Source organism: Juglans microcarpa x Juglans regia, chromosome 4D (assembly GCF_004785595.1).
Source record: "Juglans microcarpa x Juglans regia isolate MS1-56 chromosome 4D, Jm3101_v1.0, whole genome shotgun sequence".
Taxonomy (NCBI): Eukaryota; Viridiplantae; Streptophyta; class Magnoliopsida; order Fagales; family Juglandaceae; genus Juglans; species Juglans microcarpa x Juglans regia.
The window spans coordinates 9,786,228-9,843,577 of record NC_054600.1 but is presented as its reverse complement, the minus strand read 5'-3'; the positions used below and the strand labels follow the sequence as shown (position 1 = coordinate 9,843,577).

General features: G+C 36.1%; 2 protein-coding genes across 2 annotated transcripts; one reads left to right on the top strand and one right to left on the bottom strand.

Moving 5' to 3' along the window:
* Window positions 1–19,789: 19,789 nt before the first annotated feature.
* LOC121261578 (peptide-N(4)-(N-acetyl-beta-glucosaminyl)asparagine amidase) lies at window positions 19,790–45,591 on the top strand. Its single transcript, XM_041164010.1, has 17 exons — window positions 19,790–19,965; window positions 20,043–20,096; window positions 20,182–20,370; window positions 20,478–20,576; window positions 27,409–27,495; window positions 28,206–28,288; window positions 34,137–34,250; window positions 35,046–35,100; window positions 35,178–35,264; window positions 35,943–35,998; window positions 36,069–36,128; window positions 36,243–36,330; window positions 36,482–37,210; window positions 37,322–37,382; window positions 44,133–44,235; window positions 45,044–45,178; window positions 45,259–45,591. Exons 1-17 carry the CDS (start codon window positions 19,888–19,890, stop codon window positions 45,350–45,352), a joined length of 2,172 nt encoding a protein of 723 aa, XP_041019944.1. The 5' UTR covers window positions 19,790–19,887; the 3' UTR covers window positions 45,353–45,591.
* A 4,712-nt stretch (window positions 45,592–50,303) lies between these two features.
* LOC121261579 (probable ribose-5-phosphate isomerase 3, chloroplastic) lies at window positions 50,304–51,630 on the bottom strand. Its single transcript, XM_041164012.1, has one exon. The coding sequence runs from the start codon at window positions 51,350–51,352 to the stop codon at window positions 50,504–50,506; it is 849 nt and encodes a 282-aa protein (XP_041019946.1). The 5' UTR covers window positions 51,353–51,630; the 3' UTR covers window positions 50,304–50,503.
* Between the last annotated feature and the right edge of the window lie 5,720 nt (window positions 51,631–57,350).

Here is a 57,350-nt window from a genome sequence, read left to right as displayed (position 1 = left end):
TCACTAGCAACTGCAACAGGGAGCACAAGTCTCACTTTTTTAATATCCCACCACTTGGTATGAATGTCAATAATGTTGTCCATAGTGGCATTGTGATTAGTGATCTTCTCTTCTCTCATACTATCTACTAGCCTTATGTGTCCAAGGATCCAGCTGTCTTTCCATATATTTGTTGATCTACCATTGCCCACTCTCCATTGCACCCAAAGCCATACTCTTCTTGACTTCCCATATTCCCCCCTCCATACAAAAGATGGATTATTCCCCAATTTTGACTCTAAGAACTTGCCCTTAGGAAAGTACTTAGCTTTAAAGATTTTGTGCAATAGAGAAGAAATCTCTTGCATGATCCTCCACCCCTGCTTAGCAAGGATAGCCTCATTAAAAGTTCTAATATCCTTGAAGCCCATACCCCCATTGTACTTAGACTCGCACATCTTTGCCCAACTCATTCAATGAATTTTATGCTCTTCTTTCTTCAGTCCCCACCAAAATTTAGGGCTCGTTTGTTTTCAAAGATGAGATGAGATGAGTTGAGATTAAAGTTAAAAAGTTGAATAAAATATTGTTAGAATATATTTTTTTATATTATTTTTGTTTTGAGATTTGAAAAAGTTGAATTGTTTATTTTATTTTGTGTTGGGATTTGAGAAAATTGTAATGATGAGATGAGATAAGATGAGATGTTTCTTGAAAACAAACGAGGTCTTAGTCATCATTTATTCAAGCTCCTGACACAAGCTACTAGGAAGCTTAAAGTAACTCATCGAGTAGGTGGGAATGAAGAGAGCCACAGCCTTAATTCTAGCAGATAATTTTTAAATCAAACCAGGTATTTTAAAAATCTTCAAATATTTTAAATGTCCAAAAATTATTTTAGATGAGATATTTTTAGTATTATTGAACCAAATCAAATTTTCAAGTACACCTTTTTTATATTTTGGAGCCCATAATTTTATAAATTAATTTTATTAAAACTCATCATTTTTTTCATAATAAAAAATACTATTTTTGGACCTAGAGAACCAAGTTGGATTTTGAATATAGCCTCATTCCACTTTTATTTTCATGCTTTTACTTCTTTTGTTTATTTTATTTTATTTTCATGTTATTCAATCTCCACCATTTGATCAAGATGAGGAGCAAGTGTATGGCTTGGATTTAATCACTTCAACCTCATCTTTTAAAGCAAGTTCAGACCACGCAAGTATAACATCCGGTCAACACTTTTCAGCCAATAACTTTAGCCCCACGATATTTTTTTAGCTCTTCCTTTTTTCTTCTTCACTCTCTGTCATTGTCATTTAGCCTTTACTGACAGTTTTCTGTCTACCCTCCACTTGATTGTCTTCTCACCTCAGTTCCTAGCAACGACGAGACCATAATCTGCAACCTTGACTCATGTGGCAACTCAACCATCCTCAAACTTGTAGAGCCACCGTGCGATTTATTTCCTTGGAAATATTTAAAAAAGGCTCACTAACTCCTTCTGTAACTTTACGCACGATTTCTCTCACACTTTAGAAAATATTTTCCTCTAATTGACCACTTATAAACAGGACTCGTGATTTCTGCCTAGACATCACTAGTTATTGGACAACTCTATAAGGCATGGACCATTTTTTCCTACTTCTCTTTGACATATGGGGCATAAAGGACTATCAAATGGGGAGACGCTACTAGCCATTTGGGTGAGGTACCCAAATTTACACCGGCAAATGAGGAGTTGTTACGTATGGGTTACAACAAAGTAGACAATACACCCGCATTCAATTGATCACGTTATTTTCTGTGCAGGACTGTAAATGAACCAGTTTGTTCGGTAGCCTGCTCGGTACTCGCTCGGTTAAACTCGAATCGAACTCGACTCTTGAAAAGAAAAAAAAGCTCGTTCGTGAAAACAGATATCTGCTCAAATTTTAGATGACACATACCGGACAAAACTCGACTCGACTCGGCTAAGACTCGTTAAGGCCTGCTCGTTTATGCTCGAATCGACTAGTTAGCTCAACTCAATTAAAACTCATTTATATATTGATAAATATATATACACTTATGTATATATACATATACATATATATATATGTATTAACTGATAATAAAAATCATACCACTTTTATAATTAAATATATAATATGTAATCTAATTATTTATGTCTATATAGTGAATATACTTCATAAGTATATTTTATAATTTGTATAATAATTAGTTGATAAAATTTGATAATTTCATATACTAGTACGTGGGAACCATATATGAAATAGATATATGCTATCATATTAAGTGTATGTATTAATAATATATGTAGGCATATAATATATTATTATTTTTGATAAATATCAACTAGTTATATATAAATTTTTTAAAATTTTATAATTCGATAGATGTTCTACTTGTTAGTTGTATAAATTCAATATTAGCTTTTTTATTTTTTTAATTTATTAATTATTAAATCTTATTCAAAAAATTAAAAAATAAACAATTTGAGCTCGAGCTCGAGCTCGGCTCAACTCGAACTCGTTTGTGGGACAAGCTCGAGCTCGAGTTGAAAATTTAGCTTATCTAGTCGAGCTCGAACAAAGAATAAAAAAAAAAAATCTCGAACTCGAGATCGAGTATTTTGAGTAGAGTCGAGCTCGGCAAGCCAAAGACCGGCTCAACTCAGCTCGGCTCGATCAAAGTCCTACTTTAGTGTTCCCGATCTCTTCCCCCCTCTTTCTCTCTAAAATACTCTCTCTCTCTCTCTCTCTCCCTCTCTCTCCCTCTCTCTCTCTCTCCTTTGAAATACTCTCTCCTTCGAAACCCCCATCTCTCCCATCTCCTTAGAGACCTTGAGGTCGTCGAGAGAGACTGTGGCCATCACAGAGAGCTTCACTTCCCTCTTCACTTGTGAATGTTTAGCTCTCTCTGAGGTTAAAACTCATCCTTTTTACTTTGATTTTTTGCCTTTTAATTTCTGTTTGGCTACTGAGAAAATGTGGCAATCTTTGTCATTTAATTGAGGAAAAGAAAGATTAATTGGGTTTTTCATTTTGCCTTTGCTTCAAAATGATTTGTGGGATCGAGTTCTATTTGAATTTGATGTTTTTTTTCTTTATTCCCGCTGGCCGGTAGCGTCTCTCCTTATATTAGCCTCAGTTAAATAAAGGCCCATGTCTGCAACAACTTACTTTCTATAGATTTTGGAAAGCAGATGCCCATATGCTCATTAGCATCATTCTTGGTGAAAGGATGTAAAAGTTAGGGGAAAGCTAGAAAGCCCTTCAACTGAATTTCAATATTGTATTGAATAAAAAGCTCTAAATCCCAAGAAAGATATGTTCAACATCCCACATAAGTTTATTTCAAGATGTAATGTGATATTATTTGTACATCAAGTTTAAGAGAGGATTCTAGGCATTTGTTAGGCCATTCTATAGAAGCATTTGGCGACAGTCTTTGGGATTTGAATCATATTCTATGAATGTTTGGTATTTGGAAATTCATATAGATTTAGGGGAAGTGAGAATAACTTGTATTGAGTTTGTTTTATATATGTTTCTCTGTAAACTTTGATAGTACAACAAGTATTGGAGTTTTCTGCGAAAATTGGGTGATAATGTCTTGAGAGCCAACTTCGGATTTTAATATGAATTGGAATCCACGGAGATGGGTTCAGGACGAAGGGAGAGAGAGGAAAAAGAGGAGAAGGCGCGTGGGAGAGAAGATAGAAAGGGAAAAGGCATTGGGAAGAGAAAAGAAAGGGAAAAAGGGGAGATGAGAAAGAAGAGAGGGTGCAGGGGGAGAGCATAGAGAAAGGAGGAGAGACTGCTTCAATAAACTACCACTCACCATAAAATACATAAGTCTCATATATGTTGAGATCCATCCTATTGGCCGGTGTAAAGGGGGAAATATCACCAGACCGATTTGGAGCTTTTCTCTTATAAATAATCTTCCTAAAAAAGAGATTTGTCCTTGTTGATAGTATGTTGTTCCCTACTTTCCATAGGAAATATTTCATCACCCCTAGTACATTCAGCTTCTACATGCTTTTCCACCTTCCTTCCAAGGCAATTTTCATGGATGATTCTCTCTACAAATCCCTTCTTCTTGTTAGATCTATATCGTAAGTACTTCTTACCGAAAAAACTCTATTTTTTGTGTGGCCCCATATAAACTTGTCCTTAGCTCCCACTTTACTAATTGGGATTATGCAAACTTGCTTGGGTTCTGCTCTCTCAAATACATCATTAACAGGAACTTCATTCCTTCATCTAGACTTCTCATCAATAAGCATTTTGACTCTTGATTCACCGTCTAGAATTTTAATTTGGGGGGGAGGGGGGGGGGGGGAGTTGTACACACTATGAAGAAGGTTTTGGAATCCACTTATTGCCCAATATTTTAATTTTATGCCCATCCCCAACTGTCCATATTAATCCATCCTTCAACAAGTCAATTGCAGACCACACACTCCTCCATATCAATGATGGACCACCCTTTAGTTTAGCATCCAAAAGCTGAGTATTCTTAAAGTATTTTTCTCTAAAACATTTGGCAGCCATCGAGTATGGGTCTTGCAATATCCTCTAGCATTGTTTTGTTAACATAGCTATTTTAAAGCTCTTAAGATCTCAGAATCTCATGCCTCATTTTGCTCTTGGTTCTCCCATCTTACACCAACTCTTTCATTGTATTCTCTTCTCCAATTGCTTATGACCCTACCAAATCTAGAAATCATTGTAGAAATATCCTTACACAACTTCCTTGATAGTTTGAAAACACTCATTGAATATGTAGGAATAGTCTGTATGACAATTTTAATAAGAATCACCTTTCCAACATTGGATGAGCCCTGTTTGGATTATAAAAATGTTTCATCTCATCTCATCACATTATTACAATTTTCACACAAAATATAATAAACAATTCAACATTTCGAATCCTAAAACAATAATAATATTAAAAAATAATGTTATAATAATATTTTATTAAACTTTCATCTCAACTCGTCTCAGCTCAACTCACTACCCAAACAGCAATTCTTCTAGTTGTTAATCTTCTTCACACTCTTTCCTTAATACATCTAAAAGTGTTATATTTGGATTTCCCTACCATCGATGGAAGCCCCCAAATACTTTTCATAACTTCCACAATCTATTGCCTTTGCTTCTTGTATTATCTGGTTCTTATGAGTTGCTCCTGTATTAGAGCTGAAAAAAATGTAAGTTTTTTGCTTGTTCAAAACCTAGCTAGATGTTCTTTCATATTTGTATAGAATGGCTTGTAACTTGGTCCACTGCTAATTTTGCTCTACAAAACAAAACACAGTCATCTACAAACAAAAGATAGTTTATCCTAGTACCACCCCTTGTCACTGCAATTCCTTTGGTTTCACAATTTCTTTCGGATAGATTTATAATGGAGCTCAAGCCTTCAACACATAGGATAAAAAGGTAAGGAGATAGGGGATCTTCTTGTCTTAACCCTCTTGAAGGAAAGATCTTTTCACCAGGCTTCCCATTAACCAACACAGAGTAGGATAATGAACTTAACATCTCATGATCAATTAATACATTTCGCTCCAAAATCAATCTTCCTCATAACTACTTCCAAATAAGGCCATTCTATTTTGTTATAAGCCTTGAACATATTGAACTTCAAAACCATGCTCCCAGTGCAGCCTCTTTGTCTAGTCTTCATTATGTGTAAGATTTCATATGCCACCATTATATTGTCTGTAATCAGTTATTCAGGAATGAAAGCACTTTGATTGCAAGAGGTATTGTTGAGAGAACGTTCTTTGAGCTTGGTTGCTAATACTTTTGAAATAATCTTATACAAGACATTAAATAAACTAATAGGTCTAAACTCACTAACTAATAAATGATTCTTCACTTTTGGTATTAATGCAATATAAATATAATTAAGAGAATGGTTCATGACCTCTCCATTTAAGAACTTGAGAACAACATTACATACCTCTTCACCTACTATACGCCCTGGAAGAAGCAAGCTCAAAACCCATTAGCGCTTGGTGATTTTAATGATGTCATTTGACTCAATGCTTCCTCTACTTTAGATCTGGTAAATTCCCGGGAGATTCTTTCATTCATTTCCATTGTCACACTAGCCTCCACTTATTTAAGGCACTCTACAATGTGTTATGTTGATGGACAAGAGGATGTGAATAACTCTTCAAGGTATTTCTTGAATGGAGAGGCTAGGAACTGGATTTGGTTTAAAAAAGGGATTTACACCCAATGGTTGGACGACATGTCACCATCTCAAGAAAATTAGAATAGAACTAGCCATAAGTAATTACATCAACCTCACTTCTCTCTTCTCCCCTCTCTCTCTCTCAAGCCATATGACCTGTGTCCCTTTCTGCTCTCTCTCTCTCTCTCTCTCTCTCTCTCTTTATCTCTCTCTCCTCAAGCTGCACCTCTCAGTCTCTCGCCTTTCGAAACTCTCACACCATTGCAACCCGTGCTCTCTAGGTGGGTTTACTCATACTGATGGGAGAAAAGCTATACCAATATGCATACTTTATTTTGCCTTTGTTTTCATTTTGTTTAAATAATAATTAAAATACAAAGCATCAAAGCTGGTGTATAAAAATTGACAAAACATTTTCATTCTCCTCCAACACTTTGATTTTGATTAGAATCCAGGTTTCAAATTCCTCTTGTCCCTTAAAGATAGAGATCTCTCAAAAAATCTTCCCATTAAACAGTTCTCACCAATCCTATATTTTCCCATAATCAATCCAAAATTGCGTCTTTAAGTATGGATTAGACCATCAGTTTCAATTACTTTGATATAATATCCATGTAGGGAATCAGACTTTAGTCTCCCATAAGAGCAAGGTGGCAACATAACTAGTATAAGACCAATCCCTAATGTGCTTAAGCAGGTTTGTAGCAAAAATATAATTATTAGTACAATGAGTAACCATTATGTCATAGACCATTATGCCTTCAAACCCAGAAATGATAACAAAAAACAAACTTATCCTTGTTATGAAAAGCAAAATAATGTCAAGAGAGAATTATGACACTTATAAAACAACAGTAAAGTGATGTATAATTGATAACTGACCAGTAGGACTAACTTATCATTGTCAACCTCCAACGAATTCTTAATATCAGGAACTGTAGCTTTCTTAGATGCTGGCATTGTAAACATATCAAATTCACTACCTTGACCATGAAATGCAAACCCTCAAAGGGATGTAGCGACAGCAGCCCCAATTCAACTGATAAGCCCCCGACTAATGAGCCCCAACCAGGCAGGGCCGTAATAGGCGTGAGAGTTTCAGGCTATGATGGCTTGATGGGGAGAGACTAAGGGGTGCAGCTTGAGGAGGGAGGGAGGAGGGAAGGGGAGAGAGAGAGAGAAGAAAGGGACACAAGTCGTATGGCTTGAGAAAGGGGGGAGAAAGAGAGACAGGGGTTTGATGCGATTACCTACGACCAGTTACATTCTAATTTTCTTGGGATGGTGATGTGTCGTCCAGCAATTGAAGGGTGTAAACCCCCTCTTTACATACATCCGGTTTGAAGTTATTCTCTTTCTTGAAAGCCATTCAATCTTGGTTTATCTCTAAAAAGGTTCTATTTTGAGAGTCAACAATTTGCCTGATACTATTTTTTCTTCTCCTTTGGTTTGCACAAGTATGAAAGAACTTGATATTTCTGTCTCCAAGTTGGTACTAATTTCTTTTTGCTCTCTGTCTTTTTTTTAGATATTCTTATTCAAGCATAATACCCAACTCCCCTTGGATTCTCTTTATCATTATTAGACCCCTCCATAACTTCAGTTGCTTAAGTCTAACAATTTTTTCTCTGATATCCTTCTCACTATCCTTTAGATTTGTTTGCTCCATCTAATAAGTGTATCTCTGCATAGGCTTAGGAGATCCTACACTCATGTTAAGGGTTCATGAATTTCTATATCATTTGACCAATATGCCTCTATTATCCTAACACATTCTTTTCAATAGCCCAACTTGCTTCATACTTGAATATCTTTTCTTATACCCTGACCACTGACTTAACTTACTGAACAAGAGGATTATTGGTTTGTAATATGAACTCCTAGCTGCCAATCCTTCCACCCAAAATTCTTTATACATTTTAAACCACAGTGGATTTGCTATTGTCCTGCCTAATCTTTGATTTGTAAAGGACTCACCACCATGTTTGTTGCTCCATGTAAACTTTCCCCCTCTCCAACCAAGATCATGTAAATTGTCTTCTTCCAAAGCCTCTCTAAAATTACCCAGTTGGGTTTCAATTCTTGGTCTACCCCTTACTTTCTCTTCTTAAGAAATGAATTCATTAAAATCCCCAATCATACACCAATCCTGATGATCTAAAGGTTTTAAAAAAGATATGAGATCCCACGCCTCTTTCGTCTTACTAACTTTAGGATGTCCATAAGATCTATTAAGTAACCATTTTATTCTTTCATCTGCATTAGTTATCCAAGCATTTATATGCCTTTGTGAATAATTTACTATTTCAATCTCCACCTCTATTCTCCATAATAAAACAAGGCCACCACTTTTCTCCATAGGTTCTACCACAAAACAACCAACAAAACCCAAAACTTTCTTCAAATAAACAATCTCACTGATTTTATCTTAGTCTCTAAAAGGAATACTACAATGGGTTTCTTTTCCTTCACTATAAACCAAAGGTCTTGAACTGTTTAGGGGTTCACAAGTTGTTCGCTTAAAAATATAATCTGCAAGTGCACAAAATCGTAACAAGTAGTAAAATGTTTTAAAGAAAACGGTTATCGAACCCACAAGGAATATTTATGCTATTGATATTGAAATTGACTAAATTAATTACTATTTGGAAAACTGAAATTTGAAGAATGGTTTATCTAAATTAAATTGAAGAAAAGAACATTAAAATTAAGATTTTAAAAATAATAAAAATAGATCTAGAGTTTTTGACTTCACCTAACAAATCTCACACAATTTATTCTTCCTTATTATGGAATCCCAATTATCTCAAGTTGATGATAAAAATCCCTTAACTATTCAATATTTTCTCTCGAACAATACCAAAAATATCTCCAACTAATAACTTCATATCTCTATGTGAATTTAATTAATTAGTGACTCATTAAATTCTTTGTATTTTTCTTGAAAATCACACTAGTCGCGATAAAGCACCTCTGCTTTCACTCAACTAATGGTGTTTGATCCTAGAGCTTTAATCACAAATCACCTCTCAATCTCATTGCAATCCAAAAGATCGAATAATAGTTAACTAGAAAATTGCAAGCATTAAGAATAAAGAATAAACACTAAATCATGAAAATAAAATGACTTGGAATATAAACTGTGTTTAATACTAGGCTACATCAAAATTCTAGAAAATAAAATTAGTTCATAATGAAATTAAAAAGAACAAGAATAAAACTGGTGTTCTTCATTGGAGTCAGTCGATGAAATATGCGGCTCTCGCTTCTGCTCTCCAAATCTGCCTCCTTGAAAGAAACTCAATTAATAAACTCTGAACTATCAAATTCTAAACTCCAGTCTATCTAAAACTCAAAACTAAAAATAATATTACGAACCCAAACTCCATATTCATCCCATTAGACGGGATTAAATAGATGTCAAAACTCAAACCCGAAAACAAAATAAATGCGGCTACAATCTAGCCTAAAAATCTGGAAAAATAGTTTCTAAAGATAGATGTTAAAATAAAATGAAATTATCTCAAAAATATTGAAATTATCTAAAATGGAAGATTCAGTGATATGCAGCTTGATTTGCGGAGATCGGGAGGATTTGGTAGTCAGTAAATTGATTATAGAACTCGGGAAAATCCCATCGGGTAGATGTCATATGCACTAAATAAAACTAGCGGGCTTGGAGGTCACAAAGACCACACTGCCCTCTCCTTGCCTATTATGATCGCCATTGGGTCTTCTCGCCCAAATCTCATCTGCTCTCTTCAGTTCTTACTGCCTCTCATTGGTCTGAATCCATAGTCTCTTCTTTTGTACTAAAATACTCTCATTTTGCACTAAATCTTTTCATTCCTTCAAATCCAAGAAAATAAATATAAATATGTAGAAATAAAATAAAATCAATAGTATTGAAGGAAAAATGATATTTTTCATAAATAAAATAGTGATAAAAATCACATAAAAATAACACTTATCAAATACCTCAAACTTAAGCTTTGCTCGCCCTCGAACAAGAAAGAAAGAAAGACAATTAAAATAAGCATTGATTTGATTCACAAAATTTATTACATCAAAGATTGTCTAAAGTCTATAATTCAAGGAATCATTCAAGATCAATCAAGTCCAAAAGTTAATTCAAAACTCAATTCCACCGTATTATCCATCTCACATTCATGTCTACTCTTCATTCTCACTTCATCATTAACTCTCCGGATAGTTTTATGCAAACAAGTAAATAAATAATGGATATCTAAAAATTTCATAGATTTGTTTTTCAAATCACTCTCCACTAATGTAGAACATAAACTATCACAAGGGATTAATAGGTCTTTATTAAGCTTATAATGTAAGGGCAGGGTGAGGGATACAAAGAAAACGTAGGATTAAAATAAATCAAGAGAATTTAAGTTGAACACTAACATAATAAATAGAGCATTCTCACAAACATCTCTTCTCAATTATTATAAATCTCTCAACATACCTCTCTTTATTATACTTTCAAGTATATTTCTCTTTGGCCCTTTATTCGGTAGGTCAGACATCTTTTTTTTTTTTTTGGTGGAAATATTCCATACTTTTTCAACTGTCTTTTTGGATGACTCTCATCGGCCTTTTCTTGTTGGCCACATAGTAGACGAGTTGACTCTTCATACCCTCAAACTTATGATTTTGATAATCTAGCTATAATTACTTTACTTGTAGACATTCTATCTCTCTTGCCTTTCATGCTCTTGTGAGTCTATGACTTTGTGTAAACTTAGTTATTTTGAAATGTAAGGATATCAATGTTTAAGCTCAAATGGGGTAAGGAATATGAAGTTTACAATAAAGACAAATATAAAGTCAAAATATATTTCAATAGAATTCAAATGGGCGACCTAGAGATAAAGATAATAAACAAGTAAGCTTGAAAGACTCAATTGGTCCAAAGAATGCCTTAATCATTTTCCTAGTAATATTCTATCTAGAATTTTGCCTCGAGTGTAATCAAACAAGTTCTAGAGTAAGTTGAGACCATATAGATTCATAAAATTCACATAAAATTTCTCTAGGTACTCAAAACAATTAATGATCATAAGAAGCATTCATTGAACATAGAAAATATCAAATTAAGTAAGATCAAGTAAAGAAGTAACAACTAGACTTAAGCAATGAGAATTTTTCTTAGAAGTTATAATCAATTTTAATCATATTCTAATCATAGGTTTTTTATTCATCAAACGATATTATTTTTATCATCATCATTTTTATTATTATTATCATTATTATTATTATTATTTATTTTATTTTAGAAAATAATATCATTTCCCCTCAAATTGAAATATCACATTGTCCTCAATGGGAAAAAAGAAGAGAAACTAAAGTAGAGAATGAGAGAAGGTAAGAGATGCTCCCCTGAATTTGTCCAGTTATGTTATTTGAATATTTTCCTTGAAGGCGCAGTCGTGTACTTCTTAGAGATCTCCTTGCCTCTTCGTTCCTGCAAAATGAAACAAAATGAATAATATTAAACAAAAAGTAAAAATTAATAAATAAAAAAAACTTGGGTTGCCTCCCAAAATCGCTTTATTTAAAGTCTGTAACTAGAGATTGTCTGCTCAGCATGTATTACTGGCGAGATCGATAGATCACTTTTTCGAGTTAAAGTCTCCATCCATATAGGGTTTTAATCTCTGTCCATTTACTTTAAATGTGCCTTTTGTCTTGTGATAGACTTCAACTGCCCCATAATGGAAGACGCGGATTACCACAAACGGTCCCGACCACCGAGATCGCAACTTCCCTTGGAAGAGTTGAAGTCTTGAGTTAAATAATAGAACTTTCTACCCAACTTCAAATTTCCTTATCAGAATATGCTTATCATGCCAACTTTTAGTTTTGTCTTTGTAAATCTGAGTATTCTCATAAGCTTCATTTAGGAACTCATCAATCTCATTAATCTACAGTATTATCTTCTTGCCAACCGCTTGTAAATCAAAGTTCAGTGTCCTCATCGTCCAATAGGCTCTGTGTTCTAGCTCCACAGGTAGATGATAGGCTTTTCCATAAACGAGCCGATAATGTGACATCTCGATCGGTATTTTGAATGTTGTTTGATAGGCCTATAACGCATCATCTAACCTTCTCGCCCAGCCTGTCCAAGAGACACTCACGATTTTCTCCAGTATGCGCTTTAAATCCCAATTAGACACCTCAAGCTGGCCAGCAGAAAATTCACCACGACCCTCACATCATTGGTTGGCAACACGATCACTTCCACTCATTTGGAGACATAATCTATAACTACCAAAATAAATTTGTTAGAATATGAGGAGGGAAAATTACTTATGAAATCTATACCTGAAGCATCAAATAATTCAATCACTAAAATATTGTTTAAAGGTATTTCATATTTCCTAGAAATGTTGACAACGCTTTGACAATGATTACATAAAGTAACAAAATTAAAAGAATCTTTGAAGATAATCGGACAATAAAAACCGCATTGTAAAACTTTTCTTGTTGTTTTTGTTCCACCAAAGTGGCTGCCAGCTTCCAAAAAGTGGTAGTGTCTGAGTATGCTCTTCATCTCTCCCTTGGGCACACATATTTTGATTATCTTATCCGTGCAGTGTCGATATAGAAAATGTTCCTCCCAAAAATAGTATTTCAAGTCAGAGAAGAACTTTTTCTTTTGTTGATTTGTCATCTCGGTTGGAAGAATTTGGACACCAAATAATTTACCATATCGGCATACCATGGGACAACTTGTATAGCCATTAATTGCTCATTCAGGAAGGTCTAATTAATTGGAAAATTCTCCTCCTCAGCCGCCTCTTCAAGCTTAAGGCGAGATAAGTGGTCGGCCACTTAGTACCTTTCTTATTTCTTATTTCCAAATCAAACTCTTGTAGTAACAGAATCCATCGTAACAGTCTTGGTTTAGCATCCTTCTTCGCCAGCAAATATTTAATAGCTAAATAATCAGTGTAGACAACCATCTTTGAACCTATCAAATTAGAACAAAATTTGTCAAAGGCAAACACAACTATTAACAATTCTTTTTCAGTAGTAGCATAATTCAGTTGAGCTTCTGTTAAGGCTTGACTTGCATAATAAATAACATGAAAAATTTTATCTTTTCTCTACTCCAAAACAGCTCCTATAGCATAATCGCTAGTATCACATATTAATTCGAAAGGTAAATTCTAATCCGGTGATGCAATGATAGATGCTAAAATTAATTTCTTTTTCAATGTTTCAAAAGCATGCAAACATTCATCAGAAAATTCAAACCGAGTATCTTTAATTAACAGAGTGCAAAGAGGTTTAGTAATTTGAAAAAAGTCCTTGATAAACCGACGATAGAACCCAGCGTGACCGAATAAGCTCCTCACGCCTTTCACATTGGTCAGTGGTGGAAGTTTGTCAATAACTTCTATCTTTGCTCAGTCGACCTCAATTCCCTTGAAGGAAATGCGGTGGCCGAGCACTAATCCCTCCTCGACCATGAAGTGCATTTTTTCCAATTAAAAACAAAATTTGTCTCTTTGCATCTCTATAAAACTAAAGATAAATTATATAAGCAGTTATCAAAAGAGTGATAAAAAACTGAGAAGTCATCCATGAAGATTTTTAAAAAATTTTCCACCATGTCCCAGAAAATAGACATCATGCATTTTTGAAAAGTGGCTGGCGCATTGTAAAGATAAAAAAGTATGCGCCTATATGCAAAAGTGTCGTAAGGACAGGTGAAAATGGTCTTCTCTTGATCCTCGAGTGCAATGGCTATTTGATTGTACCCAGAATATCCATCCAGAAAACAGTAGTAGGTATGACTGGTAAGTCTTTCTAGCATTTGATCAATAAATGGTAAGGGACAATGGTCTTTCCAAGTTGCATCATTCAGTCTTTGATAGTCTATGCATACTCTCCATCCCGTGACCGTCCTCTTCAGTATGAGTTCATCGTTGTCATTTTTTTATCACGGTTATCCCTCATTTCTTTGGAACAACTTGTACTGAACTTACCCATGCACTATCTGAGATTGGATAAATGATCCCGACATCTAATAGTTTCAATACCTCTTTATGCACCACTTCTTGCATTGATGGATTCAATCTCCTTCTGGGGTTGGACGATCGGTTTAAAATTATCTTCCATTAAAATCTTGTGCATGCAAATTGAAAGACTAATTCTTTTGATGTATGAGATGGTCCAACCCAAAACCATTTTTTGCTCCTGGAAGACTCTCAGTAACTTTTCTTCCTCTACATCACTCAATGAACTAGTAATAATAACTGGGAAAGTAAAGTCCTGGCCCAAGAAAGCATACTTTAAATTTGATGGAAGCGGCTTGAGTTCAGGCTTGGGTGACGTCAACTGAGATGAGTGTAGCTATTCCACTTTCAGTTTTATTGAAGGAAAAAGGAGTGGTATAGTTTCTAAATATTTCTCACACTTCATAACCTATTCATCTTGGGATTCAATAGATGTAGAGTGAGTAAGACATACCTCAAGTAGTAGTTTTGGAAATTCAGCTCCATAAGTTTCGTCATCCTTGATCGTGTCTCAGTCGCTTGTTTGAAAGCAGGAATGTACCTCCGAAGGGAATTCTATATATTTACATACATCAAAAGTGAGTTGCTCCTCGCCGGCCCTCAAAACAAGTTTTCATTTCTGGACATCAATTAAAGTTCTCACCGTCGTCAAGAAAGGTTGGCCCAGTATCAAAGGGATCTCCTTGTCCTCCTCCATATCAAGTACAATGAAGTCGGCGGGGAAAATGAACTTATCAATCTTCACAGTACGTCCTCAATGAATCCTCTTGGGTATTTGATAGATCTGTCCACAAACTGTAGAGAGATGGTAGTCGGCTTTACTTCTTCAAGACTCAGTTTCCTGAAAATAGAGAGAGGCATTAGATTAATACCTACTCCTAAGTCACATAAAACTTTTTCAAAATAGAAATTTCCTATAGTGCAAGGAATCGGGAAACTTTCCGGATCTTTCAACTTAGGTGTCAGCTTCTTTTGTAAAATTGCACTGCTCTTCTTAATCAGTATCACAGTCTCATACTCCTCTAACTTCTGATTGTTTGATAATATATCCTTAAAAAATTTTGCATATTTAGGCATTTGTTCTAAGACTTCAATGAGAAGAATATTAATATGCAATTGCTTAAATATACTCAGAAATTTAGAGAACTGATTATCAATTTTATTTTTCTTTAATCTTTGCGGAAAATGAATTGGTGGATCATAAGGCATTTGCTCAAAGGCTTCAATGAGAGGAATATTTTGGCTTGTATAGCTTGTTGGATTATACTGGATGTCGCCTCATTGACTGAGGGCATTGCATAGTCTTTTAATGCCTTGTGCTCCTGGTCGACCATATTAACTTTACAGGCAGCGACCTCTTTATTTTTCTCTTTATTTTGATCCGACGTAAGGTCCTTTCAATCTTGAGATAAAAAAACGTATGCTTTAACAATTTAGATCAGCGCATGCACTTTCTGAGATCAAATTAAATCTTTATTTTTTTTTATAAATAAAATCTATAGTAAAAATCTAATTGGTATCAATATTATTAACAAATAACTATTCCCCGACAATGACGCCAAAAACTTGTTCGCTTAAAAATATAATATGCAAGTGCATAGAATTGTAACAAGTGATAAAGTGTTTTAAAGAAAACAATTATCAAATCTACAAGGAATAATTATGCTATTGAGTATTGAAATTGACTAAATTAATTACTATTTGGAAAATCGAAATTTGAAGAATGGTTTATCTAAATTAAAATGAAAAGAATAACACTAAAATTAAGATTTTAAAAATAATAAAAATAGATATAAAGCGTTTGACTTCACCTAGAAAATCTCACACAATTTATTCTTTCTTGTTATAGAATCCCAATTATCTCAAGTTGATGATAAAAATTCCTTAACTATTCAATATTTTCTCTTGAATAATACCAAAAATATCTCCAACTAATAACTCTATATCTCTATGTGAATTTAACTAATTAGATTTTTCTTGAAAATCACACTAATCGTTGTAAAGCACCTATGCTTTCACTCAACTAATGGTGTTTGATCTTAGAGCTTTAATCACAAATCACCTCTCGATCTCATTACAATCCAAAAGATCAAACAATAGTTAACAAGAAAATTATAAGCATTAAGAACAAGGAATAAACACTCAATCATGGAAATATTAAAAATAAAATGATTTAGAATATAAATTGTGTGTTCAATGTTAGGCTACATCAAAACTCTAGAAAATAAAATTAGTTCATAATGAAATTAAAAAGAAAAATAATAAAACTAGTGTTCTTCGTTTGAATCAGTTGATGAAACATGCGGCTTTCGCCGCTGCTCCCCCAGATCTGCCTCCTTGAAAGAAACTCAATTAATGAACTCTGAGCTATCGAATCCAAAACTCCAAACTCTCTAAAACTCAAAACTAAAACTAAGATTATGAACCCAGACTCCCTATTCATCCCATAAGATTGGATTAAATAGATGTCAAAACTTAAACCAGGAAACAAAATAAATGTGACTACAATCTAGCTTAAAAATCTGGAAAAATATTTTCTAAAGATAGATATTAACATAAAATGAATTATTCTAAGAATATCGAAATTATCTAAAATGGAATATTCAATGATATGCGACTTGATTTGTGGAGATCGGGAGGATTTGGTAGTCAGTAAATTGATTACGGAACTTGAGAAAATCCCATCGGGTAGATGTTGTATGCATTGAATAAAACTGGCGGGCGTGGATGTCACAAATGAACGGGCATGGAGGTGACAAAGACCACAAGACTCTCTCCTCGCCTATTCTGATCGCCATGGAGTCTCTTCACCCAAATCTCATTGGCTCTCTTCAGATTTCGTTGCCTCTCATCAGTTTGGATCCGTAGTCTTTTCTTTTGTACCAAAATACTCTCATTTTGCACTAAATCTTCTCATTCCTCAAAATCCAAGAAAATAAATAAAAACATGTAGAAATACAATAAAATCAATAGTATTGAAAGGAAAATGATATTTTTCATAAATAAAAGAGTGATAAAAATCACAAAAAAAAAAAAAAAAACACTTATCACAAGCTCCTGACAATTCTAGCATAGGATCAACATTGTGGTTGATGGGATTGACTAGCATCCTCCGCCAATAGCTTTGCATTTTTTACATTTTTCTTTCCACTACCAATTTTAACTTTTTTTGATCCCATAAGCAATGATTCTTCTTTTTCCTCGACTAATAGATTTCTTTTTGTATTAGGATAGCTGAGCAAAAAGTCAAATGTTATACCTCTTTCTTTGACTCTCATCTTCCAACTACCTCTTGTTTGAGTCTTATTGCCAAGCTTATTTGCATGTGTACAATGGCCTTATTCCCCATCCTTCTCTAGATAACCTTATAAATCAACCTTACAATCTGTTTTTCTCTTTGGCCCATATTCTAATGTATTCTCGTTGTTAGGACTTTTATAAGGTTGGCTCGTCATAGCATTTTCTCCCGCTCTTACAACATCCATTTTCTCTTTGCATTTCAAGAATTCCCCCAGATTCTTCTCCTCAATTTTCGCCTGAATTTCATCTATAATATCCTCTATGACTCCATTTTGAGTTATATCCTCCATCACCTCCTCAATTTTTGTTGTTTCCTTCTTGACCCCACAGTCTCTTGATTATCTTCTCCATCTTTGCTCTTACCATATCCCGTTTCACTCATGTTGTCGGCTGCCACCATTGGACTGGTACCAGTATCAGAATTGCTTCATCTTTCCCTACGGTACCAAAAGTTTTCCGAAGCGGATCCATTAAAGCTTTTGTTCTCCAGGTTTGTTTGTCTTGTTATATTTCTTTGATACATGCTTGGATCTACATGCAACCACGACCCAAACTGATTAGCTACTTTAGTAGTCTGAGATATCTGAATATCACTGTTGAAACATCCCTGAAAATTGTGTATTATCCGATCACATTTGAAGCACATACATGGTATTTTTTCATACTTCAGAGGAACCTACTGTCGATTTCCTTGCACATTAATAGTTCTACCTCTTTCTATGACTTTTGAAAGATTCAATTCTATTTTAATTCGTAGATAATTTTTCCACCTGACACCATCCTCTTGTACATCTATCTCGACCACCCTACTAATCGTGCCTCCAATTTGTTCCCTACATTCTTGGTTCATACATTCTAGAGGCAGATTGTGCATTTGGACTTAGAAAGATTCAAACTTGAAATTCAACTTGTGTGGTTGGTTAAAACCATCAAATGGTTGTAGGATAAATAAGTTGTTGTCGAAAAGCCCAGGTCTCCCTTACATCAATCTCTATTTGTCCGTATGAGTTGCAAACGTGATGATGAACACATTTGGCCTAAGCTTCAGGAAAGAAACCAATTTGCTCACCTTTCATCCTTTCGCCATCGTAAAGCATACGACGTCTTTTTCGATAGGTTGTTCTAAGCACATTTGGTGTAACCGGTCAGGTTCGGTCCGATTTTGGACATAATTTACAATTGAACCAGTATATATCGGTTTTAAAATTTGAAAAATCGATACTGCACCGGTTACAACCCTAAACTGATACTTCCGATTTTACTGGTTCTGATGCGATTTTTTCGATATATTATATATACTATATAGAATATATATTATAGTATATAATAATATAGTGACAATATATTGTAGTATATTATAATATATATTATAAACTATAGTAATATAGTGATATATTATAGTATATTATAATATATAGTGATATAGTATTGGTATAACTACAAATACAATAAACTATAGTGATAACATATAGTTATTTATATATGATTTTAAAATTTAATATTATATCAATTAGTAATTTATAATATAATACAAAATTATTTTATATATAATTATATATATTATATAATATAAAAAACATATAAAAATTTAAAATATATATATGAACCGGTCTGGTTTGGTTCGAGCAAGTGTTAGAAAAATGAAAACCCGAATCGGATTGATTTCGACGGATTTTGAGAAAAATAGAACCGGTATCGGACCGGACCAAACCTGGTACTGGACTGAACCCATCAATTCGGTTCGATCTAATACAGTTTACCAATTCACCAATTTTGTTTCATCCCTGTTCACGACACTATTGAACTTATGTAATATCTAGTTACCTACATTTCATTTAAAAAAATAAATAAATCTTTTACTTTTCCTACTGTCCAAAAGAAAGGTATAAAATATAGATAGAGATTTTTTAGATTTCACGCTTAAAATAGAAGAGAGATAATAAAATGAATCTTAAAATATTTATTTAACAATTAATATTATTAGAAAATTGACTTGACCGCTCTAATCCGAAAACTCTATAAAATTGAAGAAAAGATAGAATATACACGGAAATTTGTAAAAGTTCTTGGCCCTCTGCATACTCTTTTTTTCTATGGAAAATGTTATTTTCTTCTCTGTGGGACCCAAGGTTTGTCTCCGGTATTTGACCATTGGTATATTTTAATTTATTTTTAAGTTTTTTAAATGTTTAAAAAAATTATTATAATAAATCAGCCCTTTAAATTTTTCTTATAAAAGGAAGACTTTTCCTTTTTTCTCCAAGTTCTTGCGTCCCACTACAGAAAATACACGGAAAATTTTCTTTTGCTCCAAGTTTTTGGCCCTCTACAGAGAATACACGGAGAGAAAATGGTTGCTCGGAAATTCCAAGTCCGCCACAACGACTCCGACTTCGTCGTCGACTACGACACCGACGACGGCTTAGAGGTCACTCTCTCTCTCTCTCTCTCTCTCGCTCGCTCGCTCGCTCGCTTGCTCACTGTCTGACCTGTGATTCTTTACAGGTTTTCAAATTCCAGCTATTCTCTCTCACCTCAGTTCCCCCCGACGAGCAAAAGGTTCTTTTTGTCATCTCTTAATAAGAATGGATGGATTGAGAATTTCCGGCTCTTTTGTGTTTTTTATGATGCATTTTCTTTGCAGATAATTGGCGCCCATGACGACCGTGTCGTAATGGAAGACTCCGATCTCATTTCCATTTCGGAGAAACTTCGTTTGGTGTCGATTAACGATGAAGTCAAAGAACACAGGCTTAGCGAATCAATCAGTAACAGTGCGCGAAACGACGCCGAATTGTTAGTGTCTGATGAGGAATTAGCTAGGATGTTGCAGGTTCGTCCTCTAATTTGGTTGACTTTAAGCTTTTCTTTTTGGTTAATGGAACTTCGGAAGTGTTTTTAATGTGCTTGAAAATGCTTGTGCTGTTTTGGTAATTTTAGGGGGAGGAGGAGGCGCTCTTGCTTCAACAGTATGTTGCGGCGGAGGATAACGGAGAGTTCGAGCAGAGAATACGGCCTTATGTTGCTCAAGTTAGCAAGGTAATTGCATTTGCAGTGGTTTCTCACTTCGGGTATGGTATACTTCAGTTCTCATTTTCATTCTCATTATCTGCTTATTTGGTTGCCATGAAAACATATGCATGAGGGAAAAAAAAAAAAAAAAAGAATTCGAAGTCTTTAAATATTTTTTTTGATAAGAAAGAATTTTATTCATCGAAGTATACAAAAGAATTTTATGAAATAGGCGAAGCTCATGCATATATGAAGTATGCAAAAGAAAACACCTAATTACATTCTATAAAGAAGAAAACGAAAATAGAAAATCATGAGCTGAAGCTCCATTAAGCACTATAGCCGAAAACCATTGAAATAAAGAGAACACAAAGAATTTCCAGATTTCCTCCATAGTGCACTCCTTATTATTAAAGCATCACTCGTTCCTTTCCCACCAAATACACCAGATAAGACACAAAGGAACCATCTTGCACACAGTAGCCTCTTGAAGAGAGCTTTGAATCCCGATCCAACATGCAAGTAGATCCACTATCATAGGCATCACCCAAGCCAGCCCAACTCTACTGAAAACACCATCCCACAATACTTTTGCCACGTCGCAGTGCAGAAGTAAATGATCCACAGATTCCCCACGTTTCTTACACATGAAACATCACTCCATAACAACAAAACCACACTTTCTCAAGTTATCAATCATTAAAATGTTCCCGAGTGACGCTGTCCATATGAAAAAAGTGACTTTGGATAGCACATGAGACCTCCAAATACGCTTTCAAGGAAAACGAGAACAATGCTGAATAGTCAACACCTTATAGTAAGACCGTACTGAAAACTTTTTACTACCCATATGCTTCCATAAAAGTCTATCCCTTTCATTACCCCCAATCCCCAAGGAGTATAAGAAGCTGAAAAAAATCAGAAACATCGTCAAGTTTCCAATCTTGTACAGCTCTAGTTAAACAAACATCCTACTGCAAGGTACCATTAGAATGGGCTAACAAATCAGAAATAGTAGCGTTCCGATTGGCTGCCATACGAAAAATAACCGGAAACATACTAGAACGAGCCCGATCACCACACCAAAAATCAAGCCAAAAACGGATCCTTGAACCCTTACCAAGAGCAAAATTAATATGTTTAGCAAAATTCTCCCATCCCTTTCTAATAAATTTCCAAAGACTCACACCATAAGCTCCCTTAGCCTCCTTAGAACACCAACTCCCCAATCACTCCCATATGTCTGATCTATAACCTCTCTTATTGCTAATGAAGACTGGATAGTATGTTGAAGGTTGGTATAGCAGGAATCATCTGCAAGCTTGACATGGAGAAAGCGTATGATTATGTTAACTAGGATTTTCTTCTCTACCTCCTTGGGAGGTGCGGTTGTGGTGATAGATGGCGGACTTTGATTCGCTGGTGCATATCAACAGTGAGATTTTCCGTATTGATAAATGGTAGCCCAGGTGGTTTCTTTCATAGTTTGCGAGGCTTAAGACAAGGCGATCCATTGTCGCCTCTGTTGTTTGTTTTTGTGATGGAGGGTTTAAGCAGGATGACATCGGCTTTGGTTAATAATGGCTTTGTGGATGGCTTTTCGATTGGAACCCCGGATAGGGGTATCATTAATATATCTCACTTGTTGTTTGCAGATGATACACTTGTTTTTTGTAAAGCCAGACCAAAATTAGATTCAAGTGTTGAAGGCTTTGCTGCTTTGTTTTGAACTAGTCTCCGGTTTGAAAGTGAACTTAAATAAATCAAAGATGGTTCCAATTGGATATGTTTGTAATATACGGCAGCTGGCTAGCACGTTGGGGTGTAAGATAGTCTCTCTTCCTTTGACGTACTTGGGGCTTCCATTGGGGTTGGCTGCGAGGGCGTCCTCTGTATGGGAGACGGTAATTGAGAAGATAGAGAAGAGATTAGTAGGATCGAAGAGAATGTACTTATCAAAAGGCGGCAGGATCACTTTGATCAAGAGTACACTTTCTAACCTGCCAACTTATTGTTTATCACTTTTTCCCATACCTACAAGGGTGGCATATCGAATTGAGAAGCTCCAACGTGACTTCTTGTGGGGTGGCATGGGAGAGGAGTTCAAATTCCATCTAGTGAAGTGGGAAATAGTATGTCGTCCTATCTCTAATGGTGGTTTGGGTATTAGAAATGTGAGAATCTTTAATCAGGCGTTACTTGGAAAATGGTTGTGGAGATATAATAAGGAACCAAAAGCCTTGTGGAAGGTGGTGATTGAGCATAAATATGGAGGCATCTGGGGGGGATGAAGTACTAAAGAAGTTAGAGGAGCATATGGAGTGGGGTTGTGGAAACACATTAGAAGAGGATGGGGGTTTTTTTTCTCGACAAACTCGATTCCAGTTGGGGGAGGGCTTCAGGATTAAATTTTGGAAAGATATTTGGTGTGGGGATATACCCCTACAAGTTTCATTCCCGTCATTATTCCAAATTGCTAGTGATAAAGAAGTTGTAGTGGCGGATGTCATGGGGTTTTCGGGTGGACAGTTCCATTGAGACATCAGTTTTAGTAGAGCAACACAAGATTGGGAGATGAGCAGCTTTGCTGATTTTTACAGCCTCTTGTACTCCTTTAAACCGAGCAATCAACAAGAAGATGGATTGTGGTGGTCACCCGCTGGGAAATGTGCTTTTTCGGTTTGCTCTTTTTATAAGGTTCTCACTCAAGAGCCTAACTCTTATTTTCCTTGGAAAAGACTTTGGAGACACAAGGTACCCTCCAAAGCTGCTTTTTTCGTGTGGACAACAGCGTTGGGCAAAATCCTCACAACTGATAATTTGAGGAAAATGAGGGTTATCATAGCAGATTGGTGTTGCATGTGTAGGGGAGGGGGAGAGTCGGTGGACCATCTTCTTTTACATTGTGAGACATGGGTTTTGTGGAATGAGGTGATCGGTCGAGTAGAGCTGACTTGGTTTATGCCAAAGATTGTAGTGGCAGTGCTGGCCATTTGGACAAATATAGGAGGCATGTAGTAGATTAAAGCGGTTTGGAAGATGATCCCTATTTGCATCATGTGGTGCTTGTGGTAGGAGCGCAATGTGAGGACCTTTGAAGACAGAGAGAGATCATTAGAGGAACTTAAAACTTTATTTTACACTACTCTATGTACTTGTGCCATTGCTGTTGATTTTAATGGCATGGACCTTCATGACTTTCTTATTTTTTTGGCGTCTTCTTAATTAGGGCACATGATGTTTTTTCTTATTTGTATCGGGCTTTGCCCAATTCTTTGATTAATAAAATTTTGTTTTCCTATATATAAAAAAAAAGGCTCCCCTTCCAATTGATACCTCTACAAGTATTTCCCCAATAAAGCCTTGTTGAAACTACTCAAATTACGAACCCCTAAGCCTCCATTTGAAATAGGAGAACAAACTCTATTACAACTAATAAGGTGGATTTTAGTCTCCTCTCCCATTCCACCCCACAAAAAAGTATGAAATAATTTTTCAATCTTGTTTGCCACCCCTGCAGGCAATGGAAATAAGAATAGGTAATAAGTTGGGAGATTGGAAAGAGTACTTTTAATAAGAGTAATTCTACCCCTTTTTGATAAGTATAATCGCTTCCAACCCACTAGTCTTTTCTCAATCTTCTCAACTACCTCATCCCATATAGACTTAGGGGATGCTTGGGGAATGAGATGAGATGAGATGAGAAATCTGTGAATAGTAGTGAAATGATTTAGGTTATGATGTTTTATGGGGTTTTGAGAAATGAGAGAGAAAAAATTGAATAAAAATGTTATAAAATTAAAATATTGTTAAAATATAATTTTTTTTTTTTTGGATTTGAAAAAGTTGAATTGTTTTTTATATTTTGTTTGAAAGCTTGAGAAAATTGTAATGTTTAGGTAAATGATTTGATGAAAAAGTTGAAAATTTGAAATTGAAAATGTTTATGTTTGAATGACCCTGTCTACAAAATAGTCAGATTTAAGCCACATATTTTTGAATTTAAAATACCTTCTCCCTCCTTGGATGCCTCCACAGTCCAAGAGGATAGAAAAATGATCAGAGCATACTCTAGGTAGAGTTACATCAGGAAAATAGTTACATCAGAAAAATGTGACTCCCATTCTGGAGTTAGCAAAAATCTATTAATTCTCGACCAAGATGGGAGTTCTCGAGTGGTGGACCAAGTAAATGTGCCTCCCGTTAGTGGGATATCCATAGGCGCCTATTCTGAAATGAAATCAGAAAATTCCCTCATAGTGGGTGTGATGTGGGACGTACCTGACCTTTCACTTAGGAAACGAGATACATTGAAATCACCCTCCTATACAACTTGGTAACTCCCACCAACTAAGAAGTCCCACCAATTCTTCCCACAATGATCTTCTTTCCGCATCAATATTAGGGCCGTAAACTCCTGCAAATGCCCATTGGAACCCATCTTCTATATTTAAAAAGGAGCAAGCCACAGTGAAATCACCTACACATTCCTTTAATCTTTCCAACACCCTTTTATCGAACATGATAAGGACACCACCCGATGCTCCCTTAAAAGGCAGATACGACCACCCGACATGATGCCCTCTCCACAAACTTTGAACTATTTGCCTTGCAATTAATTCTAACTCAGTCTCCTGTAAATATATGATATCACCCTGCCACTGTCGAACTAAGTTTTTGACTTCGAGCTGTTTGGCTTGCTCGTCAGCCCCTTAGGTTCCAAGATATAATTTTTGGCTTCATATCAGAACCATCGTTGCCCTTCCCTTAAGACACCCTCGGGAGCTCCGCTCCCCTCCCTCATCGTTCATTGCCCATGTAAGCCTCTTGAGTTCTCTCTCTCTCTATTTTTATCCAAATTAAGAGAGGGATCAGCTTTGGCTTGTGCATGTCCAGCTTCAATAGTTGTGAGTAATGCCAAAAACTCATTTTCAAAACCCTGACATGAAATCCCAACACAGTGTTTGATCTCCATGGCATTTTGAATTACCCAATCTGACACTCTCAGATGAAACGAGTTCAGTGGAGTAGGTTCTGTCCCCTCAATAGACAACCTACCCCTCGCTGCATCCTCTCCATTTGTAGACTCAAATACTACCAGAGCCCCTTCCATAGCAACTTCCTTTGAGTTACCCAGGCTTCCCGCACTGTTAGGATCAACATATAGGGATTTTCAGGCAACTAAAAGAGGATTCTGGCGCCTTTATCGATTTTTGGGCAGTCGAGGAAAGTTTCGTTAGCCCAGAGGTCGCCGCTGGCATGTTATGTGACTTCTCTCAGTGTTGCAAACCTCCTAGCAACGCTCCCGTCCTCTCCTCTACAAAATCTTGTGGTAACTAAACAGTTGCCGGTGTCGATGACATTGCTTTCACGGCCGTGATGGTGGGAGGCAACCCATACAGGTCTGTCACACCCTTCTGTGCCTCTCCATTGACCATTGGCCCTCCCGACGACACAAGATCTAGCTAAGTAGCCCCTGAAGTTGCCGGCGATGAGCCGTTGGTGTTGGGCTGTTGTCGGTGACGGAATAGTCCCTCGCTGGCTGTTGTTGGACTGCTGCCATTGTTGGGCTGACGTCTCGCTGGGCCCAGCTGAGGATGTGGAGCCTTTCTCAAAGGAAGTCTCAGTCCTTTTGAGACACCAACTCATTTTGGGTTGGGCTTGGCGTATCTAGCCCAAGCCCACGCCCACGCCCATCTTTGTTTTAACTTTATCCAACCTTAATTTTGGCCTTGACCCAAACCCAAATTGGCCTAGGCCCAAGCCCAGCCTAGGAATTAAATCTCAGTCCACACTGCCTATAAGTGCTTCGACAACCTTTTACAAACAGCAAAGCTCCTCCTTCATGCAACCGGCTCCTCCTTCAGCCCAAAGAGTACCTTCTGCTCCTCACTTTCTCCTGCATAGGCATCAGACAGACCACCTCCAACTATTTTAGGTACAGAGTTTTGACCAACCCTCCTTGCCAGAGAACACTCCCTTGCTACCCATTTCTTTTTCTCATTTTCTCCATTTTGTGACACCATAGCTTGTCCCGTACCACCATGCACCACCCTCGTACTTTCTACTCTACCACCCAATGTAGCCTCAGTGTTCGTCCTAGTTTGACCACCCACCTCTTTCCCATTCCCACCACTGGAACCTTGAAGAGGGAAGATAGAGCATGCTTAATCTCCATGGACAGATTTTTCCACCCATCCTTTCGTCCCTGCCGAGAACACAAGCAGGCCTTGACGCCCATTACCACCATATTCAGTGACTTCCAAGTAGCGTCCAAAGGCATTAGAACGCCGGTGAGCAGCTATTGCCAAAGATCCAACCCGAAAAGTCTTGAAAAAATCCTTCCCTCCGAAAGGGAGCATTCTTCCACTGTGTTTGCCAGCCAACGAGCGCTAGAAAGGCTGAATACCAACTCCTTGGTAACCTTCCTGCCTCTTTCAGTAATATGAAGAAATTTCCCTCCTCCAATGATAATACAAAAACCTTGGTTTCTATTAATAAGTGCTTTAAATAGCCCATCTTAAACCAGAAATATTGCAGACCTAGTAAAAGCTAATGGGATGATGATTCTAGTGTAGATCACCAGAAGGGTTCGCCCATGGTAGAACTGTATGGAGAGAAAATCAAAAAATTCATGGGAATCCTTATCATTGCTCTTCCACGCTATTGGCATGGCATGATTTTATTTGTAAGGAAAATTTAAAGAATCTTGCAAATCAAATTTTTCCAGCTTGCGAGTAGGACTTTTTTTTTAAAAAAAATTTCCAGTTGATTTACTTGATAGCTTAAAGGGATATGTTATTCTTTAAGAAAAACTAATTTTTTTATTTATTTTGTATTTATACTGTTGGTGGTGTAGTACGAGGACCCAGTGCGCCAGGAAGCTGCTCGGAAGACAGTTCCTGTAGACGAGCTTGAGGAAAAAGCATTGGTTTCTCTGGCCAAGGTAAGAACAGCTACCCTTTTATATTTCAATATTAAAATGGCCGAGCCTGTTTTTAGACACATTTGGTTGCCAGACAATACTTGAGCCTATGTTAGACAATAACTAAGTGAGATCACTACTTGAAGTCAATGACATCAACCACGAAGCGTAGTTTTCTCTGCTTATGAATCCAAAACATGTTTCTATTACTCTGATGCGCTTGTGTTTATATGAATAATAAGATGTAGACCACCTTAAATCTTTGCTGATTTGATGCTTTAAAGTATGTAAATGTCAAATTGTTGGGAAAAGTAGTACAAAGGTTTCCTTCGGAGGTGTACTTTACAAAGTACATCGTACTAGTTAAATGTCAGATTGTTGGGAAAAGTGGTACAAAGGTTTCCTTCGGAGGTGTACTTCACAAAGTACATCATATGAGTTATTTCTATCATTATTACACTCCCTTTAGTTAGCAATTTCTGTAGATCCTTTGAAAGCTTTTGCTTTATCTCTCTCTCTCTTTTTTTTTTTTTAATTTTTTTATTTCCCCTTTTTTTGCTTGGATTTTCTTGGATAATTCTTATTTGCAATCTTGCTGCAGTTACATTATTTTTGGTACAGAATAATATAGCATTTTGTTGTGAAGACTGTTTTGGTCAATAGCTATATGTAAATGGTTGCACTTTGCAAAAAGGCTCTTGTATTGGTAAATTTGATAAACTTGTTTTTAGGAGGGGAACTTTAAACCATCAAAAATGGAACAAGATCATGCCTTCCTGCTGCAGCTGCTTTCCTGGTTCAAACAATCCTTCAGGTGTTTTTCGTTTCTTTTCTTCTTATGCCATTGGATTTCCACCCAAATATATTGAACACTGCAATCATTTTCTATAGTGCAGATAAAGAAAAACACTAGAAAAGAGAAAAAAAAACAAAAACAAAAGCAAAAGAGAAGAGAAGAAGAAAACTGCAAAATTTTCATCAATAGTGAATCATAATATTTATATCTTCTCGATGTAGTAGTTTTGTTATTTCATTGTTTTGTGGAACTATCTACAACATCTATCAATAACATAAACTTTTCGATGCAGAAGTTCTGTTCCTGTCAAGCCCCATCATCCCTTGTGTTAAATGACCATAGTTTGATTATTTAAGTTTCAAATAATTAGAAAGGTCAATCAATAAATATTATGCACTTAATTTCCTCTATAACTCTGTCTTCTCTTTTCTGTATTTAATTTATTACAGTTAGTAATAGAGAAGAAGGCTGCATTCAAACTACTCTACAATCAAATTATAAAAATAAAATAACACATATTTGTGAAGCAGGAGCTTTGCTCTTGTCCAGCCAGGCGATCCACTCTTCTGTCAAATGAGCTTAAGTTTAGTAATTTAAGCTTAAAATAATTTAAAAGGTTATGTCAATAAAAATTTTGCAATTTGAAATTTTAAAGGTCTGAGTCACTTACATTTCTTTCCTCTGTAACCCTTTATCTTATTTCCTCTATATTTAATTTATTACAGTTAGTAATCAAAGAAGGTTGTGTTCAGACTACTCCACGATCAGATTATAAGAAGAATAATAAAAAAAAAAAAAAATAGAACATAGCTAAAAAAAAATAATAATTTTTTTCCCACGTGTTACGTGGGTGCACAATTAGTATCTTATGATATTTTAACATCGCACTAGTACTCTAGGTGGGCTAATTGTTTTCAAAACTCTATCATACACAATTAACCTTCATTTTATTTTTATCTTCAATGGGCATGAAAATGAAAAAAGCAAGGAAAGAAAAAAGAAAAGAAAGGAATTTTATAAGATTAGTCCTTCCCCATTTAATGTAAATAGCAGTGAGGGGGCATGTAGGAGTTCTCCCAGACTACAGTGGGGGAGATGAATAATACAGGATGTTAGAAACAACTAAAAGTCAGATACAAGAAGTATTCCTAGAACTGAACAAAGGGGGAAAGCATCGAATGATGGGGTTACTTTCTTATCAGCAATTGAATGTTACTTCCCAGCTTCATGTCAGTCGTAGGAAAGGAGACTTTAACAGACTTGTTCGAGTAAAGCCTCCACTTTCATAAGAAGAGCATTGGTAGGATAAAACAGCAATCCCAAGAGTAGCTTTCCCGGTTTGACTTGTTATGAAAATGTTTTCTCGCTTCTGCCATATATTACCAGTTTTGTGAATAGGGTATGGCCTAAATTTAAATAAAAAATCTTAAACCTTGCTTAGCAACAAAAAATTGCTAGACTTTAGAGAACTCAATATGAAGCCACCATCATGCACCCCTTAATATTTTTAGTTTTTTGAGTAACATCCGGAAATTGTGACTCCCACCATCATGTAAGCATACCACCACTATCCACATGTTGATGGTAGATGGAGCAGTTTTTTTGGATTAGTTAATCATCAAGAACCACATCGTACATAGAGGTGTAAAAAAAAAAAAAACCGGTGAACCGGTAAACTGGATTGGACCTAACTAGTGGGTTTGGTCCGGTAGTGAGTTTGGTTTGGTCCGGTACTGGTTTTATTTTTCTTAAAACTGGTTAAAATCAGTCCGGTTTCGGTTTTTTTTTCTAAAACTAGATCGGACTGAACCGGACCGGTTCATATATATATATTATAAATATTGTTTATAATTTATATATATAATATATAATTATATATAAAATAGTTTTGTATTATATGATAAATTACTAATTAATATAATATTAAATTTTAAAATCTTATATCACTATAGTCTATTGTATTAATGGTTATACTATATCACTTTATATTATAATATAATATATCACTATTGTCTATAATACAATTATAATATATATTATAATATACTACACAATATTATCACTATAGTTTACATACTATAATATACTATTATATATATTATATAATATATGATATAGTGTATTAAAACGGGAAAACCGGACCGAACCGGTCCGGTTTAGGGGGGTAATCGGTGTGGAATTGGTTCTTGAAAATGTAAAACCAGTGTATACCAGTTTGGTCCCAAATTTTATCCAAAACGGGACCAAACCGGACCTGTTACACCCCTAATCGTATAGTACTAGGAACACCTCCTCCCCAAACAACACGCGTGGAGACCAAAAGTGAATGGATTAACTTTTGCATAATTAGTCCAACAGTTTGCAGGGTGGCTTGAGAGGCCCTTTGAAGAAGATGAAGTGTGCAAAGTAACCGTGGCATGGCTAGTGACAAGGCTCCACGCCCTAACAGTTTTACCATGGGCTTTTTCCAAACTTGTTGGGAAGTGATCAAGGGTAACCTTATGAGGGTATTTCAAGAATTTCATGCTAATGACAGATTTGAAAAAAGTTCTAATGCCACTTTTTTAGCCCTTATTCCCAAAAAGATGGGGTCCGTGGATATTAGAGACTATCGTCCCATTAGCCTTGTGAATGGGGTCTACTAGTTACTTGCTAAAGTGTTAGCGAATCGATTGAGTACGGTGATGGAGAAGTTAATTTTGAAGCCCCAAAATGCATTGATCAAAGGTAAACAAATTCTAGATTTAGTTCTAATTGCAAATGAAGTTTTGGACGACTCAAATGTAGAGAACCTGGGTTACTTTGCAAATTAGACATGGATAAAGCTTATGGTCACATCAACTGGAACTTCGTACTTTATTTACTTGCAAGAAGTGGCTTTGGGGAGAAGTGGTGTGCTTGGGTAGTGCATTGTATCTCTACAGTTCGCTTTTCTATCTGTGAATGGTTCACCGGTGGGTTCTTCGACTCCTACCATGGTTTGAGACCAGGGACCCGCACTCTCCATTACTTCTTATAACCATCATGGAAGCTCTCAATAAGATGATTTTGGGCCTTGTGGAAGATGGTTTTGTCTATGGTTTCTCGGTGGGGAATGATGATTATGACTATTGATATTTCTCATATACTTTTTGTTGACGATACTCATATTTTGTAATGAAAATCTCAAGCATATCCAATCTTTGAGGACTCTCCTTTGTTTTGAAGCTATCTCGGGTTTGAGAGTTAATCTCTCAAAGTTTGAATTGGTGCTGGTGAGGGTTGTCCCCGATGTGGTGAATCTAGCCTCTCTCTTGAATGTAAGGTATCTTCTTTACCCATGAAGTATCTTGGCTTACCACTGGGTGATTCCTTTAAAAGGTGGAGCGCAGATTAGCTTCTTGGAAGAGGTTGTACTTGTCTAAAGGTGGTACTCACTTTGATTAAAAGTACTTTTTCTAACCTACCCACCTATTTTGTGTCCTTGTTCCTGCTCCCCACAAAGGTTGTCAACCATATTGAGAAGCTACAACGACAACGACAATAACATTTCTTGTGGAGTGAGCTAGGGGAAGAGTTCCAATTTTATCTGGTAAATTGGTCAATTGTTTGTACACCAATTTTTGGGAGTGGATTGGGGATCTATAATTTGATTAAGTTCAACCAACTTTTGTTGGGCAAATAGTTGTGGCGGAACCAACACGAAAAGGGGGTCTTTATGGAAGTCTGTTATAGATTCGAAGTTTGGGGAGGCTTGAGGAGGATGGTGCTCGAATGAGGATGGGAGATCTTTTGGAGAAATGCACACATTGTGGTGCGTGATGATCCTCGTGTTAGATTTTGGTACAACAAATGGTATGGCGAACAAAGCCTCCAAGACACCTTCCATACCATTTTTGAGCTTGCACAAGCAAAAGATGCAGTGATAGCTAAACTTTTGGTCTTCTCTAGTGGCTCCTTCAATGGAATGCAGACTTCATTAAGGTAACCCAAGATTGAGAGTTGGAGGCTATCACAGAGTTCTATGCGTGACTGTATTCCATATACATGACCAAGGGTACTATAGATAAGATGAATTGGAGCCCCTCCAAGAAAGGTAGATTAACAATCAGATTGTTCCACCAAGTTTTAATGAGCTTGGGAATGACCGATTTTCCATGGAAGAATATATGGCAAACAAAAGCTTAAAAGCAGCTTTTCATTTTTGGACAACATCCTTGGGTAAGATTCTTAACACAAATAATCAGAGGAAACGTCAGGTAATTGTATTGGATTGGTGTTGTATGTGTAAGAAGAATGGTGAATCAGTAGATCATTTGCTTTTATAGTGCGAGGTGGCCAGGACCATGTGGGATGATTTTTTTGCGGGAATTGGACTATCATGGGTCATGCCTTTTAGGCTGGTGGATTTCCTAGTAAGTTGGAAAGGCTGCCTTTGAGGTAATCCACATGTGGCAGCAATCTCGAGAATGGCTCCCATATGTATGTGTTAGTGTATTTGGCAGGAGAGAAATGATAGAAGCTTTGAGGATTGCGAGAGAACAATGGATGAGCTTAAAGTTATCTTTTTTTAAACATTGTTTTATGGTCGGGACCATTGATTTTAATGGACTAAATGTCCATGATGTTCTACTTTCGGTTGTAACCCTAGTTAGGTTTTTCATGTATACATCCTGTGTACTTGGGGTTTGCCTTCTCTTTTGAATAAAGCTTCTTGATTACCTATAAAAAAAATATTTTTAATTTCATAATCCAGCCTGTTGGATTTTTTTTCGTGCTTAGATGTTGATCTCTAACAAAACAAATGTGCCCAATCCTTGATGTCTTTTTGGCTAACTTTATTCCTTGATCTTTTCGTTCTAAGTTGTATGCAATGAGGTTACTGAATTCAATGGGTGACATCAAGGTTTTCAGTGAGTGGATATAGTTAATAGATGTGCATATTATTTTTTATTTCCAAAAAATGGTTGAGTTTTAAATAGTTTTAAGAGATGAGCAAATTCTAGTGGCATGTGACAATATGTAAAGTTAAATTGCTAAACTTCCATCAAAGAAGAATGAATTAAACCATTATCTTAGATCAGGGTTTGAAGTTATTGAAGCTACTTCAGACTTGAGGATATTTGGAATGGCTTAGACAATTTTGTTGTTTGATAAACTTATATGAATTGGTCTGGTGGTTGAGAATCATCTGGATATCAGGTGCTTGGCGGAGGTGTTAAAATCAATTTGAAGTTGCTTTATAACAGGGAAGCAAGTGGGGCATGGCCTGGCCCAATTTGAATTATTCTTAATAGACTTCTTTAGCTTATTTTCACCGGTTTATTAATGGAATCACTTTATTTATGTTTAAGAAAGAAACATCATTATGACTTAGGCCCCATTTGGATAGTGGAAGTAAGTGTTTTATCTCATCTCATCTCATCTCATCATTACAAATTTTCCAAATTTTCACACAAAATATAATAAACAATTCAACTTTTTCAAATCTCAAAACAATAATAATATTAAAAAATAATATTCTGACAAAATTTTATTTAACTTTCAACTTTCATCTCAACTCACTATCCAAACCGCACCTTAGGTTTTAAACTTTGAGGTTTTATTTGCTCTAGATGCGGATATGCTGAATTCCTTTCATGTACCTTTGTGGAAGTTTATCATCATGCTACATTTGTGAAAATCATTGCTATTGGAAAATTGAAGATCCTTGAGAATGATAAATTTGTTGTTATTTGTTGTGCTTATCACATTTTCTTTGCTGCAGATTTTTTCTGTGGATATGCAGTTTATTTTACATTCAAGTTTGGCTGAATTTTGTTCTCTTTCACTGTGGATGGCTGACAGGCTAAACCTTGTGTGTTTAACATGTGTTCTGTAATTGTAGGTGGGTAAATGCGCCTCCTTGTGATGGTTGCGGCAATGAAACAATGATTAATGGCAATGGCTCTCCACTTTCTTCAGAAATTCAATATGGAGCATCTCGAGTTGAGCTCTTTCGGTATTACTGGAGAATCTGCTTATTCATAATATCTATTTCTAAGTAGTCTAATGAGATCACACACGTTACACTTGATTTATGTTTCCTTAATCTCCAACCAGATACCAACAATTAATGGATTTCCAATCTTGGACTTAACTTCTTATTAAGTCACTTTGTGCTTTTCTCTTGGGAATATTTTCATGTTAAAGCATTGGATTTCTACTTCTAGTATTTTGATGTTCTTTTTAGTGGCATCTATATGCTAATGTCACTATGGTTACCATCTTGTCCGTACATATTGAGATGAATCAAGTTGAATAGTACATTAACCATTATTGTGTGTCAATAATGAGTGAACCTATTGGCTGAGTCTCCCCCTCTTATAAGAAGAGCTGAACCAGTAGAAATATTTTCGTTTGGAGAGATTTTTCAGATTTTTGCTACTTGTCTCGCTGATTGTTTGTGACTAATATCTTTCTTTGCATCTCTTGTTACAATTGATTTGCAGTTCCTATTCCATAAAAATTGTACTGTTGCTGTTTCTTGAAGTTCTTTAATTCAGTCTCTTAGCGTGTAAATGTAATGTAAATCAAAGGGGAGTGTTTCTACGTTATGTTTGATTTGGAAAACTTGTGGCAAGCATTTCATTGATTGTTTAATTCTTCTTCCCTGCTTATACAATCTTTTTAAGTTCAGTAGTTGGTAATTTGTCTATAAGAAATGGATTTCTGCCTTTTGTCTTTGCTTATGTTTTCTTCCTTTGCTAACAATTGACTTGATTGTCTACTCCATTATGTGCCACTTTTAACCCAGCTGCAAGTTTTGCTCAAGAATCACTCGTTTCCCTCGCTACAATGATCCATTGAAGGTGCTTTTTAATCTGTTGACCTGGGTAGATGCTATGCTGTATTCCTATTTTTTATTCTCTCCCTTTCCTTTATGCAGCTTGTGGAAACAAGAAGGGGCCGCTGCGGGGAGTGGGCCAATTGCTTTACACTTTATTGTCGAGCTTTTGGCTATGAGTCTCGCCTGGTTAGTCATTTGTCAACATTTATAACACAATTTTCGAAGCATGTTCCTTATTTTGTTGAGCAACGTCCTCCAATTTTTATGTTTAATTTCCATAAATTTGGCAATTTAAATTTAACCTAATTTGAAAGGTCATGTTAATAAATACTATGCAATTTTAAAGACCTGACATTTCCACTTCTTTTATATATAAATTTTTGTGTTTTATCAAATCTATTACAATCAGTAATTGAAAAAGGTCACTTTCAGTTTACTCCACAATCAACTTGGCATCGTGCCGGTGCACAACTAATGTTAATAAAGTACCTAACAACTTATTGGAATGCAACTTTGCTGTAAAAATAATGTATCCTCTTTGTGGGGAAGCAGCGGGCAAATTGGTGTCAGAGCCAAGGCTTTGTGGAATAGTGAGTTATTTCCAGAGATTAAACCATTTAATATATGATAATAGCACTCTTAATTAAGAATCTCCGAAATACGTTGTACAAAAATGACAAGGATACAAACTATCTCACATCCAACACTTATCTAATCTCTAAAACGCATACAGGATTATGATATTAATCCTTCACGGACTATCAACTTGAAAAGAATGCTTCAGGGACTTTTAATTGCATTTTGTATTGAAGAATTATATTCGGATACTATTGGTTTCTTATGCAATGTCATTTCATTTTCCAGATCGTGGATTTTACCGATCATGTCTGGACAGAGTGCTTCTCACAATTTCTAGGAAGGTAGATTTTATTACAAATCGGTGCTATTTATTCTCTTCTAGTGAATGGATTCTTACACATGATTATTCAGGTGGATGCATCTTGATCCTTGTGAAGGAGTATATGACAAACCATTGTTATATGAAAAGGGGTAGTTTTAAATTTTCCTAACCCACGTTACTTCTTTTATCTCGTGTTGTGACACTGGATGGGCTGTTATGTCCTCCTTTATTCATATTAACCGAAAACAGATGCCTTCTTGTAGGTGGAACAAGAAATTAAATTATGCAATAGCCATTGCAAAAGATGGAGTTTATGATGTTACTAAACGCTACACAAGGAAGTGGCATGAGGTAATCATAAGAGTAGTGGTGGCATTTCTCATCATCTAGATTTTCATGGATGCAACTTTTTACATTTATAAAAAGAAAAACACGGTCACCACTTTCACACATCACACCCTATTAGGTCGAGTGGATGAGGAAAAATTGTCTAAATTCACAGGTTCTCACCCGGAGAAATATTACTTCAGAACCTGCTTTGTCAGCTGTCCTTACAACTTTAACACAAGAATGTAGGAGAAGTTTTTCTTCTCAGGTGCTTTCTGAACTTGATGGCCGTGACAAGAAGGAAAGAGAAGCACTTGAGAGAGATATATATTCTACCGATGATGCCTCAATCTCGTTACCTGGGAGGCAAAGTGGAGACGAAGAATGGCGCAAGTTAAGACTAGAATTTGGCTCCGATTCTCTATGTTGTTCTTCTTGCCCAGTTCGTAAATGCATAGATGAACATGTGACGAGAATTTACAATGCATTTCATCCTGTCCTTTCTCATTTTGTTAAGGAAGAACATTCCAAGTTTAAAGCTATTGAATTGCTTGAGAATTTTAAAGGAATTTTCATGGATGTCAAGAATTCCCCCTTCAAAAAGAGGAAGGCCTCTGTAGATTCAGTGTCATATGGTACACAAGCTTTTGCTGAGTTACTTAGTTCTCTTTCACTGGAGACTAAGGTGAACCCTGATGGGAGGGTTGACATTTTTCTGGCTGGTGACCCTGTTAAAACTTCATTAGCATTGCCTGTTGTATTGGATGCTTTGGATGACATGGTCCATAGTATTGAAAAGTGTGACAGCTTTGGTGAAGACTCTCTTTCATTTCCATTTCTGAAACTAAATAGAATGCATTCTGGTTCAGTCCTTGCAAGTGGTGAGGAACTTCCTTTAGGAATAGTGAGTTCTTCTTTCCCTTCTCTTGTGTTTTTCATCTGTCTACTGATTTGAGAATATATAGAGTGTGCACCTCAAATGCATCTCCATGTGACTATCATTCATAAATTTCAGGCCACATCAGCTTTTGATGGAACTCGCACTTCCAAATGGGAAGAACCTAATGGTGCAAAAGGTATTAAATGCCAATTAAAGATTGAACCCCCTTGTTGCCTTATTACTTTAATAAACAGAAACAAATCAACAATAGGGAGTAAATGATTATGTAAGGAGTTTCTTTTATGATTTTTAGGGGGAATGCTTAATGTCTCCTTCTGACCACCTCGGTCATTTTTATCCTGCCTTGAATCAAGTTTCTGTATTTGGCTAGTCCAAGTTGGCATTATACACACCTGATCAATACAGTAATGTCGAGATCACCAGAAGTTGGTGGCTTTGACTATTATTGTTTTATAAATAAATCAATGATCTGTTGTAGTTTCCAAAAAAGGTTCTGTATGCCAGTCAATAGAGGCTTATGGAATCTGCAATTTATTCCAAGTTAGGGTTAAGGACTACTTAGTATTTAATGCTATGCAAAAAAAAAAAAAAAAAAAAAATTGAAGAGAAGAAGAAAAAAGTTGTGTTTAAAACATATTTCTAGTGCTGTCTATTGGACTCTATTCTTTGAGATGTATCCTTTTACTCGCAAACATATACTGTAATCATGATTGGTCTATGCTCCTGGAAAACTTATTTAAAGGTTTCAAGCAGAATATAGCTTTTCGATTGCAACTCAGTGGAGTTATGTTGAGACATTGGCGTCTGGTAAAGATTTCGCGGGCATATACTGGTATTGGTTTTTCTTAACAATTGTTAGGTTTGATTGATGATTGTCTGATATCAATTTAGATTTGTTAAGAAGGTATGGTTGTAATTAGTGTAACCTGTGAGGGTATAAATGTCAATTGTATGTAGTGTATATATATGATGGTACATGAATGAATAGAGGAAGTATTTGTCCCATGTGTTTCTACATGGTATCAGAGATCCATGTTGTCAAATAGTGGTAAGTGGCGTACGGTGGTTCACACTGAAATTGAGCTCACTGATGTTTGAACTCGCCGGAGTGTTTTCCAGTGTAGTATCTGACTTTTGTGGCCAGATCTAAGCTCACAACTGTTTGCAGCTACCGGATCTGAGTTCGCCGTCTTCTTCCGCTCATCCTAGTGGCTTCTCTCTTCGTCGTCAGCGGCTCGTAGGTGTTTGAAGTTGTTTCCGGCGAGTTTCCGGTGTCGTCTTTGGTACTAGGCACCAGGGATGAACTTGCTGTCATTTTCTGTGATTACCAGGAAGTTTTCCTTCGTCATCGACCGCCGGAAAGGGTTTCCATCGCCGGCAAAAAGTTGAAGCCCCGAAGTGTTTGTTTGCGGGTATAAGCTATCCAATCCTCGAGTGTGAATAACCAAAACCTGGAGTAAGATTTTATTCCTATCCGGAATAACACTTGTTCGGTAACGCGGATAAGATAATACCCAGATCCCTTATTCTTGATTAGAATAGCCTAATCCCTATTCTTAAGGACAACAATAGGCTGATACTGATTGAGACCCAATACGGGTCGATACCGGCTGATACAAACTAATACAAGCTCGATTCCAGCCAATTTCGAGCCGGTATTTCAACTGACATAGACCAATTTAGTCCAATACAGAGCCGAAATTTGGTTATTTAGGTTGATTTTTCGGGTACTTGACTTAGGTTTCTAGTTTTCCTGATTGTATTCCCCGATTTTCATACATATTTCATATTGAGTAATTTTACATATAACCGTGAAATATGTAAACGTTGCGTAATTCTTTGAAAAAGAGGAGTTCACTATTAAAAAATTAATTTTTTTCATGTGGGTCCCATGTTTTATTTATTTTTTTCAAAGAGATTATATGACGGTTGCACAATTCACGGTTGCAAATATCTTCTCTCTTTCATATTTTGTGTGAATTTTCTATCTCCAAGTGGAATTGTGATATTTTTCTGCTCTTATAGCAACTAAATTTGAGTCACAGTCACTTGCACCAAACTTTAATTTGCCTATGACTTTCGTGAAGTTGGATGGGTTTCTAGCCACCTGGTTGATTCAAAACTTGACTCTAATAGCTCTACATTTGTTCAATGGGAGCAAGAGGATGCTTAAATTTTTTCCTTGATGTTGACCAGTATTGAGCCTAATATTTGCTCTAGTTTGATACATTTTGACTATGCCCAAGAGGTGTGGAGCCATCTCAAGCATATGTATTCGGGTGCTGGGAACACAACCCATATTTATGAGCTATGTAAGCAATTCTTTAGGTTGGAACAAGGTACTTTGGGCCTGGAAGAGTATTATTCTCAAGTGATGAGCATATGTAAAGAACTCAAGATGTATCAACCTATCACTTCTATGTTTCACGTATGCTACAACAACATGAAGTGTTTAATGTTGTTTGGTATCTTGGTTTAAAACTTGAATACGAGTTAGTGCATTCTCAAATTTTGGTGAGTCCACAACTTCCTTAATTTCCTGATGTGTTCTCCTGGCTTCAACGTGCCATGTTATCTGGACACAGATCTCAATTGTCTTCTGATCCGATTAGTGAGAGATCCACTTTGGTTGCCTCTCATGTTGCTCCTGGTGGGCGTGGAGGTCGAGGTGGTAGTGGTGCACGTGGGGGATGTAATGCCAAGGGTAATCGCACTCGAGGTCGAGAGCCCCGTAAGTGCGCCCATTGTGGTCGCACTAACCATTCGGTGGACTATTGTTGAGATCTACATGGTAGACCATCGGGGTCTGCTAATCAGGCTATTTGCCAAGATGCTACATCATAGTCAACGAGCTCCAACCTAGCTCCAGATATCATTAGTATATCGAAGGATGAGTATGAATAGCTTTTGGGTTGCACACGGGCTTCATCTTCCACAGCTACTTTTGCCCACTCAGGTATAGCATCTGCATATCTTGTCTCATCCACTCAAGATCCATGGATCATTAGTCACTCTTACTAATAGTTCTCTTGCTAAAATTACAGGCATTGGATCTTGAGTTACAGGCATTGGATCCACTAAGCTCACTGACTCTATATCCTTGCCATCTGTTCTATATGCTCTTAATTTTCCCTTTAGTTTGTTGTCTATTATTAAGATTACTCAAAATCTTCAATGTTCAGTGACCTTTTATCCCTCTTCATGTATTTTTCAAGATCTCAAGACGGGGAACAAGATTAGTACGAGGCATGAAGTTGGTGGTTTATATTATCTTTGATGTTCAACAGTCACCCACTAGAGCCCTTACATCCTCCTCATCATTTGCTTATGAATGACATTGTCGCCTTGGTCACCCCCTTCTCCCTTTTGAAGTGTCAAGTTAGGAATTTGGGAAATGTGTCTCCCTTCTCTTGTGAAGCATGTCAACTTGGTAAACAACATCATATATTTTGTACCTCGAGTTGATAAACGAGCATCGAGTCCTTTTGAATTGGTTCACTTTGATATATGGGGATGAATCAATATTTATTGAATCAGACAAGTTTTAGTATTTCGGGTGACATGGTTGTTTTTTATGAAGGCAAGATTTGAACTTCTTTTCATATTCAAAGTGTTTTGGAAAGAAATTAAAACTCAATTTAACAAAAAGATTCAAGTTTTGCATTCTGATAATGCTAGAGAATATCAATCTAGTGCCCATGCTGGGCTGTAAGAAGGCAGTGAGAGTTTGGAGGATGATTCATCATTGTCTTATGTGGTGCATATGGCTTGAAAGAAATGTGAGATGCTTTGAAGATAAATAACGCTCATTGGGAGATCTTAGAGATTTTTTCTTGAGTACTTTGAGTTCTTGGGTTAAAGCTTTTGTAATGGAGGATAATTTTCTGCATTTGTTTTAGTTTTCTAGTGTCAGTTTCTTTTCATTTTTGGGAGTTGTAGGTGTTTCCTTTGTATACATCATGTGTACTTGGGCTTATACCTATTTCTTTGAATAAAATTATTACTTGTCAAAATAAATAAAAAAAATCTAGTGACTTTGCTACTTAAGTAATAAAGGAATTGTTCATCAAATATCATGTTCATATACACCCCAACAGAATGGGGTGGTTGAACGCAAAATCGTCATTTGTTAGATGTAACCCGAATACTTTTGCTACACATGCATTAAACAATTTTGGAGTGATGGTGTTCTTACTGGTTATCACCTTATTAATCGTATGCCTTCATCAGTTCTTGATAGTTCCTCTCCCTTCTCCATCTTGTTTCATTCATCTTTGCCATTTTCTCTTTCACAAAAAACTTTGGCTGTGTTTGCTATGTTCATAACCTCGGCCCAGACTTTGAGAAACTTGATCCCCGTTCTACCAAGTGTCTCATCGTTGGTTTTTCCCAAACTAAAAAAGGATATCGCTGCTATAGTCATTTTCTTAGATGCTACTTCACGAGTGCTAATGTTACCTTCTTTGAGTCCATATCCTACTTTTCGAACACATCTTTGAGTGTTGAGTGTGATCCTCAACCATTACCTACTCTTATATTGTCTCCTTCACACTCACCCAACCTTACCCAACCCTCCTCAGTCCCTCCCCCAGTTCCTTTACAGGTTTACTCCCGTTGCTAGCGGCTGCTTGCTGCTGGCTCCCATGCCCCCACCAGCCGTCTCTCTATCTTCAGACCCTGAATTGCCTAGTACTTCAAACTCTCTGCAAAGGTACTCGTTCTTGTGTTACTCAACATCTAATTAGCTAATTTGTTTCATATCATGCCTTATCTCCTTAATTCTCATGTTTTACATCTCAACTTTCAAAACTTTATGTTCCTAAGACAATTTAGGATGCTTTATTTGACCCGGGATGGAGGACAGCTATAAAAAATGAAATGGATGCCCTTCACCATAACGGGACATCGGATCTTATTCCACTACCACCTGGTAAACAACCTGTTGGCTGTAAATTGGTATATACAATAAAATTTCATCCTGATGGTTCTGTGGAATGTCTGAAAGTCCGCTTGGATGCTAAGGGCTACACTCAAACCTATGACATTTATTACGAGGAGACATTTTCCCCAATTGCCAAAATCTCTTCTATTCGAGTGTTGATCTCTCTTGTTGCTAATTTAGACTGACTCTTATTTCAGCTGAATGTTAAAAATGCATTTTTACATGGCGACTTACATGAATAAGTTTATGTGGAGCAATCACTTGGGTTTGTTGCTCAGGGGGAGTATTGAGGTACTATATGCAAGTTAAAAGAAGATATTATATGGTTTGAAACAATCTACTTGAGCATGGTTTGGGAGGTTCGTTGATGCTGGATTGACATTTGGTCTTCATTGATGCCAAATAGACCACTTGGTATTTCACTTACATAGATGTAGGTAACATTTTGTTTGTTGTATATGTGGATGACATTGTAATTACTGGGAGTGACTCCTGGAATTGCTAGGCTAAAACAATTTGTACATGATCAATTTTAGACAAAAGACTTGGGCAAGCTTAGATATTTCCTTGGAATTGAAGTCAGTAGATCTAAAAAGGGTATCAACCTATCTCAGAGGAAATATGTACTTGACCTTCTGGAAGAAACTGGCATGTTGGGTGCATGACCTATTGACTCACTCTCCTAGATCCAAATCGTACATTTTTGAAAGAGGAAGGGGAGTCGTTTGGAGATCTAGGTAGGTATCAAAGACTTGTTGGGAAATTAAATTATCTCACTATCAGGAGACTGGAGATCTCTTATTCAGTGAGTGTACTGAGTCAATTTTTACAAACGCCACAGGTTTCACATTGGGATGCTGTAATTCATATTCTTCGTTATCTTAAGCGAACTCCTGACCTTGGATTGTTGTATCGATCAAATGGACATCTTAAAGTTGAAGTCTTTTTAGATGTTGATTGGGCAGGATCTCCTTCAGATAGAAGATCTACTACTGGATATTGTACCTTTGTGGGAGGTAACTTGATTACATGGAAGAGTAAGAAACAAGCACTAGTAGCTCGATCTAGTGCAGAAGCCAAATACTGGGCAATGACTCACACTATTAGTGAGCTGACATGGTTGCAACACTTCCTCCAAGAGATTGGGTTTTCAGCTCCTGTTCCTCTTTAGCTATTTTGTGATAATCAAGCTGCAGTACATATTGTGTCTAATCTTTTGTTCCATGAGAGGACTAAACATATAGAGATTGATTGTCACTACATTTGTAATAAGATACTAAGTGGTGACATTTCTACATCTTTTGTGAAGTGTGTTGATCAACTCGTAGATATGTTCACCAAGTCATTGTGTTGTAGTCGGTTAAAGCTTATTTGTTTCAAGCTGGATTTATATGATATACATGTCCCAGCTTGAGGGGGAGTGTTAGAGGGCATGGTTGTAATTAGCGTAACCAGTGAGTGTATAAATGTCAATTGTATGTAGTGTATATATATGATGGTACATCAATGAATAAAGGAAGTATTTGTCCCATGTGTTTCTACGAGATTGAATGCATACCATGGCTGCTGGCTAACTGATAGGATTAAATGAAGATTTATCTTTTGTCGTTTCTTTTGGTTGTGCTTTCCTTTCTTTTTGGGGGAGATGATCTCATCTCTGTTACTTATTATCTCCTTTTCCCAAAGGAATCAGTTCTTTAGCTTTTTAGTCCAAAACAGAACTCTAAAGTTATGTAATTCTTCGTTAAATAGAATATTCATAGAGCAACGTTATCGTTATGTTGTTTTGATAATGAATCCCAAATCCTTACTGGCTGGGGTTAAGTTCATAATGAAAGGACACCATCTTTGATTCATTCGAGCATATTATTCTTCTAAAGGCATGCAAGAGGGACTTTTTTCTATCCACAGGAGAAAAGGATTGAGCACATAAGTATATTTATCTAATTAACTGATGCATGAACGAATTATTTGATCTTATAGGTGGTTGGATTATCTATAAAGTAACAGACAACAAGATGCACGAACTTGTGGCATACGAGCTTATGTCTGCCAACGACGCACCTGAAAGGGATCCAAAGGATTGGTATGTTTTCTCAAACTCTGACCACAGATTAATACATCTTTCACGTAATTGCTGGCTTGCTTATGCCGCAGTAACATGAGGCAGGTGTTTGTGCCCTAGCTTTCATGACAGGCTAGTCGCTTACTTCCATGTATGTGCTCTCAAATATTCTTAAGCCACTAATTACACCATCTTAGACAGAAGGGTCCTCTTCCAAGTTGTTTTTTCCAGTCAAGAGTATTTATATATATGAGTCCCCCTTGGCACATTATGGGACCACTATTAGTTCCTCAAGAATGTTTTCTGTGGAAGGGATCTGCTAAGGAAATCATGGGGTCCCTCCTGCCACCCTTTAGGATGGTTACTTCTGGCAGTGCAATGTTTAGTTTTAAAGCCTTATTTTTGGAAAAGGCTATATATTACAATTTTATCCCATTTCTATCTTTTATGTTGATGTAACATTGCCCATAACCATTGAACTAAGCACTTGTTTGTTTAAGAAAAAAATTCAAGGGTTAATGAACAAATCTGCATCGGCATAGAATGAAAGTGGGATAGGAGTCTAGTATATGACATAATCCTTTTTATTTTGATTTTCTTTATTTGTATTCAAAATGAGTATAATAGAGACATAATTGAAATGTGACTAGAAAGACAAAAAACTTCCTTTCAAAGAAGGTGGGTTCTTCAATTTCTACATTATAGTTGCCATGTTTATTTTGCGGTGCCCATCTTTTACTAGTCACATATAAAATTCCTTGAAGTCTACAACCCTGGTGTGCTTGCAGATCATATCAAGCATTTTGTTTTTCTTTTTTCTTTCTTTTAGGGTTGTTGAGGGAAGCAATGATGGTGGATCCAGCTGGCACCTTTTGGATAAACGGACTTCCCAGACATTTGAAAGGCGTTTCCAGCGTAGATCGTTTAAGATTACATCTACAGGGCTCCTCTTCAGCGTTTTCAGGTAAAATCATTTATCACAATCTGTTAAAAAACACTTTCCTCTTCTGGTTCGTCCTTGAATTGTTGTTACATTTCATATAGGTTTAGGTTTTTGGCTGTCCAAGATGCTCAATCAACTTCACGGCTCCAAGTTGGTAGCATTGACCTATATGAAAGAAGCAGTCAAGGTATTTAGACTGGAATTTCCCCAGCTTTCTAATTGATTTGATGCACTGCTTTTATAATGTTTCAGTGGGAAAAACTAAGCGAAGTGAATAATAAATGACATGCTTGCTAGCTATCATCTTGTAACTTTTCCGTCTGTGTCCACTTATCAACAAATGTTTGCAAGGTCTTACAGAGAACTATCACCATGACCTTCGTGTGCATCTTCGATGAATAAATAATTTGTAATCTTCCTTCTTTTCTTGGCCATCACAGAAATTTGAAAACAGCTTAATTATGGGTACTGTTGAAAATAAATGGAGAAAAACTGTGATACCCCCTCCCCCCCCCAAAAAAAAAAAAAAAAATCGATAAGGATGATGGTAGGTGGTGTATAAGATCACTTATTGCTTGGAAATGAGAAGTTCTTGCTCTTTATAAGGTTTTAATGAGGCTCTAATTGTATCATTGATTAGTCCTTTTAGAGTATAGGTCATGTGGTTTGGGCCTTCCATTGGGGCATTACAAATGATATCAGAGCTTATCCCAACCAGAAATGTGGGACTTGAGCCGTGCCACCTACAATAGACAAGCCCGACGAGGACATCGGGAATTTAAGGGGGTAGATTGTGATATCCCATATGATAAGGATAATGATAAGTGGTATATGAGATCCCATATTACTTGGGAAGGAAAAGTTCTTGCTCTGTATAAGGTTTCAATGAGGCTTCAATTGTATAACTAACTAGTCCTTTTGGAGTATATGCCATGTGGTTTGGACATTCCATTAGGGCGCTACAAAAACAATCTTGATTTAGCCGGATTAATTGCCCTCTGTTGCTGACAACGGACATATTTGTTATTTATTCAATGCAGATTTTAATCCATCTAGCTAGGTTTTCTCGAGCTATAGTAGAAGCTGGAATTTTTTAATCCCACATTTACTTGACATTTTGGTTATAGAATCCAAAAGGAAAGGAGTTTTTTTAATTTTACAGCCAAAAAATTTATAAAGATTGTTGAATTTTAAAGGAAGATAAAGAGTCTAACTCTACATACTAGTCTTAATTGCCAGGTTACTTTGACATGTGAGGCAGAAACAAATTCCATTGTTAACTTAATGCTAAAAGATGGGGAATGGTCTTCTGAAACTCAACAAAACCAGTATGCAGAACTCCGTGAAATTTGCAAAACATTTTCTTGGACAACCCGTAGGCCATTCTGAAAATGGACAACGAAGGTCCTTTTACTAGTTTGTTCATTTGATTTCTTGACGAATAAAAGGGGCTTCATCAGTATCCGTTACATTCACAAATAAGGTCGTAAATAAACAAGGCTTGTTTGATAAATCGCTTGAAATCGGCTTAGCGAAACTTGAATTGGGCTAGATTTATTTATTAAATGAGTCATTTGTGAATATAAAACTACGATTGCTTATTAAACTATGCAACTGGTATAAACTCGAATAACTTTGCATTATTATTTTTTATAATATTATCTCTATATTTATAATGTGAATTTTCCTAATACTAAACATAATACTTGAATCCATGAATATCATCATTAATATATTTATATGAGTTTTGCTACTCATCATCTTACACACTTTACTTGTTTTTTTTTTATTATTATTTATTTATTCATTCTAAACTAATTGAGTTTTTCTACTTATCATCCTTACACCACATACTTGCTATGAAAAAAAATAAAAATAAAATAAAAGATCATATATAGTTTGTGGTGTAGGGATGAGTAGAATTTTTCTATCTATAAAATTTATAAAGTTTTGAGCTAAAAATCATAAGTTGTTCGTTAAATTTAACTTACAAGATTCTTTATTTTGTCAAAATGAAACAAGTTGTGAACAAGCTTGAATATTAACTGAGTTGTTTGTGAACAGAAAATGCAACTCCATGATAAGCTCGAGCTCAATATAGATCAAGGCTTAACCATCTAATAATTTTTTTCTTTTTTAAGAAAGAAGATAAAGTGTCAATTTTATTTTTATTAATAAACTCTCACTTATGTTGAAAGGATACGAGGATAACAAACCAAGAAAAAATAAAAACCGTGTATATGGACGACCATGTACTCTTATTCAGTCCTATCATTTACACCGTAGTACAGGCAGTCTAGCTCTATCAATCCTAACAATCCCAATAATGTCTCTTGAGCTGACAAGCTCTCTTGTAGTCCCTTTTGCATCCTTTTTAGCCAATACATCAGCAACTTGGTTAACTTATCTGAAGACATGTTTAACAAGAACCAAATCTTCTGATAGGCATAAGATTCTCTCCCAATTCTCCCGTACATCGCAATTAACTATGCTATATCCATTCCGCCAATTTACAAGAAGCTGTGAATCAGTCTCAACCTCAACTGTGTTTAGGTTCAACCTATTGCAAACTCCGAGACCATCTAGTAGAGCACGTACCTCAGCCATTGTGTTTGTTCTCCATCCATAGCCGGCAGAAAAGCCTACGAGCAGAGTCCCTTCTGGATTACGGATTACCCTGCCCCCACCACATTCACCTGGGTTGACTATCCACTACTTGCTCAAACTCGACTTGTTTATGCCCCTACTCAAATATCAGAATACTAGTATTTATATATCCCCGAGGGCCTAATCTATAGCATGGTTACCTGATATCTGCTAGGAATGCCCAAGCAAGGACACAAGTCATGTCGAACCTCTTTCCAAAATGACCTCAACTGCTATAGCATAAGTGGTCCAACCGACCGGGCTACAGTTACTCTAATACATAGTTGTCACTACTCTTGGCTTAAGAAGAATCAAGACTGAAAGACAGTTGCCTGATCAGAGACGGCTCCAGAAAATCAGAGCATAGAAAAGCACCCCAGCACAGTTCAAGTTCAGAAGCTAAAATTAGTTCTAACATAAACTAGCAGACTGAATTGCTGTATATTCCCAGGCAATCGATCAAGATGAACAGTCGTAGAGAAGCATACTAAACTGTAATTCTATGAAAAATAACAGAACCTCTACTATTGTGATTCTAACAATAAATTCAAGCCATCCGTATTAGCGTCCTGAATTTTGCATGTTAAGATATAAAAAACATGCCCACAGATAATGCTTAATGAGCGAATGATGACAAATAGTTATAGACATCTTACTTTGTATCAATGTAATTATCAACTACAAAACCAAGAAGAGATAAGTTTGCAAGATGGCAAACTTAATGGGTAATTAGTGCCTGCTACTTTCTTCCAGGAACTCGAAACATCTGCCTTGTAGATATGTCACCAAGAATAAGTAAAATGATTTTTTTGCATAAAACGATAGTAATACTATTAAGCCATACAATACAGTAAATTCCACATATACAGTGGCTCAGATTTCAGATCTCACCCTTGCAAGTGAGAACTATCATTAAACTACAAAATCATTAGGGGTAACGTCATAGTTATTAGTTAGATAGGGCAGATTTTAGGAACCTTTTGTTGAAGGTTGAAATCCTCTCAATCCACTTGACTAGCTTTGGATATTCTGCTTTAATTTTGGTATTTTTCTTCGGTTTATGCTTGAATCCATATGGTGTGTATTGGTATTTTGGAAGAAAACAAGGTTCATGAACTTCTGGTTCAGAAAACGTACTGCTCAAATAAAATCACATCTTGTCATCAAACCTTTTGCTCTACAAGTTTTTGGTTTCTTCCACAGAAGCTCAGGGTTTTTTGGAATGCCAGAATGAATAAATATAGACCAGCTGAGTGTATTAAGATTTAATACACGAACTTGTATGTTGGAGGTTCTTTTCCAATGGGGACATTGTATGGGAAATAAGTGTTCAGATGACTTTCAGCTCAATAGAATCACGACTACAGGTTCAAACTTGAATATAGAGAGAACTCTAATTGTTGAAACCACAAAAGCTTTTCTTTATTACTGTCACATGTAGCCTATGATATATAAGGCAATGAGAAAGAGACATGCAGCAAAAACAAAGGTATTGACATATTGATGACATGATATTCTTGTGAGTAAATGTATAGGATATATAAGGAAAATTCAGAGGGTAACATAGGACAGTGAAAAATAAGAATTCGTACTGCAAGTATATATCTGTAGAACTGGCATTCTCGATTCATACAAAGAAAAAGATTTTGCAGCAAATGCCCTAAACGAAGTGCAGTCCCAAAAGCTGTTAAATGTGCTAGCACAAACACGTTAGCTATTTTTATCACTTGTTACACCCATGCTTGAGATTAATAGATTGTCATCAAGTCACCAGTTCAATACTTTCTATGTATAAAACTAAACCACCTCAGAGAGGCTCCCAATAGTATACCAAACAAAGACTCCTGAATGTCCTCACTTGTTATTTGTCTATCAAAATTTTTTAATTTATATATGTATAAACCTCATTTTTTCCATAGACTTCATTGTTCATAAAATCTGACTGCAATTGCTTCTTCCCTATTTACCATTGACTGTGACCTTAATACCTAACAATCCTCAGTCAAAAGCACAAGCAATTAGTTGAAAATTGAAAGAATATCTGATGCCCTTAGATATCAGAGGTTTTCAACGCTAACAAAAAGCAGAGCTTTTGACAGCCTCAGTTAAGAAAGGGTCTCGCTGCCATTCCCACAAGGTTGTTACCGGTAGCAACAAAACTTTAAGATACCAACTAGTGACCACTAAACAACTTGCAACCGCATGCTACTTATTCAAGGACATACAGATCAGGGTTCTGGGTATCTAACATTCAACTTTTCTTTTAATCTGAAAAGTGGGGTGGGGGGTGGGGGAAGGCTTTTTAGCTACATTCATGCCTGAGTTCAAATGTATCATAGGGAACGACATGCAAAAGTCAAGTAGAGATGAACCATCATTTCCTCAGACGAAAGGAGTATACAAATAGTTGACTCGTAAAAAAACAGAAACAAATAAAAAAGAACAAAAAGAATTCCCAACATTAAAAGTAAAAACCATGAAGTCATGCCCAGAAATCATATTAACATGAAAACTTCCAATTTCATTTATTCCACCTTATCTCATTTCCTATCAACTAATATCTCTTCTGTTGTAGTGATCCAATTTAAACATGCTCAAATCATTCCAACGATTATCCACATTACCAGTCACAGCAATTAAGGCCGAACTCATCCAAAATAAAAAATAAAAATAAACAACAACAACAATCGCACAAAAGTCTCACTTATTCTTCACCTCCACACCTCCCTTACCAGCAATAATGACCGCGGTAGCCATATCCAAGAACAATCCATGCTCCACAACGCCTTCAAAAGCCGAAATCTCCTTCCCGGCCGCCAAAGCATCCTTTATCGGCGTCTTGAAATACAAGTCAACTATATAATTGGAATTATCAGTCACATAGGGCTTCCCATTTTCACTCAACCTCAGCTTTGCTTCAACCCCTTCTTCCTTGAACAACTCCTGCAGCCTTATCAAGTTGTACTTCCAGCAAAACTGTACCACCTCGACTGGCATTGCCAGTCCACTTCCTCCTAGTCCCTTCACTAGTTTCGTATCGTCCACGACGACGACGAATTTGGCCGAGGCGGCTTCCACCATTTTCTCTCGCAAGAGCGCTCCTCCGCGGCCCTTGACTAGGTTCAGATCCGGGTCGACCTCGTCGGCGCCATCGATGGCGAGGTCGAGGCTCGGGTGGTCATCGAGGACCGAGAGAGGGATACCCAATTGACGAGCTTGCTCCTCAGTGCGTTTCGAGGTGGGGATTCCAACAATGTTGGATAGTTGACCGGTCTGGAGGAGGTGGCCAAGCTTGGCGACGACAAAGGCAGCAGTGGAGCCGGTGCCGAGGCCGAGAACCATGCCGGACTTGACATAATCCACGGCCTTGTCGGCGGCGAGCTTCTTGAGGTCGTCTTGGGTGAGGGTTGGAGCAGAGAGGGCTTTGATGGAGAAGGTTTTATGGGAGTGAGCACGTAGGTGAAGGAGTTTAGGGGTGCGCAGGAGGGGAGTGGAGGTGTGGTGGCTGAGGGAGGAGAAGGAGAGGGATAGGGATAAAGAAGACGCCATTTTCTGGGGTGGAGACGAGGAAGAGAAGAGATGTTACTGTTTGGTTCCTCTTACTTTGCTTTGATTTGTTTCCCCTCTTCTGCGATTTCTTTCCTTCTCCCCTTAATTATTTTATCTATCTATATCCTTTTTGGTTGGTTAGTCGGGGTTGATGTTGTATTCGTGGAATTTACGGTGTTTGTGAAAGAAGACACACAGGATGAAAGAGACTCTTTGTTGGGCTTGGGAAGGTGGTTGCAGTAACATTGGCTGTGATGAAAAAGATCATTGGTGGAGGATGGAGGAGATGGCTTTCAGTTTTCTCTCTCAGGTTGACTTTTATTTATGGAAAATAATAGCTAAGTGAATAGTGAAATTATTTCAATTTTATTTAATTATTATAATTTTTTTAAATTATTAATAAAATAAAGTAAATAATTTAATTTTTTTAAATTTTAAAATAAAAATAATATTTTTAATAATTTATTATTTAACTTTCATACCATCTAAACGATGGGTATATGTGCCGCTTAAAGATATTACTAGTGAATGCAATCTTTTCTAATATTTAAAAAAGTTATGGTTAGTTCATTTTTATGTTTTTTTCTTAAAGCAATCTTTTCTAATATTTAAAAAAGTTATGGTTAGTTCATTTTTATGTTTTTTTCTTTTAAAAAAAAAATTAAATACACTTACAATACAATTTGAGGACTGACCAGCAGCATTATATATAACGTTTGCTAAGGATTGGATACAAAAATAATTTCATCTCATTTCATCTCATCTCATTATAATTTTTACAAATTTTCATATAAAATATAATAAGTAATTTAATTTTTTTAAATCTAAAAATAATAATGATATTAAAAAATAATATTTTAATAATATTTTATTTAATTTTTAATTTTTATCTAAAATTATTTCATCTTATTTTACTATTCGAACGGGACCTAAAACTCGGAATTCGGACCCTACACTTTTTAAGGCTGACCCACGACTTTGAAAATTAGATAGGCCGGTTTGGTGGGCTTTCATCGACTGTGTTTAGCATTAAAAAATTAACCAAACTTATTCGGTAACCTATATTTTATGAAAAGTTATTGTTCACGTTTTTGGGGTTTATACTTTTTATTTATGGTTTAAAAGTTGAGAACAACTAGTACATTGGATTTGTATAGTTTTGAATTCCGTTCTATTGCGGTCAGAATTTTCTGGTTCAATGTAGTATCCAATACATTATACATCATCATTCTATTTCGTTCCAAATTCCGGTATGTTCCGGTCGGTTCGTCCATTCCGGCTGAAATTTGCATTTCAGACAACATTCTATTCCAAACTGTTTTAGTGGCAAATTTGTAATTTTCTAGAGTTTGTATGGCATTTTGTAAATTTCAAATCAACATGTCATTCATGTAATTTTATAATCTACAATTCATTTATATAGGAATTATTCTATTTTCAAGTCAAGTGTAAAGAACACATCATCAATATCATTTAAATAGTAAGATTTAATTTATAAGATTCAGATTTTAAAAATTATCTTTCAAATTAAATTATGCCACGTAAATACTTTACCAAATATGTTATTCACATGACTAATAGATAGATTTTTTTCATATAGTTTTAATTTTTTTTTTTTTATAAATTTAAATATGTTTCTTCATTCTCTCTTTTTTAAATCTCATTATTTTTAATCATTTCTAGGCTCTTTTATAATTTTCTTTGTTGTATTTTTGTGTCTCACACTCAACTCAAATTTGTATTTTTTTTAACATTATCTTTTTATATCGAAATAGTATACCAAAATGAATCAATACCAAAATATTTTATTTTAGTGCTTAAACTGAATGATCATCAAAACAAAATTTAAAATATTGATTTGGATCAAATTTCGAAATCTCTCTGCGTAATGATTCTGTTAGTCCTTCAATAAAAAGAACTAATGTGGCAGTTAATTAACTCGTCACGTACAATAAGAGACTCGTAATTTGTACATCTAGCCAGCATTTAAAAAAAATTACAAAATGCATTATAAACATGCCACATCAGCATGAGCAGTAAAAATATTATATAAAAGGATTGGTTAAATACTAAAATAATCTATGTGTTTTGCTTCTCAGATAGATTAGTCCCTAAGTTTTAAACTTTAACTTTCTACTCTCTATAGAAGTGTTCATCCGGGTTTCAACCCGGAAACTCGGGTATACCCGGATCAAGACCTAGGTTTCAAATCCGGACCGGATTGATCCGAGTTAGACCCAAGCCGGAACTAAGATGGATCGGGATTTTAAAAACCCAAAATTCTGAGTTCCGGGTTGCACTTCGATTTTTTTTTTTATAGTAAAAGCCTTTATTTTATTATTATTATTATTATTTTATAAGAAATCAAGTTTATGAAACGCATAATATTTATGTTCTAAAAATACTAAATGCATGTAAAACAAAAAAACAAATCCAATATTCATCTATGCGTGCATCACAATACAATCCACTACATATTACATTATTGGTATTTATAAATTACATTACCAAATACAAAATTACAAGAAATGAGTTACAAAATTAGCAGCACAGTCTCCCCATCAGTGATTTAATCTCCCACCAAAGAAGCCTTTGCTAGGAGCTTTTCCAAGCTTGCCTAACACAAATTGCTTCATCCTAGCTAAGTTATCTTCTATCTCTTTCTCTGCAAGATAGATACATGTAAAAGAAAATTGTGACAATGCTAAGCATAGATTCCAATAGAAAATTGTATTGAGATACAATATCTTTGAAGATCTGTTTAGTGATGGACTTAAAAAAAAGATGTTGATCACTGAGTTCCATTTTTAAATCAATAATGGGAAGTTATAACCCTTGTAAAGACTTTTCAGACGGGAAAAGTCTACATTTTTTTCTATTAGTACTGATTGCATAACAAGTCAAACTTTTCAAAAATACATGTTGAAGACATTATGTTTGGCTCTCAAGAAGACAACCCATACCAAGACACACACAAAAGAGAGAGAGTTCCATACCCAGACATGCTAGAACAGGGAAAGGGTCTACGAGGTCATGTGTAGCATTTGCTCCTCTGCTTCTTCCTAGATCTTTGGCTGAAGATACTTAAGATCTGAGCATATCAGTAGTGAAAAACGACCCATGTTAAAGAAAAAAGAGGAGATTTAAGAAAACATTAATCCATTACTTTCACCCCAAAGTCTAAAACCCATCACAACCGAAAAATCATGTTTATAATATATATGAAGTAGCTGCTACTTATCTATTAAATTCAACTTCAAAATTTTCACCGACAACAACAAATCTTCTAAAAACAAAAGAGAAAGCATTGAATCTCACAAGACCTTCGTCTAAATCAACAAAACAAACTCAAAATCAACAAATAGAGAACAAAACATACAGAGAGAAGAAAACATACCCATGAATGAAGACGACGGCACGAGGATCTAATCCATAAAAATACTCCTCAAACATTCAAACATTCTCATCAGAACAAACTCAAAATCAACAAACAGAGAACAAAACAAACAGAGAGAATAAAACATACCCAAGGATGAAGACGACAGCACGAGGATGAAGACGATGCTTTACGCAGTAAACCCAGACAGAGCACCATGCAAATCGGGAAAATCTTTGCTGAAAGATCGACGACAAGACAGATCATGGTCACTAGTGGATTATCAACCCAAAAAACAACCCAAAATAAAAAAACAACCCAGATATCAGAGCACATTAAGGATTCTAAGATCAACAAATAAATAGAAAATATAATGCAAATTATGGGATCAAATATAAGAGTAGATCTAGAATAAAAAAGCAAAAACAACTCAAAGCCACGTCTTAGATCTAAGAGTATTAGGGTTTCGGCACTCGGTAGAGGAAGGCTAGGGTTTCGGCACTTGACAGTCCAAAACTCAAACCCATGACAGAAAATACCAAAATTTCCTTCACCTGGTCGGGAAATGGGACCCTGACGACGCGAGAGAGAGAGAGAGAGAGAGAGAGAGAGAGAGAGAGATGGAGACGACGGACCAACGAAGGTGATGAAGGTAGAGGAGGCTAGGTTTTCGGCGTGAGAGTGCGAGAGGACATCGGTGCAAGTTGCATAGAGAGAGAGAGAGAGAGAGATCTGAAGGATTGATGAATCTGCTTTTGCATCGGGTACTGGGTTTTGATACATGGGTTTTAAAAAAAGCCCGAGTACTTGGTTTAAATCCGGGTTCTGGATTTAAAATCTGGTACCTGGACCAGATGAAACCGGTTTTAATCATGCGGGTATCGGCCCGGATATGTCCCGAGCTGGACCTGTACCTGGGACCCAGTTATCAGGGTTCATGACCGGGCTAGAAAAAAATCAGGCCCGGATGAACAGTCTTAACTCTCTATACTTTAAACTTTGATCAAATTAATTCTTCTGTCACTAATTAATTAGTCAACTGTTAAAAGATATAGGTACACATGCACATCGTATTTTAAAATTTAAAAAACACATATATAATAATAACAAAAAAAGAATATATTTAAAAAAAAAAAAAAACACTTCTAAAGGCCATAGAAACCACCCTAATCTCCTTCATCCAATACCTACAAATTGAGCCAAAGGACACTGGATGGTCCCAGTGGGGGATATCTTTGATAATAAGTCATAAGTGTCATTAAGAGCATTCCCATCCAGTTCCGTATTTACTCTTTATCTTTATATTTTGGGAGAAAGTTTAGGGTTTGCATCCAAAACCTCCTTCTATCTGGATTCTTAAATTAGAGATGAGATTTCCGAATGCTACAGTGGTTCCCCATATTTACATCCCCAATCGTTATTTTGGTTCCTGGCCCATCGTTGGTCCCGCATCTTCTTATCTCTCGACGGTTGGGTGCCCTCGTCTGTATCGCCCCTCCCTCGCAACACAACCACCATCAACAGCAAGCTCTCCATCGACAATTTTTATAAGTCCTCATATCCCTCACTCTCGGTTTCCTCTATGGCTAGATTCCCTCTTCTCTCTCACACATTCCATTATGTTTCAGCTTCCTCCATGGCTAGCCACCTAGCTTTTCTATCGCATTTCATTTTTGGGATCCTCCATAGCTGGATTTCGTCCTTCTCTCTCGCACAAATCCAACACACACTCAAAGTAATTCGTATGCTTTCATTTGAGATCTGTTCTTGGTTGTATGTATTTGGATTTTTTTATAAGGGTATGTATTTCGAGATTGCTATTGCTTGTTGTATGTATTTGATTTTTTATATATTACATTGCACTGAGATCTGTTCTTGCTAACTCACAACCCTAGCTTTTTTTGGATCTCTCATTTTATCTGCCATCCGAAGATGCATTTGTGGGTTTTTCTGATCTTTTTTTATTTGTGGGTTTCTCTGATCTTTGTAAGCTTGGGTTTCTTTGTTATTTGTTATTTGTGAATTAACTCTGCCATCCGTAGTTAGGGTTTCTTTGTCATTTGTTATTTGTGAATTAACTCTAATCTTTGTGGGTTTCTTTGTTCTTTGTGAATTAACTCAACCATCCGTAACTTTTTTTGCACTAGATCTTTGTAAGCTGCATTTTTCTATAGTAGTATTTGTTATTTGTGGGTTGCACTATTTCTGGTTTTGCACTATTTCTAAAATTGTGCACTGATGAGAGAAATTTCAATTATTGGTTTGCAATGTTATTACTATTATATTTTACTTTTCTATCTGATTGATTATTAACTTGCTATATGCTCAAATATTGAACTGGTAATGCAGAGTCTTAACCTCGGGCTTAAAAAATAAAATGAAATATGGAAATGATATCCCAACATCTATCTATTAACATTTCCCTCTATTTTCATTGAATGGTGGTAGGCTTCCATTTCATTTAGTTTAAGCCCCTAGATGATGGACATGATTGAGATATTTTTGCACTGAAACTGCTATTGGGCACTGAAATTGCTATTGTTGTGTTGGTTGCCAAAATGACGAGGTTTGCAACTTATGCTTTTTTTAGAGGATTACACCCTATTCTGATGACAGTTTTTT

Excerpts from the sequence above, each read along its gene's own strand:
- LOC121261578 (XM_041164010.1), top strand. The coding sequence starts at position 19,888 with ATGGTTGCTCGGAAATTCCAAGTCCGCCACAACGACTCCGACTTCGTC. Across the intron at positions 35,999-36,068 it reads TTCTCACAATTTCTAGGAAG|GTGGATGCATCTTGATCCTT; the intron begins GTAGATTTTATT and ends ATGATTATTCAG. Across the intron at positions 44,236-45,043 it reads GAAAGGGATCCAAAGGATTG|GGTTGTTGAGGGAAGCAATG; the intron begins GTATGTTTTCTC and ends TCTTTCTTTTAG.
- LOC121261579 (XM_041164012.1), bottom strand. The coding sequence starts at position 51,352 with ATGGCGTCTTCTTTATCCCTATCCCTCTCCTTCTCCTCCCTCAGCCAC.